The 72089-nt window shown below is 43.9% G+C and overlaps 1 long non-coding RNA gene across 1 annotated transcript; it reads left to right on the plus strand.

Annotated features, from left to right (window-relative positions):
• Positions 1-566: 566 nt before the first annotated feature.
• On the plus strand, positions 567-39966 carry LOC116450745. Its single transcript, XR_004242960.1, has 3 exons — positions 567-660; positions 38569-38721; positions 39844-39966. It is a non-coding gene; the product is annotated as an uncharacterized LOC116450745 (long non-coding RNA).
• Positions 39967-72089: the final 32123 nt, after the last annotated feature.

Here is a 72089-nt window from a genome sequence, read left to right on the forward strand (position 1 = left end):
GCCTCACTAATGCTCCTTAGCACTTCAGCTCAAGTCAAAAACCAAGTGATGCCACTGGAGATTTAATGTGTTCCTAATGTGAAATATCTGCCCCAGTGCTCTACTCCATCACAGCTTCCTTATTATTCTGGGGACTGAGCTGAAGGTAAATCAGTTAAAATTGTGGCAAATTACAGCCTGGCTTAGTGAGTTCTGAGAGGCTCTGTCACTTTGTCCTGGGAAGGGTTACAGCCTTAGCACAGGCTGTATTTAATAATAGTATCATTTTTAAAATGCTGCTAAGTGATACTTAAGATTGTATTTGCGAACTTTCTTTTTGCTACATCAAATCAAGAAAGAATCTTAGTCCCAGTCATCTCTGCAATACTTGAATTTGATATGATCCAAGCTGATTTAACATATTTTTATAAAGCTAAGCTGCATTCTTTAGAATGAATCTTCCCATTATGCCAAAAATACAAATTCCCAAACATATTTGTAATTATAGTAATAATAACAATGCTCCAGACATGCCAGATTTCCAGTCTGGTGGATATAAACTGTTGGCAATGTGCATTTTTCTTTCAGCTGGCCTCTGAAGACAGCATCCGTAGAGAAACAGTGGGAGATAAGCAAGACAGACCAGAAGAAGAAGAAGAGATCCTGAGGGCTGTCAGAACAGTAAGTACACGTTTTAAAAAATGTTTCTAACAAGCGCTTTTCTCTGAGACTGTGCTGTAAAACAAGCAGCATGACAGGGAATCATGGATTGATTTCCCTGACAGGATGTGCAGGTGGGACTGCAGGCTTGTATAAACTTGAAAATTGTATTTATCAAATGGTTTCATACTTGTGGAAGAACCTGGAGCAACATTTTTTTCTACAGAGATCATGTCTCAAAAGAAAAGTTACTTGATTTGTAACCTAGATCCAAATCAAAAGGGTGGATGTGAATTGTCTGTGAGAAGAATGATTGTGTAGTGCCTGAGCTGAAGTCTGTTAAACCTTTCCTGATGGTTGATTAACTGCTGAAAAAGAACATTAGCACTGTTGTGTGCTACACATTTAAAGATGTTTCAGGTGTTTTGCAATCAGATATGACAACTTTTTTGGGTTTAGGTGTATTACATAACCACATGCACATACAGAGGCCTGCAAACAGAGGTAGGAGTAATTCTATTGCCTTTTAAATTGCAAATTTCAGTGTGAGTCCCCCAGAACCAAGTGAGCCAGGAATAATTTCACTCCAGCTTTACTCTGCTACGTTACTTTACTTCGGATCAAACCTTGCTTGTTTGCCCTGTGGTCTTAGAAGAAGGTGCTTTAAACCACAGAGAACAAGGTTTGCAAATGCTGTGGCCACTGCTGAAAGGAAACAGATGCTTTCCCAAACCCAGAACTCAGGGCACTGGAAGTTTTGGAGCTCTCTCCCAGAGAAATGGGGTTTTTGTTACTATTGGTTTGCTAAAACCCAAGAATATATTATACACTGTATTACATTCAGATGATCTCATCCTAAGCAAAACAATCTTGTGGGACCTCTGATTCTGATTAAGCATTTGGGCTCAAGGGACTGTGCTACCATCCTACCTCACTGGCAGGGGTTTTGTCATGAGACATTTGTTATGTTTTTGAAGCAAATATTTCTGTGATAAGTGTTATATTAAAACCCACAAGGATATGAATAATCCTGTTTTTGGTGAGGAGTTTAAATGGCATGCTATAAATAAAGCCAAGGCCACACATTGACTCAAAAAGGTAAAAAAAAAAAACAACCAGAAATACTGAATAGCTCTGTTCATCCTGCCCACTAAATGGGGTGAGGCCATGGGGGAAAATAGCTTTTAATTGTATCACGTAGGAATTGTATCACAAGTGAATTAGGACTACACATGGCAGCCTTAACTCTGGTGTTTCCAGCCCTTGAACACTTGACTTTACAACCTTAACATAGGTGGGTTGGGGAGGTTCTTATTAATTTTGTCACATGCAGGTCAATTCCCCTTGAAAGCAGTTGGTAATTTTAAATTTGTTCTGCTTGTCCATTCCATTTACTAAGTCTCAGCTGCTGGTTTTTAAACTGGGCTGGGAATGACAAATTCTCCCTTAAAAGGATTATTTGACTCATTATGAAGTGAGGCTCTCAGCTGCCATCTTCACTTCTCTCTGCTCATAAACCTCCAGCCATGAGACAAAGCTCAGTGAGGCTCCTGCAAGGAATGGGCACCCCAAGGAAAGCTGAGCAGCCTCCAAAGCAATTGTACTGCAGTGACATCAGCACTCAGACATTTCCATTTGGTTTTTCCAGCACATCCAGGCAATAAGGGGCTCTGGAGCCAGCACACACTGACTCTTTATGGCTCCCCCACTGGGAACACGTCTCTGTGAGAGACCCACTGAAAGTGGTGGGTCCAAAAACCAAACAGCCTCATTTGTGGTGAGGGATTTGCCTTCCAAGCCTGGATAGTGACTGTGTCCCTCAGCCACAGCTTGTGTGGGGAGAAAAGCTGAAATTCAGCCGTGTGATCCCTGGCCCTGAGCTCTCTGACTGATAGGCATCAGCCTTTGTGCATCTCACACACCTTTTCTGCCACCTGACAATCACTCCTGACATTGCTACCGGCCCTTTCTGAGAAGCTGAAAAATCCCTTGCTCTGTTGTATTCCATTTCCCAGTGTGGGATATCATGGGGATAATGCTGAGCTCCACTTTGAAGTGCTGTAAGGGCTGGAGATGAAAAATGACCTTTGATTAGGGAGTATTTTAGCTCTTAAGTATTACTGGTGATTCTCTAGGATCATTCATTCCTTTAACACCACCTGAAGGAATTCCAGCACTCTAATCCCTACTTTACACATGGGAAGTAGATGCACTGGGCAGGATAAGAACTGGTTTTGTGCTTTCTTAGTGTAGCAGAGGTGGGGCAGGAACACAGGAATACATTGATATTCTTGAGCCAGAATGTTTTACCTTTCCTGGCTTGGTCTTTTTTTTTGGAGAAAGTAATTTTCCTCAACCTTCCCCCATCACCTTACTGATGTATTTCCATGTAGAAATAATATTTGGGACCTGAGATTGTGCCTTCTGAAGTGGTTTCCATCTTGCTGTCCTCCTAAGAGAACTTTAACCTTTATTGAATGATCATGTTCAGCTACATATAATTACAAATCCATAAAAAAACAAGTCCCCTTGTATTTATATACACTGCAGCAAAATGTACCTTTAAGGAGAAAACATTGCTTCAGTGTGACTGTCTGAATTTATTGGCTATTAGAAGCCTTGCAGTGTGTGGCTCACATTTTAGAACTCCTGATTTCAAGCTTAATGTGGTCAGGAAATATAAAAATACATTTATTTATGTCATCTACTAAAAATCTCAACCTATGTTACTGCAAGTCGAACCCAATCTGTGTTTATGTTGGAGAAGAATGATTGGTTTGTAGCTGCCTATGTTTCTAGCCAGGCTCAATGGAATGATTCTGCAGCAGAACTCTGGGTGTACTTTTTTTTTTAAACTTATTTTTATTTACTGCATGTGGCAGCTATTTCCTTCCTTCCAGAACCCACTGCCGAGTTCTCAAGGGCAGCGCAGCTGCCTGAATCCTATCAGGCTGTGTACGTGGAGTGCTGGGATTTACTGAATTGTTCAAGGCTGTCAAAATCCAGGCAATTATTTCATTATTACTGATACCTGTTCACTGTTGAAAGCTTGGATTTGATTTGCTTTTCCAAGTCTTTGCAGCTGATATTTGCACAGGTTTTCTTGTTATTAAACTGCAGGAAAATATATCTGAATAGAATTTCTTCTCAGACATTTGATAACTGGATGTCTCTGTCAGATGGGCTGCAGCAGCTTCCTTGTGGTACCTTCTTTCCCTGGAGCTTTAGTTTTGGTTTTGTTCCTGGGATGAAATCCCCACACAGGGATCTCAGCTGACCTTCCATGTATATAAGAACCAGGTCTGGCTCCTCTGAGCTGTGAGTGCAGAGGGGTTTGATGTCATCTCCTGCATCAGGTACAGCTGAGAGCAGCTCTGCCCTCCTGTCATCAGCACATTTAACCTTCTTGTCCAGCAAATTTCCCATCCTGTGTATGTGGACAATGAATATTAACACCATGCAAATGATTTCTTTTTAACTGTGAAGGCTCCCTGATTGAAAACACACTGTCCAGGTACCTGGGGCTATCTGCTCCCTCTGAACAGAACACCCTTGCTGCCTTTAACTTTAGTGATTGCAGGATCAAACTCTAAGTTTCAAATATGTTGAAAGCAAATTTTTTTCCCCTCTGAAAGTGAGGGTGAATAACCAACTTGGTAAAAAAGGTGTAAAGAATACAGAGCAGAAGAAGCCATGAAGATCTGGGGTAAAAATTCAGGGAAAGAAAAAAATAGCATTAAAAGTCTTGCTTGAGAGTCCAGAATTTGTCAGAAATTCAGAAGCTGAGGTTGGTGGAAAGGACTCTTGGGATATAAGCAGGAGAAGAATTGAGGAAAAGCTAAATTACTGTGCCTGGAACTTCCATACCTTCCATATCATATTCCAAAATGAGGTCTGGATCACTCATCCACCTTCCCAGCTACTGGGGAAGTCATACCTTGGTGTTATTCACCCAGGTAGGAAATAAGGGTTTAAGTATCTTTGGGTTTCCATGTCTTCTCTACATTGCATCTCCCTTCATACATAAAGGCTCTTAAAACAACATTAATGTGTGCTATAGAATTGAAAATAATATAAGTGTAGGGTAATTCTTTCATGAGGCTGCTTTTTAATTCATATTAACTCTAATTTAGTCTAAATATCATACCTGCATTTGTCAGTATCAGAGCTCTGCTCATCCTGCATTTTTGGTATGTGTTGTACTTAATTTTTATTGAAAGATACTCTAAAATTATGGGAGAGCATTGATCATTCCAGTATATATTTTTTAATTAAGACGTTCTCATGAGTGCCTCAGCCAGCAAACAATCCCAATGCTCTAGTGGGACAATAAATATGTGTAGAACTCCCAGACCTTGCAATCCTGTATGAAGAGTTGGGTGATTTTAAGGGAGCTGCTTTGTTTGCTCTAGGAATTCATGCATCTCTGAGGCAGAACTTCCAGTTTTAACAGTGTGTGTCAGGATTAGCAGCCAAGTCCTGTATATTCTCAGCTCCTCAGGCCAGCTTCTAAATGCCTATTGTGAAGAAAAAAAAGAAAGGAAAAAAAACCCCACAAAACCACTTTGGGAAGGCCTTTTTATGGGTGTGCTTGAAAGAAAATCAGCCAGGAATAATGTCCACCAAGCAATTCCATGTAGGAAAATGGGACAGTGCCTTAATCCAAGGCTTGAACCCCAACAGCAATGGAGAGTCTGTTGTTCTGCATGGGCTGCCTCTGGAGTATCCCTTTTATGAAGGTTTTTGACTTCTTAAGCATTTCTGTACAGATTTGCCATAAAGTAGCTGAGGTCTCCTGGGCTCCTCTGCCTTGTCCTGCCACAGAAATCTCATCTAACAGCCCCGGCTTGGGAAAGGAGCCATGAGAGAAAAAAAAGAACAGGCTCCTTTTGTAGCTAATAACTTCCTTTAATTGGTAATTAAGCTGCCTGCTACTTATAAATGTCAATAAAGGTCAAAATATTTAGAAGCAGAATCATTTTAGTGGCTTCCCATTTCTCATTGCATAAGCTGCCGGCTCAGACCACACACAGGCACATTTGAAGATGGTTTGTATTTCAGAGTCCTCATCTTCCCACCAAATTCTTCTCTAAAGCGGCCCAGAAGGGACAGAGCAGCTTTAGTCAATAGGAGGGAGGATGTGAACTGAGTCTTCTGGGTGAGCATTCCTCACATTTTGGAATTGCACCGCAGGCGCTGGGCTGGATCAGGCAGGGCCTGGCCAGATGGTGCTCTCATTTACTCCTTCATTCAGGGAGAGGGGCTGCATCCCATCCATGTGCAAAACGACTCAAGGAAAAGCTGCCTGGTAACAGATTAAACACCAACTGCAGCTTGGAAATGAGAATTAGTGTAAATCCTGTTGTTTCTGTCGAGCAGGGAAAAATACAGAGAGTTTTGCTTGCAGAGTTAACATGTACAAACACTTATCCTCACTGCATGGATTTGCTGATTTTGAGAGCACTCTTCCCACTGAAATTAATCAGTTTACAAGGGGGCAAGTGAGGGGACATTTGGCTTTGAAGAGTGCAGAGAATGTATTCCCAGAGGGATCTTTGATCTTTTTATGGTGTTTTGTTTCTGAAGTGTGTGTGTGTGTCCTGCAGGGACTTGGCATTTTGGAAATCAGAGCCATGGGGACTAGACTTTGATATTTCACTGAATATAGCTGGAATATTAGAATATGAATGTGGCCTCCTTTTTAATGCTTTCCCAAAGCATCCTCAAGAAGCTCAGAGCCTAATTTACCATTCCATGAGCTCCCCATATAGGACAAGGTGGGGGTTTTATGGAAGGACATTGCAGTGGTGCTTTCTTGAGTCTGGAGGTGGAGATGAGCTGACCAGGATGTCAGGTAGAGCTTGGAATGGGAAACCCTTCCTTCCAGACTAAATTGGTGATGTTGGTGAGGGTGCCACATGTCCCCAGCTCAAGTTTACTCTTGGTAGCATCAATCTGAGTAAGTGGGAGACTGGAAAATGTCCTGGAAGGAGTGATGTCCTCTTGGCACATTCATCCTGCTTGGGAAGTATGCACTGGAGCCCCCCAGCCCAGCTAGGCCCAGCTGTCACTGGAGGCCAAGATTCCATGGACTCCTGGGTGTAAATAATCATTCCAACCACATGGAATCTCCATGTTCTCCTGGGGCAGATTTGCTCACTGGTTGCATGGTATGATCTCTGTTATTGAGTAACTGATAAAACATTCCTGGGGTTACATATAAAGGTACTTCTGCCATAAAAATATCAAGCCAGGGAAGCAGGAGGCACTCGTGCTGATGTGACTCCTGCTGCCTTGTTTGCTCTATGTCAGTCCCAGATGTCTTCTGCAAAGATTCGAAGGAAATGGCTGTGAAGAGCAGCTTTATATATCCAAGTGCTAGCTTTCAAAAAACAAAAATGCTCTCCAAAGTCCGGAGATTTTGTTAAAGACCATAAGCTTAAAGCTGATAAGTATGCTTTCAAAATTCATTATTTCCTGGGTGTTTCTGAGTAAGTGGAATATTTTTATCTATTTTCTTCCAAACTTTTATTCTGCAATTGTGATGGAGAGAAGCTTTGTATTAAAAACTTGAAAACAGAGCACTCTGAAAATCACTTTCATGATTTCAGAAGCTGCTCATTTGCTAATAATGCATGTAATTATTCCAGAAGAGCAATTTGACCATCGTACCAGAAAAATAGTGTACATTTTGATATTAAAGACACAAACACAAATTTAGTAGCATTTTGAGACTTTTGAGATGAAGTTCATACTGCTTCATCTTTCATAAATCCTCTCATAATTTGTCTGGGGGTGGTAATGTCTACGTGTCCATCTTAAGAGCCGAAAAATGACAAATTAAGATAAATACTCAAGGAATTTAAACTTCCATTTTCATATCACAATTTCTGTAACATGATAAGGATTTGTCCCGATCCTTCTGCTACAACTCTTCCCTTGTATCAGCACAGCCCTGCACCAGGCAGGATTTGTGTCTGTGCCTCCCTGTCTGCCCTGATACATCCCTGTCCCACATCCTTCAGCTGATGGGATTTGCAGATTATTGGAGGAGGAACAGAGGAATGGGAAGGGTGACTTATTTCTTACGTCATGATTCTGTGCATCTTCAGTGGGACTGAGAGAAAAGGCAAAAAGAGGGAAAGAAAAGGAATACAAGATTAAAAACCAAAATATATTGAAAAACAGAGGACAAAAAAAGTAATTCCAAAGTGTAATTCCAGTAGATGATTATTGTGCTAAAATCTATACATTCTCCTGGGATATAGCTAAGAAGCAGTGAAGGAGTGGGGAAGAAGGTGGGAAGAAGAGATGAAGATGGGAATCTCCTTCCGATTTTATCTGTGCCGCTGAGCAGGTCTGTTATCAGGTGTGTTATCGGGTGTGTTATCAGGTGTGTTACCTGTCCTTCTCTAGGAAAGAGTTTAGAAGGACACTCTAAAAGAGCTGGGCTGCTCCAGGTTTCCCATCTGGGAACCCCAGCAGCAGTGGCACGAGTTGGGCTTTTCCTTTCACTGAACCCATCTTCTCATCTCCCTGCAAGTTTTTGTGTAGCTTGGGCGGCATGGAAACGCTTGCAATCACTCCTTAGGAATTCTTTCCTCTGTTCCTTTCTCTTCCCATTCACACAAACAGTAAATCCCTGCTGTCAGTCCTGTAACCCTGTGCTCACAGAACACTGAGCACTGATAGCTCCAGCCACCAACAAATGGTGCTGCGCGTTTTCCTTATAGTTTCCCAGCACCGAGTGCATGATTTAGATCTTTCAGCCTCCAAAGTGCTCCACTGGGCGTCCTTTAATATTGCATTATATTACTCATGATGCATAGTCGATTCCACTGCTTCCATTTACTTTAGCAATGATAAATGGCACAAACTGGATGAGAAGTTTATAAATTTTAAGTGCTTTGTAGGCAACTGTTACCCAGAGAAATTTTCAAACTGTTTGTTACTTTGGGTCATGGAAAAATTGCTTCCAGAAGCTTGGTTAATGAGTTTCAAAACAGGGTAAAATGCATGAATTCTTTATGACTGAGAAGCATATTAGTGTCAGGACTTTCCCTTCTGCAGGAATCGTCAATTCTGCACAGTTAATATTTTAAATGAGTTACAAAAATATAGCAAAAACACTCAAGAAACTTGCAAGTTAGCTTTTCTCACTGTAATGACTTCCTAAAAACTGTGTTCAGCTGCAGAGGCAGGGCTGGAGCATTGTGGCCCAGATGATGCCTGTGTATGGAAAGGTGAGGCAGCTGTGTATGGAACTGTTGAGGCAGTTGGAGTAAACCATGCCCTGGTCAGTGTGGTGTTAATACAAGTCTGTGTCATCCCTCTCCTTGTGCTCTGAGTATCCCAGTGTGGAGCGAGCTGGAGGCTGTGCCTTGTGGTCTGGCAGTACTGCCTTCCCCGGGGATGATTCGGGCAGCCTGTGTATTCCCGGTCCCTCTGGCCATTTGTTGGCTATGGATGAGCCACACTGCAGGATGTAAATAGGTCTCCTGGCCTGCTGTCTCTGCTGCTGAAAGTGGTAAACAACAGCCAGCAAAGCAGGAGGACAAAGGAAATGGGGAAGGAGTTAAGGAACATTTATAGGATACAGTTCTCTCCATTTCCCACAAACAGCGAGGTAAAGTGTTCAGTGAGAGGAATATGGGATGATGGCTTTTTACTGCACAGAGGTGCTGAACTTTTGGGGATAGAACATACCAGAAATGTTCATTCTTATTTAACCCTCACAGGAGGGGCCCCTTGTGTCCTGCATGACTGTGAGAGCTCACAGTCCCCAAAATTAGTCTTGAGGAAGTCGGGTCTGCCCAAGCCCCAGCAGTGCTTGACAGACGGGATCATGACTTTAAACTGCCAGAGGGCAGGGTTAGATGGGATGTTGGAAAGAAATTCTTCCCTGGGAGGGTAGGGAGGCCCTGGCACAGGATGCCCACAGAAGCTGTGGCTGCCGCATCCCTGCAGGTGTTCAAGGCCAGGTTGGACGGGGCGTGGAGCAGTCTGGGATAGTGGAAGGTGTCCCTGCCCGTGGAGTGGAACGAGATGATCTTTAAGGTCTCTTCCAGCTCAAACCATTCCGCGATTCTGGCTCGGAGGAGCGAGCGGTGCGAGGAGCCGGCAGCGACCGCACGATGGCAGCGTGGGATCGGCGCTGTGGCCGCGGGAGCCGGGACCGTCCCGAGGGGACCAGTGAGCCCCCGGCATCGGGGGAGCCGGGACCATCCCGGGGGAAGCGGGGAACGCCGGGGCTGGAGGATCCGGGACCATCCCGGAGCTGCCGAGGGAACCGGGAGCCGGGGGAGCCGCTGCCTTGCCGGGACGGCCGGAGGGAGAGGCTGCGGCCGCAGCGCAACACAAAACGCGACTGTGCAAGATAATCTTTAGCCTTGTGTTCTACCACTGCAAGCAGTCGCTGCAGCAGGTCAGGGTTATTTTAAATTAGACTTTGACATTTTGCTTTCCTGTGTTTTGTGGTTTCCCTTCCCCCGCAGCCCAATCTTTGTGGGGGTGGCGGAAGAGGTGGAAGCCCAAGCAGTAAAATGGGAGCTAACAGGAATATCACGGTTTGCAGAGGCTCCTTTATTCCACAGCATACACAGACCTGGGCAGCCTGGCAGGATCCATCCAGACTCCAAATAAATCCTCAATAAAGAGCCCAGCCTTCAAAGTCGTGCCTGTGAAAGCACGTGGGTGATAGGCACTGGGGAGGACCTTTGGAAGTCTACACAAAAATAAGGCAGAACTGCTCATATCAGATCCATCTGGTAGAGCTGCACAAAAACATCCAGCCGGGCTTTCCTCTATTCCTTGCAAACTGTGCTTACATTATATACATTGTCCCTATTGTGCATTGTAGGGGATGGTCTCTCTCAAATGCCAGCGTCTTCTGGCTTTCATTTGTTCCCAGACCTCCCACCAAGTGGCTGCTGATTGAAAACCTTTTTACTCTCCTGCCAGGTTTAGCAAAAAGGGCTTGGTGTACTCAGGGCCTTTGATCTATCTGGGATGAACATTTTCATTGAAAGAAGTGCATGAGTCACTCTATATTTGACACGGAGCTATCTTGGAATACCTCTGGATTTGCCTTTTCAAGCTCTTTTGTGTTTCTTTCTTTTTTTTTTTTTTTTTTTTTTTCATGCGGCTATAAATATTTTGCTCTGCGAGAAGCATGAAGCTCTTTTTTGGAAATGAAAGAGCCCTATTCCAAATAGGAAAAACACACTTAGCTAAGGTTTGTGCAGTGCATATTTAGTGGTAGAAGGTGCTGCGTTGGCCCTGCCTTGCTTTTCAATACAATATCCTGCAGTGTGAAATGAATGGCTGTATTTAGAGGTATCTGGAAGTGATGACTGATGTTTGGAGAAGTTACAAGGCTTTTCCTTTTCCACATGAACTCTCCAACCTGGCATTTCCACAGCACTGAAATACTTCTGGGGCTGAGATCATCTGATTATTATTTCCTGTGTCATGTGCAGAATTTATTATTTTGTTGAATATTACAAATATATTCTTAAGTTGCCTGAGTTTGGGGTTCTTCAGCAAAGTTCACTGGAATAAGAGGGATATTGGACTAGCTAAAATAACTTTTTCTCCTTGGATATTATTTTGCTGTGATTAGTGAATAAAAGTCACAAATGAAGGAGGGGGAAGGGAGAGTGAAATTCCCTAAAAATGCTATGGAGATATTCTGCCAATTTATTATATTCTCAGTTCCAGAAAAATTAAAATACAGATTTTTGCACTAATAACTGCTAAAAGCCATAGATTTTGGCTTTTCATTTGCTTCAGTGTCCTTTTCTTCTATTCTTTGGAAAAGGTGAACACATTTGTGCTAATCCAGGACTTTTCTTGGTCACAGCAGAATCAGTGTTGCCACTGGGAATTGCAGAGGACAGTGGGTTCATTGCCTCAAATATTTTCATGAAGAGTTTTTTATCTGTTTTATACCTCTAAAAACTGAAACAGAAGAGACTAAAATCTTAAGTTGCCCAGAGAAGCTGTGGCTGCCCCTGGATCCCTGGAAGTGTCCAAGGCCAGGTTGGAGGGGGCTTGGAGCAGCCTGGGATAGTGGAAGGTGTCCCTGCCCATGGCAGGGGTGGAATGAGATAATCTTTAACCCTCCTAACCCAAGACATTCTGTGATTCTATAAAACCCAGTAAAAGCTCTTCAAATAAATTGTGACATTGAAATGTCAATAAAAATGTGTGTGCAGTCCTTGCAAGCATTAAATCAGGACATCAGTAATAGTGAGAGTCATCTCCCATCTCAATACTGTTGTTTAAAACTGGGCTTAATTCTCCAAAAACTGACTCAAATGCTACATAGGTCTCTTTAGCTGCCTTGTCTGTTGCTCAGAGCAAGGTCTTTTTGGGCTCTTTTGCTTACAAATAGGGTGGGAGAATAAATAATTTTTAAAAAAAATAAATATTGGCATCTAGATTCTTGCAATTTGTCTATTTGTAACACCACCCATATTTCTTCCTCCCTTGTTTTGGAATATTGCATGGTATGTGGGTCTTCATTAAGGGATATTTTGTCCTTTGGCTTTTTCTACACATGATTACACAGTAGCCATCCGTTCCCAACATCTGTGTTTATTAAAACCTTTCCAATAAATCTGTGCAGAAGGGAACTGTCCACGTTTCCTCCGAGTTCTGCAAAAGATGCTGTTTTTCTTTGTGATGAATTGGTTAAATATTATCCAGCTGAGATGTTTAGTTTTTAGGTGAATCTTCAACATTACTCCAGAAGTTGATTGGAAATGGACATTGGATGGGCAGGCAGTGCCTCCAAGGCTGTCCAGGATACCGAGTGCACCCTTCTGACTGCAATCCTTAAATCCTCACTCTGGAGTGGCAAAGCCAGCTCAGGGTGTCCCAACCAGGGCCACTTTCCAAGGAGAACATCTAAGGAATGACTTAGGGAATAAACTGGTTTGCCTGTGCGTCACCTTCAGAGCTACCTGCTCTGTTCCTGGGGGTGGCTGGTGCAGTTCTCACGCTCCCCGCTGGATAAGAACCTCTTGGCACTGACCACCGGCATCGGATTTTGGCCGGGATTGCGAACTCTCTAAGACAGGGCTGTTCTCAGGCAGATTTTTGGCTCTGTGATTCCAGTCACATGAGGGTGAATGGCTCCAGTTGTGGTCATGGAACAAAAGCCACCAACTCTCCCAGTGCTTGGGAGGGACCCTGTGAGAGGATCAGCAGCCATGCACAGCTGTGTTTTCTTGGCTGGGCAGCTTCTGCTCGTGCTCAGCTTTTACACCCAGCATATTTTGGAGCACATGGGTTTGAGTTTCACCAATGAGGGAGCAGGCTGGGAGTCAAATCCTCACAGGTGATGCCTATCTGGGCAGAACCTTTATTATGCTATAGGTACCACCTGAAAACGTTTAAAGACCTGATGAGCTTCTATCAGGTGGCAGAAGTACCTTAGAACCTTCTGTGTGGGTGAGAAATTTTGGGTAGTTTATGCTGTTCAGGATGTCTCTAAGGTCCAGGAATTATGAAGACCACCCGAATAAGTATGTAGATTTTGAAGTGCTTCACAACTCGGCTTTTGATCAGTAAGGTAACACCACCTTTAACTCTTGGGGTGCTTGTGCTCTATGGTCTGTGGCACATTTATTGCAGACTAAATTCTCAACTATCATCAGAACTATTTGTCTTCTCTGCAAAACTTGCAGAAACAGAGGCTGGTGCCCTCCAAGCTTCCAGATTCAGGACTTACCCACTGTTTTTCTTTGAATAACTTTTGTTAACGTTGGCAACAGGGCCTGGGTTAATTTATCTTGGGATTAGGAATGTTGAACAGGTGTGAGGACAAGGGTGTCTGAGGGGTTTTTTTTATTTCTTTCTGTGTCTGTGCTCAGTGTCTTGGCTAGACTCATGGACGTGAATCTGGTGCTGAGGGACTGGGACTGGGTTTGGAGTTAAGTTACTCAACCTGAAGAGTTACACAGGGATTTATGAATTAGGAACTAGTCACAGTTGCATTAAGCTCAGTCAGAGGGTGTTAGAGCATAAGACCTGACTCTTTGGGGCTCAGAGCACTGCACCTTTGGTTTTCCTAGCTCATGCTCACCAAGAGACAAAACCTGAACTATAGACCTGCCCATGTTCCTGTGGGCTGTACATCCAACAGCAGTACAGCTGTGGTACTGTGACACCACAGCTCTGCCCCTGTGTAACCTTAAAAGATATTTAAGAAATTCTTATTGATATTCATTTTCTGGTTCTTGGACAAAGGATTTGTTCTCTGGCAGTCACTTGCCCATCACTAAAACAGTAACATTTTGTTTCTAATTCCAGGGAGAGCCTGTTTTCATAAAATTAAGGAAATGTCTTTTCTCTGATGTGAAAATCAGACTTTTGAGGACAGTATATCATCATCTTCAAATTCCTAGAGCCCCCCTTTTCCTGATATAAGTAGTCCTGAACTGAAAGTTTCCTGAGTATTAAGAAACAAATGTTTTGCTCAGTTTGCTCCAGAGTCTCAGGAATTCAGCGGGAAAAAGGCTCAGGCACTGCTTTGTGGAGATGTCATTAACTGTCAGCTCTTTTAAAACTATTTTGAGGGATTTTTATAACATTGTTTTTCCTTTCTTCTCATTTGTGTTTTACATACAAGTTCTGGTATTTTGGTTTAGCCCACAAACAACATGAAGCCTTCGTTTTTCCTGCCTACTGCAAACCAGACTTTTCCCCAGCATCAATTATCCGGAAGGGAACTGCGGATGTAAAAGCACACCAAAAAGTTTGAAGCCCATACAAAAGTATTTGAATTTCTCATAAAAGCCCCTGTTCCTCAGTGTGTGTTGTCTTTGGGCCACCTTGTTTTCCACCATGTCTGATGACTACATTGGGGCAGAGGTGCTGCCCATTTTACTGTCCTCTTCCTCATGGTGGTTGCTCTGGCAAATAGGAGATCTATGGCTGTTGGTGAGGAGAAAAGAGCTCTCTGCAGCTTCTGTAGAGTTTCTCATTTTTCTTTATGCTGTGGAAACCCAACCTAAAACTGAGGTTATGACAAACTGTTTGTGTGCAACTCTCCCTTCCAGTGACCAGTGCACTAAAGTTTGGTTTCTAGAAAGAAATTCTTTCACGAGAAGACTTTGTTTAAAATGATAAAAGTGTTTGTGTGCAGTGTGTGGGCAGATTTAGCAGGGATGGCTGATGGGACACTGTGGAAGGCATTCCCTAATCACTTCAGTCTACAGCCCAACATTTTCACCTGAACTGCCACTGACTTCAGTTTATCATTGCAAGGGCTATAAAATGGGATGAGTACAGCCCACCTCTCCCAGGGTCTGGAGCTGCCTCAGGTGATGGGATCAGCAAGGATGAGGTAACACTTGTCAAACTTCCCCTGGCTTGGCAAAGCTGCCTCAGAAAGAATCCACAGGGACAGCAACAATAAATGGCATTAAGATCTCTCTGTTGTGCACCAAGGCCATAACGCCCATTTTATCTCCTATTATTTGTTTCTTACTAAGCTGCAGGGAGCAGGGAAAACACAGTCAGGAAGAAGTTCAGTCCACAATGCTCTGATATTTGCATTTTCTCCCCCAAAGTGTTTGCTACCGGGAGTCACTGGAGACAGGATGCCGTTCTATATGGACTTCTGATCTGATGCAGGTTGATTGTTTTCCTGCTTTTAAATACTTTAGGGCTGGATTTTGGCCAGATCTCCTAGGGCCTATATGAAGATAACAAATCAAAATGTCTTCCCCAAGGAGCAAACAATTTAAGCACAAGACAAGAAAGACGCAGGAACAGAGACAGTCTGGGGAGTATTAAGAACAAGTTTAAAATTTCCAGCTATTAATGAGAAAAGGTCTTTCATTTTTCATCCAGCTCTGGGGAGGACATCTGAAGAGTTTGGATTTCAGTTTCACGGTCTGAGAAGCTGTGCTGGCAGGATTGTTGTTTATCTCTCCTGAGAAACAGCATGTTTCAAGTTGATTCTCCATTGAATAAAGGTTTAAGAAAAATATTTTGTTTGCTGCTTTCTCAGCTGTGCACAGCATTTGTCTTCATCCTGTGCTGGTATAATATTATAATAGTTTCTTGTAAGTGCTGAGCCTTTACTGCTGACAGCTGCTGAGAAATGATGCTGTCATGAATCATGCTTGCAAACACAGTTCTGTGATGTGACCAGTTCTCAGCCCCCATAATTAACAGCCAATTACTTCCTCTCTGAGAAGCCAAAACTCCAACAGATGAAAGAAATAGTGTTGTGGGAGCAGATGTGTTGTATCAGTTCCTGTGTCCTTTGCAAACAGACAAACATTGGCTTACATCGGAGTGCAGAGTGGAAGTCCCTAAAACCATGCCTGGGTTTGGCCATCTGGGCTCAGCGTGCATGAGGAGAGTGAAAGGGAGGAGGAGGAAAGGTCCACCACATCTTCGGCTACAGTAACAGCAGGTCACCACTTTGGAGTTTTCTGGCTATTCCCTGGAGGGAACAGCCCATATTTATTAATGGGGGTGTGCACACGCCTGAGCACAGGGAGGAGAGAGCTGCACGCTGTGGATGCCAAAATCCCTAGCTGGAATGTTGCCAGTCCCTGGGCTGCAGCCTTTTGTTTAACCAGGACACCCAAAGCTGAGCCTTTTCCAGCTGGAGTTTGTGCGGCACAAACCAATGTGGTTTAGGAGACAGAGCTAGTGAATGGGAGCCAGGAGCTCCTGAGCAGAGCCTGCAGTCAGTAATTTACTGACTTTTTCTCCTCTTTATAGATTGTTTTTAACCAGAATTTCATTTTTGTTGGTTCACTTGTATCATCTGTGCAGGACTGATTTCCTGGGAGCAGATTTGAGCCCATAAGATGTTCCTAAACTTTTTTGCTTTCTCTTTCTTTCATCATTTTGCATGTGCAGTACTTGATTGAGCAACTAAACTCTCCGGTGGTGATTCTGTGTCCTGAAAGGCTGACTGGGAATTTATAAGTAGAAAGAGTTAAGTTAGGATTTCAAAAGGAATCTTTGCTCTGGATGTTTCATTATCAATCCTTCACATAGTCCCTGGTTTTGTCGACATAACATTAATTATCAACATTCATTAATATCATTAAATGTGTGCAGAGATAGTAAGGATCTAAAATTAACTAAGGGGCTCTCTTTTGTTTGCTTTATGATAGGTGGAGGTGCCACCAGTCTCTTTTCCATAAATATGTGATGGAATTTAAATTAAAATTTTTAATGATCCTCAAACTGTAAGAATAAAACTGCTACTGATTGTCTGGCTTTGGAGAAAGCTACTTTCCTGCCTCTGCTGCTCCTATAAAATGTGTTCAGAACGTTTACAGGGAGGCTGGAGGAGTTAGTATTTCTGTAATTCTCTAAACATTTGAAAATGTAAAATATTTGCAGATGTAGTGCCATATGTAACTCCATAACAAATTTTTATTCCTTGTATACTGAATTTCTGAATAGCAAGAGTCTCTTGGCTGGCTGCTTCTCAGCTGTGAGACTTTCAAAGATGCTTTTTGAGGAATGACTCATGCAGGCTGTGCTCCCAAGTCAGGGCTTCACCACCTCCTGCCCTGGTTTGTTGTTGCTCTCACATCAAGAGCGGTGCAAAGCGAGAGCCTGCTCCTGCCTTTGAGCACCCCATGTTCAGCTGGCTCCGTGATTTGTGCTCTGGGATCAGCACCACTTCAGAATGGATCAAGGAACAGCCTCTCTTGCCTTCTAACCTTCTGTAATTTGTACCAAGGCTTTCCTCTGCAGTTGCAAAATCTGTATGTGTGAAAGCTTTGCTCACCAGCAAACCCTGTCAGCCTGACCAAAACTCAGTTTCATAATGTGTTATTTGGATTATGAGAGTCTCCTTCTCTCTCCATCACCCCTCCTCCACAGGATTCAAAAAGCTTTATGGAGTTTAATGTGGCCTCTCCCCCTTTGGAGTTGCATAATGCTAATGAAATAACTCACAGATCATCAGTGCTATTGGGCTGGATTTATGGAGTATATGGCATTCAAACCCAGACTTTCTGGTCAGCAGAAATCCCCCACTCTAATGAACAAGCAGAATGCTTTTCCAAGAGAGCAATGCTTTGGATGAATGTGAGAGCCTGAGAAAAACCCAAAAATCCCCCTCTCTGGTTAATATGCCTGTTGTATCACCTAAACTTCTGCAGGGCTCCAGTGGAATGCACTGCAAGCCTTGTGCTCCTGAGGCACTTCCAAGTGCCATCCCAAACCACTTCCTCTCTGTTTAATATTTTGCTAGTGTCCTTCCTTCCCCTTTATCTTCATCTCCCTGCCACTGGCAGCCCAGGAGAGAAAAGCAGCTCATGCTGCTAATGGAGACAGGGACGTGGTGTTGGATGGCAGAGCTGTCTCTGACCTGGAGCATGGGGAAAAGTGATCCAGACTGGTCATTCCTCCCCATTCCCAGCGTGCCTGGTCCAGGGGAAGAGGAATGTATCTGCCCTTGGTGTCCCTATCAGCCTCCCACCCTGTAAGGCTGTGTCAATATCCCACAGGAGGACAAACCTAGAAGCGCATTTCTGATTTTGGAGATGGCTTTGGATTTGGTTTCTGTTGAGTCTCAGTTTGCAGGAAGAGCTTTGTCAGCCTTTGGTGAGAACTGGACCTCTCAAGCCCATTTCTGGGAATGTTGTACCTGCAAAAGTCCCAGAGACTGCCCTGGGGCCTCCACTCACAGCACTGCTGGTAAGAGGGGCCCAAAAGGCAGAATTGCTGCTTTAAACCTTCTACATCCCATGTCTCTTAAAGTCGTTTTAATCAGTTTATTTTAGGACAAGCTGTCCAATGACATCCTGGTCATTTAAAAAAAATCAACAGGAAATTCTGAATGTGAGTCATGCCTTTGTCTTAGTGTTTTTCAAGGATTTTTGGAATTTATTAAAAAAAGAAAAAAAACCAGAAATCCTTGATGTTGACAGAAACAATCTCAAAGTCCAAGTATTGAGAAGTCACTCCACAAGGAAAAAATGTCTGTAAACTCCGTTATTTACTTGATATCAAGTCTTTCTGATTAACCAAAACCCCACAACTTCCAGGGTCACCCTTGGGTTTTGGGGAGAGACCCAGTGTCCCAGCTATTTCTCTTCCAGCTGGGAAAGCTGAGTTTTCTGCTTTGGTAGGAAAGGTCTGTACTGTGGGACACTGTGGAAATCCCAGATGCTCCTGAATATCAGATGCTTTAGGAACAGGCAGGGATTAATCCCGTGCTCCCATCTCGAGTTTACAGACTCCTGATGAATGCATGGATGTAGCTGCCAGCTCACTGCATTCCAAGGGCAGAAGCAAACTGCTGTGGAGCAGTATGGAAAATGGGAGCACACTGGGAGGGACTGGGACTCTGCAGAGTCTGGAGCACTCAAACTAATCCCTGTCCCAGGTCTTTTAATAATTTAAGACAGGGAATTATTCTCAATCACACGAAAAAAGCTTATATCAAAGTATTTAAAATTTACTGTAGTGAACTGTACAATTTTCCCTGTCCTCCTCATGCCTTTCATGAGGAAGCAACAGGAATTATACAGAGGGATGGAGATGAAACCATACATCCTCTGGTTTTCCTGAAGTCCTTTGCCAGGAGTTTTTAGGGCAGTCCTTGCTCTCAGGAGGGGCATCATCTGTTTTGTGTGTGAGATTAGGCTGCTAAATGTTCATCCTCAAATGATGGACTTGTAGCTGATGGAATAAATTTCAAATAAAGGTGAAGCTGGATTCAGACAGATATTAACCAATGCAGAAACACTGTTACCAACTCCACCCACCCTGAAAAACCATGTCAGGCTCTGACATTGGAGCACTGTTGTAAGAATAACTAAAAATTAAAAGGGAAGAGAGCAAGATCAGCAGTTGGTGGGGTAAGGGAACTCCTGTCCTCCTTGGAAGAGGAGCCTCAGGTGGAGGTGGCTGCCCGTGTGTCCGTGGCCAAGGTACCACCAGAGGGTGCTCAACAACATGGAATGTTCTCCTCTCATAGCTTTGGAGGGCTGCACTCAGATGGCCGCTGGTTCCAGCCCGGTCACTCAGCAGCTCTGTCACCTCCGGGCAGTGCAGAGCCGGGCTGGCTGTTCTGGAAGCATTTGGTGTAATTCTGCATCCAGGGTTTAAAGGAAAAAACATGTGGCTTGGGCAAAGGTCCAAGGCAGAGTGCTGAGACAGGACAGTCCCCAAGCGGTGCCTAAGCAGAATAATAGAAGCTGGGTGTTGAGGGATCCCCCTTCTCCTGGCTGCCACCGCAGTGAGCATGGACACGCCGGGATTGGGGAATGCGGCGCAGCCTTTGCCTTGTGCTCCTGACACCTTCTCCAAAACACCCGGATTACATTCACTTCTGTATCACTCCTGCCAACCTCATTTCTTGTTCAAATCACTGGTGTGGGACGAGGGAGTCTGGTCAACGTACAGTGGGAAAATCCATTTGGTCAGGGCTTGTTGCTGTTGCTTTGCCACGGGTATGTTTTTTCTTTAAACCCCTACTGTACACTTGGGAAAGGGATCCTGTGCCCTGAGTCAAGTGAATTAATGTTTTGTAAAAGGAGGGTGTAATCATTTATTAGCATTGTGCTGGACAAAGTTCTTTGTCTTTGGAGATTTGGCTGAGTGCCCAGATTTAGGCAGCCTCTGACTTTTGCTTTAGTCTCGAGATAAACTCTCAATGAAACAAGGCTGGAGTTGCCCCAGCTGACACGGATCCAGGGAGCAAACCCAGTCAGGAGGAACTGTTCGGAGCAGTGCCAAGCCCAGCAGAGATGGCAGGACCTGTTACAGATGTTTGGGGTGGTGTGGCATGAGGGAAGGAGGGATCTGCTCACAGCGTGAGCCCAGGTTCTGGTCAGGTTTTATTCCATTGAAGCTGATCTGCTCGTCCCTGTGACCAGATCTGATTAGAAGGGTCAGGTTTCTCGCATCTGTCTTTTTTTTTTTTTTTCCTATGGAGTATTGAGTTTACCAGTGCCCAAATATCAAAACGTCCCTGGCTTGTTTTCAACACTCGACTGTGGATTCTGTTTCCTCTGGACACTCACTCCATGTCTGACTTAGGCTTTGTTTGAATCGTACCGGCAGCTTCAAGGGCAGAGCCTTGAGCCTGAGCGCCGTTAATTCACTCTGAATGTCACTTTGAGCCTTTTCCCAACGTAATCTCTCCAAAGGTCAATCATAAAGTGAAGGAATGTGCTCTGGCTTCTGACACAATGCCTGACAAATATTTTCAGCAGGCCACCGCTAAAGAAACACAGGTGTGGTCTTGCTCGTAATGTCTCTGCGAGAGTGTTGTATCTTTGGAGAAACAAAGATAAATTGAGAGCTTAACCCATTGGCTTCTTGGCATTTAAAAAAAAATTAAACTTCCACTTGTTCTGGTTTTGCTCGTCCATAATTCCCTGGGGGAGATCGTGTTTCAGAGGGATGAAATACACTTGATGTCTTTATGAAAAATGCGAACAATGTGTTATTTCTAATGGTGCCGAAGACTTTCTGTGCTGTTGAATTCAGTAGGATGCTCAGAAGCCCAGTATTTACACAGTGAGCTTTGAACTGTTTTGGACTTGGAAACAAACAGTTTAAGGAGTTTAAAAAATCTTACTGAAATATATTAATGATTTCTGGGATTATTCCTTTTTTTTAAATTGAGATAAGTCTATCATTCAGCATGCTTGTTTAAAAATAAATCGAAGAAAAAGGAGTAGTTCTAGAATTGTTTCAGTTTTACTTCAGTACCAAAGGGGACATACATCTGCTTTTAGTAACTGGGGACATCTTGGTTTTTCTTTTAAAGTGACACTCTGTTTTTCTTAATATAACTTGTCATTTCCTTCTTTAGTCTTAGAACCTAGAATTAATAGATTTTATTTTGTTGTGTTTGTTTCCTGAGGTAGGATTGTATAGAGGGAAATAGGATATTTTATGGAAACATGGGAAATCTTTCCAGCTCCTGTCCTGGTCATGAGCACAGCTTTTACTGAATTATGTAATGTTACTGTCTGCTTTAGCAGTCTCTCTTGCATCCTTAGAGTAGCTGCACATCGGGAGTTGATATTCTGGTATGGGTAGGAATTGCCCTGAGCTCTGCTCCTTGCATATGTCATTAGAGAGATGAAAGAAAGCCCAGTGCAAGGTGTAAATAAGTCTCTCGCACAGCAGCTGCTTTCCTTGTGCAAGCAATTTTTGGTTTATCCTTTTAATTATCACTTTAGGCTGCTCTCAACCCAGGCACATTCCTACTTTTCCTGGAACCCTCCAGTTGGAGAGGGACAGACGGCAGCAAGGAGGACTCGCTCCTTCTTCCCACCAGAGTCCACTTGGTGTGGCTCTGAGGGAGGAGACTTCATAGCCCTTTTTTCCCTTCTCATGTTTTACCTCTGAGGAGATTACTGTTTGCATTTATGAAGCAAAATGCCTCTTTAAACCCCTCAGTTTGTTGAAGTTCGGTTCCTCCACTGTGTTTCTAAGAGTGATTGTGTCAGACAACACTGGCTGCAGAAGGTTATGGTCTTCTAAATATTTGGGCAATCACACTTTTATCAGAACCTAATTTTTCTCAGCTCTTCAGTTTTTATCCTTTCTGTGCCTCTGTGAGGTGATGCTGTTACCCCCTTTTCACAGGTATGAAAGTAAACCCAAAAAAAAGAATTGCTCCATTTCATAGAAAGTCTGTGTCAGGGCAAGAAAGGAAATTCAGGTTGCTAAAATCCTGGGTTACAACCTGACCTCTCACCCTCCTTCCCCTAGCTGCTTGAGGAGGTCTCTGCTCACGGAACACTCACACAAAACCCACCCAGGAATGCAGGTTTTAATGCCATCGTTTAGTCCATGGACTTTCACTGAGGAATTCCTTTCCCGAGACACGCAGTCTGGGCTTGACATGAAAAACTGATTAAAGTAGCTGAAAAAATAGAACAGCACTTTCCAGTTTCCTCAAGTATCATTTCCATTTTCCAGTGTCTGAAATCTGGTCAAATTAGAATTTTGCCTTTTCCAAGTCTGAGGGGGGAAGACCCCCTCCTACTGATACTCATTCAAGGCGTGCTGCAAAGTGACCATTATGATATTTCATTTGTCAGCATGTGCTGCACTCACTTGTGCTGGATCCCTTGGGCAGACTGCCTTCAAATCAGTATTAATTATGGACCACTAGACAGTAGCTAATCTGAAAGAAAGAACAGGTTTCGTTTAACAGCTGACTGACGGTTGCTTTCTTCGCTGTGAGCGTGGGGTTTGGTTTAGTTCTGGTCCTTTTTCTTTTCCTTTTAAGAAATCTCCTATCATAGTATTGAAGCATTAATTGTGTTTTGCTTTATCTAGTAAAATTAAAAAAAAAAAGTATCACCTTGTTTTCCATAAATCTAACATGGAATTTAGAATATCCAGAATATATGCTGGAGATTCTAACTGAGATTCTGCAAGATCCATCAGTGCAGTTCAGCTCCAGCCCTGATGCCTTTGGAGAGCTCACCCCTGGGTAACATTTTCATTCCTTCTGGCAACTGTCCAGTGAACAACAGAGGAACCTGACGAAAGTGGCTTTGAAATGTGTGTTTATTGCATTGTCATGATGCCAGAACGAGCTGTTTGTCTGGAATTCGTAAAACTGCTCCTCATACTCCTGTCTGAGTTTCTGGAGAGTGATCTGTGATAGCCGTGAGCTGGATGCTCTGCTGGGCTGGCTGAGGCTGGCAGCTGATTTCTGACAGGGTTAGATGCATGTCCTGCTCTTTCTTCATTGGGAGTGTCAGCTGAAAGAGACCTAGACTTTAGAAGATCTATTAGCAAGAGTGTCAGTAATCAGGGAAATTGAGAATGTTGGATATATATTTGTTGTTGCAAAATTAGGTAAGAATAAGAATCAAATTAATCACAGAATCATAAATGTTGGAAAAGACCTTTAAGATCATTGAGTCTGTCACCCAGCACCCACCCCCATGTCCACCATTAAACTGAGTCTTCAAGTACCCCTTCCACCACTTCCCTGGGCAGTTTTTTGCAGTGCTTGACAACACGGCTGGTGATGTGAAAGTGCTTTGGAACTGGAAGAGAAGGTTGGGAAGTTCCTCAGAAAATCTGCCAGTCCCTTGACATGATCACCCACACCAACATCACTTTTGACAGTTGTTTGTCCATTCTCAAACCTCCCATGGTTACAGCTCAAGGTCTCCCCAGCTGGATCAAACTAGCCTTTCACCCAGTGTCCCAAGGACTCCAGCAGATTCCTGGCAGTCAGCAGAATTTTCATCTTCTTTTCTATTTTAGCCCTGAGACTCTGGAACCAAACCCACGAGAAGCCTAACTAGTGCTTCTGCCAATGGGTTTGAGAGAAAAAATATGGAACAATAAGTAATTTCCATCTTGCTTCTGCTCAGTGCCTCAAATCCGGCACGTGCCCGGCAGTGTGTGCAGTTGGAAGTTGTCTCTGTGCACTTGGAAATGCTGATATTTAGAATTTTTCTGCCATGAGTCATTCCTGGATTTGCAAAGAACAAAGTGTTACTTGATCTGGGCAGAGTGTCTCTGATGCCCCACATTGCTCAAGTTCTGGTTGCCTCTTAGCCCTGCCCTCCTGCTTTTCCCGACGGCTGGAAGGGCCGTGGATTTTGGGCCCCCTTTTTGGAGTTTACCATATCTATTAATCAACATTCTTGGGTCTTCCTTCATCGCCGTAACTCACTCGAGCCCAAGCAAGAAGAAAACTCTGTCAACTGTCCCTGTAAACTGAGCCACCAGTGCTGTGAATAGTGCTGGAATTTTATTTATTAGGCAAAGACTCCGGGATTTCTGGCTTTTGCTTTGGAATGGAAGCCGGGAAACTCTACCCTGCCCTGCATGTCCCTGGGGAATGGAGCCTGGATAGAGCAGGCAGGGCAGGGGCAGGGGGTCAATCTCATGGTAGAGGTGGCCCAACCACAGCTGCTTTTTGACAGCTTTTAAAGGAAGGAGGGTCTTCATGGAGCTTAGCACAGAGTCCTCCATGCCAGGGAAGGAACATCTGCTGAAGGAATCACAAGGGAGAGACAATCCCTATTGCTCTCCTCCTTATTCCATAGCGCAGCTTTGCAACTGTTACCTTTAAATCCAAAAGATAAACCTTTAAAAATCATTTCACTCTTAGGTGAAGGTATGGCAGAAACTCACTTAAATTTTTGGGGTTCCATTTTAGGCAGTAAACTGTAAATATTTTTAAAATCATAATGCTTAGGACTGCACTCAATACAGTTTTGGAGTGCTGTGATTTGGGAATGGAATGAGTGCTGTGATGGAATCAGAATATCCTGAGCTGGAAGGGGCCCACAAGGATCACCAGAGACCAACTCCCAGCCCTGCATGGATACCCCAGGAATCATTTCCTGGCTTGTTTTGTCATCTATGGCCATGGGAACAGGCGTTCTCCCTGAGAGAGCAGCACTGCCATTATCATATAGATTTCTTTGAAAATTGGGGGGAAATGAAACAATGCAGCAGTGTGAACACTGAGGAATGCTTATCTTTCCATTCTCAGTGCTTTAGGAAATATCCCTGGGGAAGCTGTGGGAGGGAGACTCTAAACTCTCCAGACATTTAGATTAGGGAATTTAAGAATTTAGGGAAGTCTGAAATTTAAAAAAAAATTGGAACGGGCATCATATGCTTCCCACAATCAAGCATATCTAAACATGGTTGTAAGTTACTCATTATAGTATATCAAAAAACCCTTTAAAATTAATCTTTGTTATCATTCTGTGGTCCACTTTCTCATATCTTATGGTCCTTAGTTGAAAATACAATTAGGAGCAGAAGTGACTTCCTTTTTTAAAAGGGCTGTTGTAAAAATAAAAGTTATGTGCTTCCACTTGTACAGGCACAGAAATAAGTACAATCAAAACATAAAAGCAATAAACAAACATTCACAGCTTGGACTCCTCTTTTATTTTTGTTAAAAAAAAGTTTGAAACAAACTAGGCAACACTCCAGGAAATGGTTCTTGGTGTTTTAAATATATTGTTTTAAATTTAGGTGATCCTCCACTTTATTAAGCGGGTGGTGGGATTAAGAAACATTGTTGTAGGTTACCTGTTTATAAACTCTGCCTCCAGAAATAACTGAGGGGCACAATTCACATCAGCACTATCAGAAAACAGATCATCTAAATCAAAGCTTAAAGCTGAAATTCTTGTTTACCATTTTAACTTAACCTCATTTACTGTGTTTCTATTCAGATGAAGATGTAAATAAAACACAAAAAAGAAATTGTTATAGGCCGGATGTGAACTGGGATGCACAGACCTTTTCCAGAGCTTTGTGTCCTGGTTTTGACCTTTGCTTATGCAAATGCCTGCCTGGATTTGCAGGCACAGTCACTCAAACCTCCCTTGTCACGTTGTGTATGAGTTTTGCTTGACTCTTCATGGTTGTTGAATATCCAGAGCAGCTGTGGCTGCCCCATCCCTGAAAGTGTCCAGAGCTAGGTTGGACAGGGCTTGGAGCAATCTGGGGTAGTGGAGGGCGTCCCTGCCCTTGGCAGGGTGAGGAGTGACAAGGTCTGTGAGGTCCCTTCCAACCCAAAGCACTCTGTAATTCTGGGAATATCGTCACGACAGCTGAAGCTGGGCCACTTTCTCGGGATGGTGCTATGGGGTGATCTCAGAGGTCCCTGGCTCAGCTCCTGTTGGCTTGTGGACTTGGTTGGCTTGGGTTTATAAAGCTGAGTTGCCAAAATTGCCCATCCTCCTGAGCTGGAAGCATTCCCTTGCCTTCTCCTGAGTGTTTATATCCATCTCTTTTCCTGTTCCAAACACAGGTTTTGTAGCCAGAGCTGTCATTTTGGAAAGCGCAGTTTCAGTGCCTGGTTTATGACCAGAGACGCTGTGCATCATCAAGATGAGTCCCAAGCCTCCCAGATTTGAATATGTTGGAGAATCTGGGTCTGGGAGAACCCAAAGAGTGAGACATTATAGTCACTGAGGGAGTCAGCAACATAAAAGTACAAACAGCTCTTGGGTTGCCACACGTCCTTTACACACCCAGTTGGGGTTGTCCACTCCTCAGGCCATGGATCTGCAGACTTTGCAGGATATTTGCGTTCTTTGCATGTTAAAACTCTGGCTTTTTCCTTAAATTCTTCCATTAGCAAAGCATTTTACATTCCTCTGGCATCTGCTGTTTAAAATATATTATATATAAATCTGGATTTATGGGAAATGTCTTTACTTATTTTTCAACTTCTTTCGGAACATTTATTGGAGAAGATGCATTTGGCCTGGGAGGCAAGGCTGGGACGCAGGACAACTGGGGTTTGTTTTCAGGAGAGGAGATCTCTCTAGAGAAGCAGGATTGTCTCCACTGAAGATTTACTGCCTGACACAGTACAAGCCTCCAAAATGGAGCCACGGCGAGACTCTAAGACACGAGGCCACAATTTTCTCCCTTTCTGGAAGAATTTTTAATCTGGGCCAGCACTTCATTTTGGGGTTTGGCTTGGCAGTGGAAGTGGAGCTGCTCTCTAATTTCTGGATGTTAGATGGTGACCTGATTATTGAATGTTTGCTGTGTGGACATGTTGCTGTAGTTTAATAGGAGGCTGCCAGGGAAAATAAGCAGCAAGGAGACAAAGTCTCTGGGTGAGCCACCCAAATTCCTGGTGCTCTTTGGGACAATGGTAGGACTGATGGCTTGGAGGAGTCTGGCTCAACCTCAGACTGTATTTGTAGAGCTGCTGTGGGTGAGCAGGAATTCAAAGAACAAAGCAAGTCTGGCCAGATTATACGGGACTCCCTTTCTGCAGAATTTGGAACTGTGTGAGAGCCAGGTTAACACAGGTGCCACTTCAAATGTTTTGAAGAAACTAATACTTCTGGAACTCTTTAACCTGTTCCAGAGAATGCAAATTAAATGCAATTATTTATTGGCTGCTGAATGCTGATGGATTTTTGGGTTTACGGATTAATCCCTCCCAGTTCCAAACTGCCTGCAGGACTGAGATACTTGATATAAACTGTTGTCAGAGAGGAATCACCTTGTCCATCTCCAGCCCACCTCCAGGTACCATTTTCTCTCACAGGACACCACCATCTAAAGTGTGGATTAAAAATAGGTGCTGGAGAGCCTGTTCCAGCCAAGGAACCTTCTGGGAGCACAGAGGATCTGAGTGCCATGGGAACGGGAAAGACATTGATGTGTGGTTTTCCTAAGCACTGCCCAGTCGAGCCGAAGGCTTGGTCCGGTGCCCTTTGGCAACTGCTGAGGTGGGAGCATGATTTACCCCCTTGCAGTGATACTAAAGCTGTAACCTATATCTGCAAATTAAAGTCAAGGATTTATGAACCTTGGAATATTTTACCCATGCCTCTGAACTGCCAAGTGGAACTATTCTGGGCTGTAACCCAAAACATAGTTTACTGAAATTCCACTGCTTTAATGATGACTTTTTTTTTTTTCCTATAGAAAACAATATGAAACATTCTGCCATCCAAACATAATTACATTCTTCATCTGGAATTTGTTGATGTTTCCTTTTGCTGCTCATACTCATTCAATTCAATGAAATGGTTGGTGAATTCTGTCGTATCCCAAATCGTGGTTTCTGTTGGTGGTTACAGCTCTTGCATTACTAAAGAGAACTGTTAGGTGGTGAATTCAAGTGGCTACTGTGTGGAAGGAGCACTGCTCTGTCTTTTTTCTCAGAGGATTTGAAGAAATAGGTCAGTCAGGCTGAAATATGTCTTGGGAATGAAGGTGAAACCAGTTGGGTGAACATCACTCAGCGTGGTCCATGTCCTGTGTGCACAGCTGAGGCTCCTGCAGCTCTCACTCAGTGGGATGCTGGAATTAGAGTGGAAAAGGCACCTAGATCTGCACTTGACAGAGGCAGGAGTGTGAATCTCTTACAAAATGTTTGGTGGTTACTGTGGCTGCTGGGAGAGCAGGAAGATGCCACAGCTCCCAGCTTGCCGGTGCCTTGAGGAGAATCCTGCTCCCCTTGCTGGAGCTGGATTGGGGAGATGTGTGTTTTATTTATTTTTTGTTAGCCACGTCCCCAGAGCATCTCCAGGAGAAGTTTCCCATGACGAGGATGGTATGAAGCAGGAAATGGGAGATCTGTAGAGAGCCAGAGTTACAGGCCTGATAAGTGAATCTCTGTTCAGCAGCTGTGCTTAGACAGGAGAAAAAGTGGGAGAGCATAAGAGATTCAGTGTAATTCCATGGGCACTCCTTGCATAGGTTTCAGCAGACCTGAGCTTCCTCCAACTCTAAACGGCTCTCCAGCCCATTTAGCTACAGTGAAAATTAGACTGGCCTTGGGTTGGGTAGTGTGTGACGGGCATTGTCTCTGGAATGCCTTAATCCGATGTGGTCATCTGCTGAAAGTGAGTGAGAGTCAGAAACCCCAGGCTGCTTTGTGCCATCTGTCTGTGCAATTCACTGGTTTCAGGGGTTTCCATGTGTATTTGTGTCTTTCATCATTTTACAATGAAGATCCCTTTCGACCAGGCTTTTCTGAAGTAATTTGGCAAAATTTAGCTACATGCTCCTTGCCTGTGAGCTCAGGTTCTGCATGTGCTGCTCAGCTCCGTCTGTCAGCAGCAGCCACTTTAACCTGGGTTGAGGATCCAGGCTCTGAAATCCCCCCGGGCTACATTTGTTGAAGTAAGATGGTGACAGGTGAGGGAGGCACATTGCAATGCCTGGAATGAAACCCAAGGGAGTAAACACACCTTAAACTTCCTCTGTGCTTTTATGAAACCTACAGAGTCAGCTTCATAATTACCTGCTCAGCGTATGCTGGTGTGCTGCCCTTCCTTTCCAGACACTGAAGTTTAATCAGAGCAGCCTGTCCAGGAGCAACCTCTTCAAGGAAGCACAGCAGGACTCACAGAAGCAATTCTAGAAAATATTTCAGTAGGGCAGTGCAGTGATGTTATCACCAGTCTGTTACCCCAGTAAACTGCCCCTATTCTGGCAGCCCCTGCACTGGATGAGGGTTAGCACCCTTCCTTCTCCCATTGGCCGTAGTGGTATCAATGAGGGCATCTGTAATGTTGCTTGTAAATGAGTCTGGTAAGGCTTGAGAAATGGGCAGAGGCCTTGGTGAGCAGCCTAAGGGACACAGCAACCTCCTCACCTGCACCAGCAATGCCCACAACAAACCATCAGCCCAGTACAAGCATATCTATCTCTCTGCAATCATACCTTGATCTCTGAGAATACTCCCACATCACCCTTCTAGGGATACCCTTGAAGCTTACAAGCATTAAACAAATGCCAGGATGTTGCTCTGGCTGGAAAGGAGGGGAATTTGGGAGAACACGAAGCACAAATCCAAGGTAAGAACTGAGAAAGTCCAGTCCCTGCAGTCACAGGTCACTCCAGCCTCTCATCTTCTCTATGAATTTATAAACAACCATTTTAAACCACTGTAACATTTTTTGTGTGGTTTCTCCCATCCTGTTGGAAGACTGTGCCAGAATATTTCTGCACCTTTTTCTCATTTCTAGCAGAAATTTATTAAGCTCTGGCTTATAGCCACTGCTTGTTGTGCAAGTGTTTTCCTTCAGATGGGATGACTTCTTCCTGCTGATTGCCCTTCTGATTTATCTGCAGAGCCCTGTGTGCCTCTCTCAGCCTCACTTCTGGTGCATCCTAAAGGCGCATCTTTGCAGTGCCTGAGAGAGTGGTGCAGAGAATTCCAAGCTACTGGTTCCAGGTGAAGGGGAATGTGCTTTGCAGCCAGTTCCAAAAAGCTGTCTGTGCTTCATAGCTTGGGTTTGTGTCCAGGGGAGATCTTGGTGTGTTCCCATCCAGCTCAGACACAGCAGCTGGAGTGAAGATGAAAATGTTGAAGTTGTATCCAGAATGTCCTCCTGTCTTATCACCTTGGATTTGTCAGGGTGTCTCAGAGCTTTGAAGCACATTCTCCCCAGCCCCCGCTGTCTTCCCGAGGCTGTTCCATGTGCAATCAGACAGGAATGGTTCATTCAGTCCTCAGGCTCCAGCAAACCACCAACTGCTTGGTGGGATGTAAAATGTGAAAGTTATTAAAGTGAAATAACATCTCTTCCCATCCTGAAATTTGCTAAGCAGATGGGAAATTTCCAGGAATAATTCACAGCTATCGGTGTGGTGCTTGCCAAGCAGACTGTGTGCTCAAAGGTCCGTGGGACAGAGCAGCAGTTACCTTGTCTGTCACTGAAGGATTTCCCTGTGTCCTTTACAAGCACTTGACACAGGGAACACTGTGCTCACAGCAACAATTGCATGTTAATGCAGGTTAATAGGAGTTCATGTGGCTGAGTCTTGAAACACTTAGTTCTCCTTTTCTGTCTGCCTGACAGCTTTATTGCTGCAAATACACGGAGGAGCCAGTTCAATAAGCTGAACACTATCAAAAGATTTTTCTTTATGGTTTTAAGAGGGCTTATCTGTAATTCCTGGCTGCACAGTCTTTGAAAACTATAATGTTACAGACAGTGATTTTTTTTTTCCTTTCTTTCTTTCTTTCTTTCTTTCTTTCTTTCTTTCTTTCTGTCTTTCTTTCTGTCTTTCTTTCTGTAACATGTAGTTTATTTTGAAATAAAGACCTTCAGGGTCATTGTTAACTCTTTTTCCCCCTCAGGTCTTTCAGGGAAACTGCAGATTTGACACAGTTGTTTTGTTTTATCAGTCTGTGGCAATTTCATTGAATTACTCAATTTGAAAAATTGCCTCAACAGTGCAGAGGGTTGAAATATTTCATAGTGAACTGAAGAAGTTTTGCTGTCATTCCCTCCACCAAACACAGTTCCTGCCTGGCCAGGGCTGCACTACTCTGGAGATTGCTCAGACACCTTGTATTGTTACTGTAGTGATTTGCTTGTTCTAACTGAGGATTTGCAGTCATGGTTTGCATCAGGAAATACTTTATTTTAATTTCTGGTCCAGCCTGCTTCCATCATGCTCCCCTCTGGAGCTGGAAATGAGTGGCGCACACTTGTTCTCCTGTGACAGGAGGGAACATCCATGTCAGGGATGGGGTTCTGACATGGAAAACGCTGGCTGGCAGCCAAGGAATGATCCCTGCCCAAAGGACTTCCCTTTCCTTAATCCTCCCACTTAGGGAAGGCACAAAATGGGCTGAACCTGGTGGTACTTGAGCATATCCCCACCCATGGGACATGGTGATGTGCCCACACATCCCAGCAGTCTGTGGGAACACACCCCCAGTTGCCATTTTGAGACAGTCCCAGGGATGCCTGATGCAGCATTGAGCTGCAAGCGATGAGTCAGGCTGTGTGTGAGCCATAAAACACATTCCCTGGAGCTGGCAGGAATTCCCAGTTGCAAAGAGGAGCTTCAGGAAGTCTGGCACACCAGAGCTGCTGCCTTTGATCTCGTTTGAGCTGCAGCAAGGACCAGACCTGAGTGGTATTTGTCTGACACTTTTGCCTTCATCTGCAGAGCTCGAAGCCTGGTTTTGAAAATGATGCTCCGTTGCATCACGGGTTCTAAAGGAGATTTCTTTGAAAGCAAGAACCATGAATCTCAGCATCACTTTGTTATGCTTTTACAACTCAAATTTCATCCCTAGAAGAAGAGCAAAGATTGTGTGTCACGTGTAACTGCAAAAACATTTAAGTAGAATAAGAAAAACCATTTAATTGAATGCTGACACAACTGGGATGTATGAAGGAGCTATAGCTGTAAATGTATTTATAGGTAACCAAGTTTCTGCAACAGACACTGGAAAAGTTTGATGATCACTGTGGGCTCTGTGGTTCCAGGCTGTCTGGAGAAAAGTGACTTGAAAGTTCTGTGTTCTCATCACCTGAAAATTTAAAAATTCTTCAAGGTATCCAAGCTGAGCACCCAGTAACAGAAACATTTGAAATCAATCAATTTCTTTAAAAGTGTAGGGTTTGGTTTTATAAGATGGCAGTGCTGAGGTCAGAGTGGCTGCTCCAGAGCGAGGGATAAGCAGGAGAAAGGAAAGGTTGGAAAACTGGCTATAATTTTTTTCTGCTTAATCTCATTTGAAGGAATCATTGTCAATGGGGAAAATGCATTTCTGCTTTATGCAAAGTCCACGTGGAGTCCTGCTCTGAGGCAGAGGAGGAGGAGCTGCCTGAGCCAGGGGTTATGGGGAAACTTGTTCTGACTTTCTGTTCACACACCATTAAACCTCTGCAAAGCAGCAGCTCCCACTGGGAGCTTCCCACTGTTGAGAGGGAGATGATGGGGAGAATGGACTGTTCTGCTCCTGCTTTGTTTCTGGACACCAAAGAAGTGCAGCATGACCTTAATTATATGAACTGGGCAGTTTTGACATCTTTTTCAAATTACAGAACTGAAACTCTCAAACCCTTGGTGTATTCATCTCTTTTTAGATTTGATGAACTGAGGAGCTCTTCACAGAGAGATGCTCCTTCCACATCCCGGGTCTGCGTGGGGCTCAGATATATTCCAAATCCATTATAGTCTTGGAATACACTTCAAAACAACACTCTGAACTTCTTGTTTTCTTCCTCTTCCAAAAGCAGAGCCATCAGTGCTTACTGAGAACAGGGCTGTAGCCAAATAAATATGGTCTTTCTATATAGTGAGCAAGCCCCACATTTGAGATCTGATGTTCCCAGAAATGGTAGCAGACTTTTCAAAATTGAAAACCTCTGGATATTTTCTTTTTATTTATGCTGCTCCGTTAAAAAATGCCTCATTTGATTGCTTCTAAATGTTGTGTTTCTGGAATGAAAATAGAATACTGGCATTTAATTCTGTATGTGTTATTATTTCAGCTTAGGAGAAGGCTGGGAGATGTTTTTTTTTTTAAAGAGACTGTTTTAAGATCATTGTAAAGCCAAATGTTTAAATACTGACTGTTTTAACTTACTTCCAATACTCTGCAGTAATTGGTAGAAAGCCTGAATCTTTTTTCTGTGACTTCTTAAAAAGTTCCTAGTTGATTGAAAGGTTTTATGATGAAGTCTTGGCTAACTTGCCATACAAGACCCTGGTGAGAATATCTTGTAGTCCGGGGTTTCTCTGATTTGTGATGTTGCCTTTTAGCTGGACAGATTTTTCTTATAATGAAAAATAAACCTATAGGTAATTTGCTTGCCATGAAGCCATGCAGAAGTAGGATTTGGGTATGTTTTGGTTAAGATGGCTAATACAAAGTTTAGGAGGAAGAGGAATAGACTCAAGCCTTGGTATAGAATGCTCTGAAAAGTACCCTAGGTCTGAATATTTCTCTGAATTTTGGGAAAACATAAATCTCCACCTGAAGTTCATGAGGGGCATTTTCTTTAAATACAGCAGGTTCTGTCCATGCTTTGCATGTGAACAGTTGTGGTGTTGTCGGTTAGCTGTGACCTTTATCTGGCACGCAAATTTTTGCTCTTCTGTGGATCTGGGCTTGTCTAAAAGGATCCTTCAGCTCTCCCTAGGGCCAGATCTAACAGTTTTTTCAATGTACCTTTTTTTAAAATGTACTGAGAAGTAAAACCATGTTCTCTATCATGTGAAATCTCATTATTAGTCCATGCTACATTCTGCTTTTGCATGTCTGCAAGTAGTTCTGAGGTGGAATTTTTGCTGAGATGGGATTTGCATGATCAGTTGTAAGAAAAACATAAGTATTTACATTCCTGTTCTGCTTGTAGATCTTCAACTTGTCCTGAAAATTAAGGAGTGTTTTGGTTTGGTTTTTTAATAAGTATTTTTATAGTTACATGAAAAGCCTGAAATGAGGAATGAGTTACAAACATCCATCAGATGGGATAAAGCTGGGAATTTATTCTGTGTGCTGAAAAGAGTTAGAAACCTTTGAAAAAACTTTGTGCAAAGCTTTTAATTGGCATTTGAAATGTTTATCACTACTTTACTCATAATTAGCGTCTAAATTTGTCAGCTCATATGGCATAGCTGCAGCTTCTTAGATCAGAAATACTTTCTGTTTTCTATCCAGCTGGTTTCCTGTAAAGGGCTGAATTATTCTAGCTTTTATGGGTCATTGTTAAACATGGCAGGAAGGGTCATTGTTAAAAATGTTTTCAGAACTTTGATAACCAGTTTATCAACTGATTCACATGTTTAATCAGTTAATAGGTTTTCCTTTTCAGTGCATGGGAATTTCTTTGTTTATCTTAACTGAGTAACTGTTTCTACAGTGGAAAGAACTGTAGTTGACTGATAATCTTTTCAAATATGTGGAGTTTGCTCTTGTGACACAACTTGCATGAACAGATCCTGCACTGTTCCTCCTAAGTCTGTGTTTATAGGGAAAGGTCCATCAGAACAAGGGTTTGCATTGAATCCCCAAATGGTCTGGTGTTGTGGGGATACAGGCATGGAGCCACAGTCATAAGGCATTTTATGATAAGGCTTTTGAAGGCCTATTATCTTATTAAAAAAAGAGGGACAGGTGCTTTTGAGAAGTGCCAAACATCTGTGGTTCCTCCAATACTTCAAGAACTTTTTTGTAACGTATTTTATCAAAAGTGTCCAAAGGCATGTGTTTAGCATGAAATATCTCCAAGGATCACCATCCTGCACCTCTCTGGGCACCTGTCTAGGGGCTGCATCACCCTTCTGCTGAAAAACCTTTTTCCTACTCTCTGATCTGGGCCTGCCAAGGCACAGTTTTTGATGTTGCCCCTTGTTCCAGCATCTGTCTCGAAGGAGAATTTTGGCTCTGTCATCACTATAATTTCCCTCCAAGTGAGGGAGTTGTTACTATCTCCTCTTATATAACCTGTTATTAAATCTACCATCTCCTCATCAGGCCCAAGAGGCCAAGGCCACGCTCAGATGAAGCCCTCACTTGCTGAGAGCACTCTTGGCTCATGTTCAGCTTGAAGAAGGTTTTCTTCCGCCATCCCCATTGTAATAAGGCCAGTCTGCTCCTGTGTTTATAAACAAACTTGAGGCCAGGCAGAACTGTAAACTTTATTTTGTTTTTTACAGAAAATAAATTCAATGATATTTGCCTTCTATGTAAAGCACAACTTGGCATGAAATAATACACAGCAATAAAGTTGCAAATTTTGAGTTTACATAACATTTATCTGCCTTGAAATTGCTGATACTTAGAGAGCCCTGCAACCCTCGTCTGGGTTTGTAGGAGAACAATGTTCATGGAGTCACAGCAGCTTCTGGGAACTGGCATCTGCGAGAAAGAGTCAGCAGCTTGTTCTGTGTATCTGGGTGTTTTAGATATACTCATTCCTGTTGCTACATGAAGGAAATGTGCTGAGATGAACACAAGTCTAAGTAAAACCTGGATTACACTGGAAACTCAGACATGGTGGTTTTATTGGGATGCCCTGGGCTGAGGAAGGCACTGACACACATTGTGGCTCACATCTCAACTATAAATTCCTTCCATGAACAGCACAAGGGGCGAAATTCTTAGATTAGATACAAGAAAGGAGTTTTTACAATGGGGGTGGTAAAACACTGGCACAGGTTGCCCAGAGGGGTGGCAGATGCCCCATCCCTCGAAGTGTCCAAGGCCAGGTTGGATGGGAATTAGTGGAAGGTGCCTCTGCTCATGGCCTTTAGAAGGTACATTCCAATTCAACCTATTCCATGATTCTATGAAATGGAGTCTATTCTGTCCTGTTGAGAGAGTTCTGGGAATGCTGATGGAGATCCCTGCTTGGAAAACACAGCTGGGCCTGGATATATACCAGGAAAAAGGTCTATCCTGGAGCCTGCCAGTCCTGGGCTGTGTTAAACCAGAGCAGGACTGCGCTGCCATCCAAAGTGACTGCTCTTTCACTGGTGTGAGTGAGAACGAGCAGGGAGGAGGCTGCAGGGATTTGTTCTTTCCTATGGCCACCAAAAAGCAGGAAGTGATGGGAGGGAAGCAATGGAATCTTGTGGATGAGGGTGAGAAGAAAGCAGAAGATTGGGTTAAGGCAGTTGTAAAACTGGTGTTGATTCAGCCACTGTTTCATATGGAGCATTAAGTCAGTGTTTTATTTGATAAAGCAAAATTTCCTGAGCCTTGAGCAGTATATTTAACTGTGCGTATTGAAAACCAGTGATTCCAATCCTGCTTATGGTGTTTGAGTAGTTACCTGTTTGAAAAATATTTTATCAAAAGATGCTTATTTTAAAACACTGCAGTGAAATGTGGTGAAGATAAATGAAGTGTTACTTTTGAAACCTTTTTTTTTTTTTTAATTTATTGTCCGTTTTCTGTTCTCTTCTACTAAAAAACTCTTCTATAGTGGAGAGCCAGAAGCAAATACGATCGTCCAATTTGTTGCTGGAGCTTTCTGAAATTTAAACCCAATTCATTAAGTACAACGTAGGTGTAGAGCATGGGCAGTCATTAGGATTTCAACAGCAAATAATGCAGCCCGTGAAACATCAGACTTATTTCCTTCTCATGTAAAACACAGTAATGCGTTTTGCCCTGGCTAAATGTGCTCTTGAGCTTTTATGTCAGAGTGAATCATGATCTAACGCTCACCAGATTAAATCTAAACGTTGCAGTATTTCCTTTCTAATTCTGGCTCTTCCCACTAGGATAATATTATTTGTCTCGTCAGTTATGTGCAAGTGTGAATGAGGAGATGTAGTTTTTACATGTGTGCAAACACCCATGGAAGCACAGCCTGAGGGGACGGGGCTCCACGAGGAGAAAAGCCCACTTGATAATTAGGTAAAACGCATAATAAGATCCATGTCCATAGGGCCAGCGTGGCCAAAAAGACTTTTATTTGTGTGAATTTCTGGTACAAACGTGAAGGATCTCGCCCCCTCTCCAGGAAGGACCTTTGGGCCGCTGCCTGGCGGGCCCGGAGCCGCCAGTGCAGCCGAGCGGGCCCTGAGTGGCTACGACAGCGCGGCCACCGCGGCCACCTGTGCCCAGGCCTCGTTAGGGCCCGTCAGGGAAACCCGTTGTGGCGTCGCAGTAAACGGGCCCAATTAGCAGCCCTGAAAGGCCCTCTCCAGCCAGCCATCACTAACACTCCAGATAAAATTTGACATCTTCCCCCTGCTCCCCCTGCCCCAAACTCCAATTAATTTAAATGGTTTTACTGAGGGACTGTGGCTCTGCTGAAAAGGCAGAGGACTTTGCTTGGGTAATCAGCTTAAATACCGACCCGTTTCCTGCCCTTGCTGATCCAAACTTCCCATTTGGGAGACATAAATACTGTTTTTATTTTAAAATCTTTTTTATCTCCAATTTCCTCCAGTTTTTCTGATGTGCCTCGTACACGACTCCGTTTCAAAGGGCAGGGTGCTGAGGCCTGTAAACTGGATGCAGACAGGAACTTATAGGTTCAATGTTGATTGCCTTTATTGGATGGAGGGGGTAATGAGGGGTTTCACACAGAAAAGGTACATCTTCTCTGACAGACACAAACCAGTGATAATTAGGATGAAATCCACAGTTTCATTTCTTTTTTATACTTCTTAAACACTCCTACCTAAACAAGCATTTTGCGTCTCCTGCTACAGTAGCAGAACAGTGATGTTTTGAAGTTCAAAAGAGGTAACAGCTCATTGTGTACATTTTTATAAATATATTCATCTGAAGACATGCCAAGGTCCGGGTCAGCTGTCAGATAAGCTGTGAAATGCCAATATTCTGTATAGACAGAAGTTGTTAAGAAGCATCTGTAATTCAGTATAAGACATAGTTCAGTTTCTGCCAGCGTTGGATTCTTCACTGTCATTACATCAAGTGAATATGTTTTGTGGGGTCAGGGTCTTTGCTCAGGTGAAAGACTTGAGTGTGTTTAATTTTAGGAGGGTAAGCTGTGGAAACATTCCTGTGCTTCAAACTATGTGTGCACACCATTTTATTCCTATATTCACCATAAATTTTTCATCCATCAGACCTAAACTGATGGGAGAATTCTGTTTTCCAGGAGGAGAGTTTGGAATCAGAGAAATATCCTGCTTTTGAGAGTATTTGTTTCTTTTAAATAGCCAATATTTATCTAACTCAACATTCTCTCTTTTTCTTAACAGGCAGTAGCAGTTGGCCTAGAGGACAAACTGCCCTCCAGCCACAATCCCATCCCGTGGCTGATCCAGTACCTTGGGAATCAGGCACATGGTGACCTCCAGAGATGGCAGCCAGCAGCAAACCCACGGGACCTGCAATGACACAGCACGACAAAAGTGAGTGTATCACCCTCTTGCCAACCTGCACACCACCCTCAGAAATTCCCTCCCACCCTTTTTAGGGATCTGCTAAAACTGTCCCATGTTTTTACACCAGAGGCTGTAAAGTGGCACTATACAGCAGTCAGAAAATCGTTCATGGACTCCACACAGATTTCTGGAGGCAGGTATGTGTCACCTGATAGGGAAGGTTCATCCTCTCCTTAAAGCCCAAGTCAGGACCCAGGTGGCTGTTCTGGGATTTGCATGGAATGTCAGGAATTGTTTTAGGAACACAGTGTGTAGCTGGCAATCTGTGTTAAGGACCCAAGTGAAATCTCCTGAGGAGTGCTCAGAAGCTCCTCCAAGCGTCAAGGAGAAGCTATCTGTAGGAAAACCAAGCTTATCCCACCAATTTATTTCAAAAGGAAGGGGCTGGCTGGTGTTGATGTTAATCATATTATTTGACTGGAAATGGCTTTGGGTTTCACAACCAGAGTTTTCCATCCAGCAACTGGACTCAGTTCAGGTCCTGCAAGGGCACTAAAATAAATTGACAGACATGCAAGACTTGCATAAGAGCTTCCAAACCCAAGCTTAGGAAGCTGAGTGACAGTCAAGCTTTCCTAAGCATGAACCTGTCAGCAGTAATTGTTGGAGGGTGATTTTTTCAGGGGGGAAGGTGTCATGTTCTTCACCTCATGGCAACAAAACCAGGATTCCCTTCCATCTATCCCAACCAGAAATGGATAATACCTTTTCCTGACTGGGTTTTAGGGGAAAAGCATGCTCTGTTCCCAGGTGTTTGAGAATTGAAGAATTACCTTTTTTTAATGTATTTTATTGATGTCAGTTTACACATTTATTACCTTTTTTTAAATGTTGGCCCTGTGTGCTATTTCTCCAGTGCCAGCTTTCTAGCATTGCTTAATGATGAATCATGAACATTAACTTTATATAAGTGTAATGCTTTATATATATGCTCATATATATTTATATAAAAATCTGGGTGGTGGCAGGGACAGACGAATTCTGTCTGCTCCATCTTTTGTTTGGATCTAGTTGCCATAGAAACTCTAAGATCAATTTTGACAGACTAAAATACTACAAATTACACTGTCGGATGACCTCATTACACAGGGCTGGCACATTGGATTGCAACATTGCTGAAAGGAAAAGCGTGAAGGCTGCAGGAATTTCTGCTCCATGGAAAAATGTTATTTTTGGATTCTTCAGGAAGGCGTGCACATAAAACCACCGGTTCCCTGGTGAGTGACTGGTCCCTGAGACCAGCACAACTTTCATCTTAATTTTTGGTTGTGGTAGGTGATGTCATATTTGGCCATACCTTTCCTTAAGCTGCAACTGGCATCTCACTGAGAAAGACCTTCATGTTTTCCTGTTAAACACTGAGGCAACTGATTTCTTGCAGGAAGACTGACAGAATGAGTCTTTTTTCTTCCTTTTTGGTATCATCTGCTACCTGTGTGCCTTGGTATTGATACAGCTGACATTGGTTTTGTGTTTTTTTACCTTTCTGATCAATTAAGAAGCATTGAACTATGCCTTGTGTCTCAAAACTGGTTCATGTTGGAAACAAATGCCTCTTTAATTCCTGAGCAGTGTGTTTTGGGATGCATTCCCTGTTGCAATAGGAGGTCTCTGCTGCATGGAGATAGCTGTGATATCTCAGGTTGCTCTGGGTTTTCCTTCCATCCTGTTTCCATGCTGATATGGACCTTGCAGTTTGACTCACGGAAATGTCTTGTGCAACTTTATTGCTGTGTAGGAAGACACGTTTAGTACTGGGTTTTATTTAGACCCATTTATATGTTGGTATTATTTGTACACAGGGAGACAATGTGTGTGAGTTGGCAAACAGTTCAGCCATTCTGTTTTCCTTCTAGTCAAGAATATTATTCTTGCTATATCTAATCTAGAGTTGTAAATTGCAGCAGAGGTAAAAATCCAAAACAAACATTCTGAAGAATTTGAATGGAGTAGAGCCCCAATTTCCATTTCAGTTCTCTCTCTGTTGTCCAATTTGTTAAACTCAAGTGGTCCCATGTGCGAGTAGCATGACTGCCAGAAGCACTCTCCAGCCATCTGCTTTTTTGGTAAGTCTTTGATTATTTCTCTGTCCAGTTTTCTATCCAAAATTAGAACTGAAAATTGGTTGATTAATATTGTATTTTTTATCATTTAACATTTCCAGATTATGGCTAGGAAATGTCAGCAAGGTCATAAAAAGCACAAGAAATAAACTTTCCTCCTCAAGACCAACTTTACTGTGGTAGAACTTTTTTACCACATTGTTTCAGCCCTTCAAGAGCAGCAAGAGAATTGAATAGGAAAAGTTTTATTGTTTGTGGGTAACACCAAACTGGAAGGAAGAGATGAAACAGCCTGGATTAATCTGATGAGTTGTCTTGGAAATGTGAAGAACTTCCAGGCACTGATAGAGGCATTTGCAGTAGAGCTGAACTTAGAGCCAGCACTGCATTTAAACCCGAACTAGGAGACCAGAAGGAACCACTGGATCTTTTAGAGTCTGTGGTTTATTTGGGGCTGAATGGTAGGGTTTAACACATTGGTAGTGAAGGGGAAGTTGGCTCTGAGGCAGCCCAGAGGACTCCTGAGTCCGGGTGTGTGTTGTGGGCAGAGCTCTTCTGTGTTTGTGCAGCTTCAAGGTTTCAGTTCACAAGTTGGATCAGTTGACAGAAACTGAAAGGTTTTAGATGCTTAAAGCAGAAATTCTACTGGAAACACTGTGAGACAAGCAGAGGATGAATGAGAACTCTGGGTCATTGCCCTTGTATTTACTGCATTTAACTCCCTAGTGCATGACATGGTGCTGTTGGATCACAGCGTGCTGAGTGTGTCCGAGGTGGGAGCCAGAGGAGGCAAAAATGGATGAGCCCTGTAGCACAGACTTGGCCAGTGAGATTGCATGGGAAAGAGTAACTAATTATTCATTTGTCTGGGTTTTTTCCCCTTTTAAAAGAAATTCTATCAGAGTTTTGGTCTGAGCCAGCAGCATCTTGGGAAGTACAACAGGTTTGCAGGACAATGGTTGAAATCTCACATGCCACGTGCAGAGCTTTGGTATTTCCAGCACCACCTCAAACTGCAGCAGGGATGGGTGAGGAAGGGAAGGGCTCTTGGGTGCAGGCTCAGGTTGTGAAATATCCCATATCCTGTTGTTATGGATGGGGAGGATGGCTGGTCCCTAACACAACCTCTCAGTTCCTACATTCGTCCTTGGCATTTTTCTTACTGTGTAGACATTAAAATGTTTCTTTCAAACCTAAAGATCTCTGGAAACTGAACTTGATTGCCCTCTGACTGGTTGGAGACATTGGTTTTTGTGGCAGTATTATGCAGAAAATCAGAACTTCACCAGACTCTGGTGATTTCAGGGCTGCTGTTGAGAGTGGGCAGCTCTGCCTTGGTGAGTCTGGCTGGGCTGCAGCTCTCCATGCTCAGGCAGCTGCTGACCAGAGTGATGCTCAGGGCTGTCAGAGTGACAGGGAAAGGCAGGCACTGTCCAAATACACAAGTACTCAAGACATTAAAAATATTTTTGTTTTAAATTATAATGGAGATGGGGAGTAATTTAGCAAATGGGGATGTGACCAGAGCCAGCCAGGCTGGGCTTTGCTAATATCCAAACTAGGCTGTTGAAAAATGTTCTAAATCCGCCAGAAGATCCTGCAAGTTCAACTCTCCCCAGTTTAAATTAGTGGTGACAGGATTGGGCCCTCTATCACTTTTTAATGTGGTGTTAAAAATTACTTTCCCATATTTCCAAAGCCATTATTGAATCTTTTCAAAGTACGTTGTAAAATCATTGTGTGCATTACTCAAACTACTTGTCCATATGTACAGTAGGGTAATACAATATATGGGCTTTTCCCTTTTGTTTGGTTTCTGCAAAAAAACTGGCAAACTAAAAATCTTTTCTCCTCTCCCCACTTTGATTTTTTTCCAGGTAGAATGGTGGCAGACATGCTCAGCTCAGTTCCATATAACATATTGCTTACTGGAATAACCAATTTAGTTCTCTGCCCTTTTACTGTAAACTTGGTTTTGTTTTTATATATTTGTGATTTCCTTTAAACCATTTATAAACAGGTTAGAAATACCATTTCATGATTCTATTAATAAGCAGAGCTCTTTATATGGGTTTCTTTAGGAACCTTTCTGTCTAGTAGGAACAAGCTATGATAAACAAACACCTCCAAACTCTTCCTGCTGCACAAATATTCGTGGCATTGTTTTGTTATTCCTTAGAGCATTCTGCCTTTGGTCAAAATGTTAGAGTCAGGGATTTAACTGGTAATTGTTATTTCCAGGAAGATTTTTTTTTTTTGTAATTGTTCTTTTAGAGTACAAAAAGAAGTAGTTTTTGCAACAACATTCATGTTGCATGAAAAGAAAAATACTTAAAATCTCATTGGACATTGTGAGAGTTGGGATTTTGGTGTCAGATCCAGAAGGCTGCAGGATGATTTCCCTGATCCAGCAGAGCCGAGACAATGATTCACTGTCCTGGACTTGGAGACCTCCAGAGATACCTTTAATCCTAAATTATTTCATGGTCCTGGAAGTTCCCTGTGCTGCTCTGGCACTTGGACTCCTGTCTGAGCAGATTCATATCACTGCACCTGCAGAAAACTGAAGCAAAAGACCTGAGGATTTGTGCAGTTAGCAGTGAAGGGCTGGTGAAAGTGCAAAGGAGCAGTAGGATTGTGTGATGGGAAGTGCTGGTGGAAAAGAGAAGGGAGAGAAGGTTGGGACAGACCTTCCAGCAGCATCAGCTCTTAGACCAGCTCAGCTCTGTCACTGTGCTGACTGAAAATGGGCTTGGCTGTGTCAAACCTCACTTGTCCCTGTGCAGGATATATGGACACGATCCTTGAGCTGTAATGTTGATAACAGAGTTTTTTCTGAATTCTGGCTTTGCCCTTTGAGAGCTTCAGGCTGTTATTTGTTTTATACTTCACCTGTACTTAACTCTGAGTATCTCCTTGGACAGAAGGATGGAAAGTTCCTGAATACTGCTGGAACATTTGAGTGTCTTGTGACAACACTGCAGAGTAGGGTGGTGTCACCCAAGAAATGATCTCCCAGAGCTGGAGGAGTTCAGCAGCAATGAACATTTTCTTAGTTCTTTCTTCCCTCTAAATGTAAAGTTCAGGCACCAACTTCTCAGCTGTGATAACCTTTTCATGAACTGTCCTGGCTCTTACACTTTCACCTGTTAAAATAAATGACATTTATTAAAAAACCCCCATCACAATAACACCAAACCTGTATTGTTTTAGGGCATAAATCTACCACTTCAATTGCAAGAGCCTGTCAGTGAATTTCTGACACCAAGTTATGTTATTTAATGAGTGCTATTAGGTAGTTCTGTCACTTAATAGGATTGAGGGTTGGAAATGCCATGTAATATCATTTCACTGGAGAAAAAATCAACAAACAGCCCTCACTAAAAACCTCCCGTCGCCTTTGAAGTTGGTCAGAGCTGCTGTCACTTCAGAGGGAACCCACAGGGCTGTTTTCACTCCCATTTTAGGGGAGGCAACAGTTATTCTTGGCAATTTACAGTAGGGGCACTCAAAAAAAATCTCCCACCATCTGACTTGGAGTGAGGAAACAGAACAGTTCTGGCAAAAAAGGCCCTTTGCAGGCTCATGTCCATAATCATCATCTCATTCAAGGAAATGGGAATAGGGGCTCTGCCCATCAGAAAAGTGCCAATGGCCATTATTGTCATTCGCACTCAGGCGCCACCTAAAATCCCTGGGTGAGGTCTGGGCTGCTTTATGTCTCATGGAATTAGTGAGGGCTGGTTTTATCCTGACAATTTAGTGGTGGTCATGGAGTCACCTGTGTCTCCCGTGTCCTTCTGGGTGCCCTCCTGATGAGCAGGCTGCATCTTTATGGGGAGAAGTGTCAGTGTGTTGTACAAGAAAGTGACAACAGCCAGGAGAAGCAGGATGGAGACTGGCAGCAGAAGTTCTGTTTCAGATATTAGTTTGCACACCAGGGCAGCTTAAACCCATCAGATCTTTATCTCCTGGTGTTTTCCCTTGTAAGGAAAAAGGCTTTTTTCTCCAGAGAGGATTCCCCACCTCACTGGGAAAACAGACACCAGCTACAGGTACTACTGAGGAGAGCAGAGGGAGGAAATATTCTCCCTTTAGGGTCTGGGGCTGAGCGTGGTTGGTGGCATTCTTTCCATCCAGAAAGTCAAATTCTCCTTTCAGTGCTGGTGTCCAAAGTATAGCAAAGGAACTAAATCCTTCTGCAGCAGCTGAGCAATTTGAGTGGGTTTAAAACCAGAAAGATTAGATTCCCTGGGAAAATTTAATGGAAAAAGGTGTTTTGCCTTTCCTATTAGTTTCACTTTTAAGTCCCTGTGAGGGTTCTGGGGTTAAACACACTGTCAGTACCTTTGTGAGGAGTCCCACATGCCTTCAGATCTTTCCTTAACTGGGCTTCCTGTGTTTGCAGTCTGTGAACTGGTGACTGGTGCAGAGGATGACTCTGTGTTTCTTGAATTCTGAATTTCCCAAGGATACAGCCCTGTATTAACACACACACAGGATGCAATCCATACCTTCTGGAGCCTGTGTGCAATGGCAAATAAAATCCTGAACCATTTGGAATAAGGGGAGCTACAACATTATATTCAAACCAATTGTACTGGTTCACTTCTGTAAATCTACCAAACAGGGTGAAATGAGAAAATTCTGGTTTAAATGGTGAAATATGTGTAATAAAGTCACAATTAAAGACATCAAAACTTTTTAAAACCATGGCTGTGGAGGGCCCATCCCGTGGGAGCCAATGGAAGGGCCCTGTGCATGTACCTGGAGACAAGGAACATTCCAGCAGTGAAATACAGCTTCCCTGACATCCCTGACACAAGTCTCTCTCACCTCAGGGCAGTCAGGATTCCATCACAAATCCCACTGAGCCCATTTCAGCCTCCACAGGCTCCGTGCAGTGGAAGTGAAAAAGTCCTGTACAATGGATTCAGTGTTTCCAAAGGGATCTGGAAGCTGGGAAGTCAATGTTCTTCAGTCCTAAGCTGTACTTCGGGGGTTAAGATACACTCAGCTTTTTCCTGTAACAAATCAGATTTGTCATTACTTGAAAAAGTGCTGATAGAGACCTAGGGAAAAGTTAAATCCTCTACAAAACTTCATTAAATAATACCAATGGCCATGTTTAAAAAGTGAATTAGGCTGCAATATCCTTATTTCTTCCTTTATTTCAACTGTTTTCTTGTGTGTGGCAGGTTTTGGTAGTAAAGCTGGATCCAAGGACTGAGGATCTTTCAAAGACAGGACTTTTTATATTTCATTTTAGATGCTTCAGTTTTGCAGATGTTCAGTTATTCAAATTTCTGTGGGGCTGTTAATTAGCAGGTGTCCAGTTCAAAGTGTTTCCAAGAGGGATTTTTGACTTGAGGAGAAAGTGGGTTAGGCAAAAAGTGGATTTGTACATTAGAGACTCTGAACACGTGTCCAGTGCATCTGTATGGAGTGTGAGGGAATCTCACCTCCTGTCGGGAAAGGCACGAGGGGGAGCCGTCCAGCAGTGAGTGGCAATGTCACTGAACTGTGCCTGCGTCTGAGTGCTGCCAAGGCTTTGTTCCCTGCTTCATCCTGAAAAACCATTCATGAGATTTAAATGGGATTTTTTAAAGTGCAGCATGAGCTCATGTAGCACAGTGAACCAGTGGGAATCTGAGAGAAAGGAATACAGGGGTATTCTGTAGAACCAAGCACTCCTGAACACCAACAATCATCTTCTTTTGAATCCCCAGATTTCTTATGTTAATCCATTTCTCTTTTGGAATCTTCTCTTTCTTAGAAAGATGTATTGCTTTGGAAAAGGAGTAAAATTCCCAGAGTGCAGTTGGTGGTAGAGTGCCAGAAGTTGTTCCCAAAAGCAAGTGAGGCTGCTGTTAGATGGTCACCTCATCCTGAGTTAAGTGATCCAGAAATCCCAGCCCCACTCTCTTCATCTTCCAGATGTTTGTTGCTGCTGCCTCCCTTTGCTCCAGCATCAGTCTTCAGGGCAATGGCCTGGACCAGAAAACTGATCCAGCTAAGAAACTAGCCAGGCTATAAATAAATAAAGAAGTCCCCAACTTGCTTTAGGCCAGGCTGAAGTGCCTCTGCAACTTGCAGCAGGACGAAACCTTTAAAATTTTGCCCATGAAGATCCAGAAAGGAGCCATGCTAAGGAATGAATCACAGGAAGTCTGACTTCCTTTCCCTCAAAGGACCTGCTCCCTGTACTGGTCCCTTTGCCAAGGTGAGTGTCCGCAGTCCCTGTGTGCAGCCACTCACTGGAGCAGTTCCTCCACATGGGAGCTGCCCTGCTTAGCATTTTTTTCCTGGGCTCAGGCTGGGAGAGACAGGTTCCTTCACATTCTTCTGGATCTGCATTGAGAACAGCCTTCAGGAAGAACTCGAGACACCACAGGCTTCATCTGTAACAGCTCCAGTGTGGGAACCCCGAGTGGCTGCTCCCCAAAGGCTCTGGCTGCCGTCCCAGCTCTCTGGAGTTTCAGTTCTTGGGATGTCCCCTGTGCAGAGGTTTATGGCTCGTGTGTTGGGAAACAGCACTTGTGTAAATGGCTTTTCCTAGATAACCAGGAAATTTGGAGTCTTCTGGGACTTCCTGGGTGGAAAGAGTTTAGGTATTTATTTATTTTTCCATTTGAAGCAACAGGGCAATGCTCCTCCTGCTTGTATCCTAAGTAGGAAGTATTTACATTTTGGAAGACTCTTTTTTTCATATATTCTGTATAAAAGAAACACAAGGCTGAATGTGAATCTCAGTCTCCTCCCAGACATGCCTGACCATTGGTACATCCATATTAATGGACTGGTTTGGATTTTAAAAGATACATGACTGATTTTTCAGTTCTACTCTAAGAGGGAGGCTCTGGCTACTCCAAATCCAGCACTGCTTCCAGCTGCTGACGTGGGGTAGGGATGGCTGGTAGTGAGACCCCGAGCAGAGCTTTTCCTAAGCCCAGAGCCATTAGGCTGAGCCTGCTGGGTCCCTTCCATCCAGCCTGTGTGATATTTCCTCTGGAGTTTCAATCGGATTAGATATTCATCTTCTCTTCCTGTTCCAAACTGTTGTTTAGTGCTGATGTGTCCTCTTAACCCACTGCCAAGTTCCAGTGCAGTGGTGGTGAAGCCAGTCCTAGTCTCTGCTGGGTTTTTTAAACTTTGGGAGAAGTTTAACCCTTTGTCTCCATTGAAATCAGTGGGATGTCTGCACCTAAATCTCTTAATGGCTTTGGGAATTCCAGCATTGCAGCCACTGAAAGGCCAAGTGCAGGAGCCCAAGGCAGCTCCAGACTTTCTTCCCTCTGCAAGGTGCAGAGTGACTATTTAGAATCTGTTTGGGAATGCCCAAAATAAAAGGGTTAATTTTTCTCTGGCAATTAATTGGCAAAAATGTTTCATAAAGACTATTGTTTTCCAAAAGGAGCAGATTCCTTGTGCTGTTGGGTTTTTAAATCCTTGGAGATACAATATATACATACACCACCCTTGGTTATCCACACAGACTTCATTTATTTGTGTTTGCCTGCTTAGTGCAAACTCATTACTCTCCAGGAAAGTCCTTTGTTGACACAAAAAGACACTGGGGAAATACAATTTTTTTTTTTTTTTACAATAAAGTCCTGTATTCATATAAAATGTTTCTCATTGGTAAAACAAAATAAAGAACCCAGAAGCACTGGCATGCAGAAGTTCACAGCTTCTAATACAGTACATGTGTCATAGCACAGTGTGGCCACCTAATGAGGAGCCTAATCCATTTTAAAAGTCTAATAACAGGACAGCTCAATGACTTTGAAAAACCTTAAAAACTCATTGTCTGAGAGTGTGAGGATGAATAACTAATAAGCTGAAATGTTTTTACCTTTAGAACAATAGGTTTTGTTCCTTCAAGTTCAAACCTTTGATCCATTGAAAGGACTCTGCTCATTGCTAAGGCAGGGCGTTAGGAGTCAAACTGGAATTCAAACTTTAAACTTGGTAAAGGATCTGTGTCTACAAAAACATTTTGCAATAAAAAGCTGAAAATGCAGCAACCTGCTGCATCATTTGGGCCCCCTAACACAGAGTTTAGATTCTAGGAGCAAACATACAGTTTCTGTTCAAAACCCTTTTTTCAGTGTGAATTGTAGATCCCAGAATGGTTTAAGTTGGAAGAGACCTTAAAGCTCATCTCCTTCCATCCCTGCCATGGACATGGTCGCCTTCCACTAGACCAGGTTCCAACCTGGCCTTGGACACTTCCAGGGATGGGGAGGCCACAGTGAGGTGTCCCAGCTGAGCTGGGACTGCTGAGAAGGATGTGAGGAGGGTGTGACGGCTGCTGCCCAAGGTCACAGCCCCCTTGCCCTGGCTGAGGCTCTGCCCTGACACAGAGCACTGGACTGGGGGATCCCTGTGTAACATAGTGCACACACTGTTCTGGAGCCGAGTGTGCTACTGGCTGCTAAATTTACAGAGAAGAAACACCCTGCGTGCCAGAATTACATAAATTCCGCTGGTTTCCTATAGACTAAACCTCACATTCAGGAGGTGTGATTACCTCATGCTCACCTCTGCACCTGGGGAGCACTGGAGGCCAGCAGAGAGCCCGAGCCAGCAGAGAGCTGCTGCTCCTGGCTGGTTCAGTGTGTGCAGTGCATGAGTTCAGGGCAGGGGCACCGTCGTGCTTTGACGTGCTTCGAGGTCTGGTTTGGGTTTGTCCGCTGCTCAGGCTGTCCAGCACTGCCCAGAGCGAGGTCTGCCTGCCCAAATGGACTGAGGTGTGCTGGGCAAAGGGGAAAAGTCCCTGGTGTGTCCCCATGTCTCCAGGACAAACCTCGTGTTCCAGCAGTGTGACTCTGTTATGTGCTGCCATGGGGGTGCCCAAGCTCTGTTACCTGCCCACATCTCCACCTGTACACGGGGAGTCCCGGTCACAGCAGGGACAAGACAGGAGCTTTTCTGCAGGGAAGGGCAGCAGGCGCTCAGACATGATAACAACCAGATCAGGGCGGCTTTGGTAATGACAAGAAGGGACTTTTTGGCCCAAGCAGGGTTTTCAGAGTCATGTTTTTGTTGTGTTAAAATTGGTTGATAGATTTTAAATCAGAATAACCTTTCAAGAAAAACAAGAATGCATTTACTTTTCATCAAGTAAAACTTACTTTCTGCACCCTTCTAAGCAATGAAAGGCAAAGTCATGACTGTTGTTCCTATAGAACAGAAAGCTGACCCGTGATAAGGACCAATCTGCTTTCTTATCTGCTCCCTTTTTGCAAGGCATTTTGAGCTGAGTGATGTCAGAGGCAGCAGGAAATCAGGTCAGGCTGTGTGACTTGCTGAATTCAGAGGAAGTGCTGCAGGGTCTTCTCTGAAAGTAGCAAAATACCCTGAGTGTCTCCCCATAGCCCTAAATCCAGGTGGCACCTGTCTCCAGAGCCTTGCTGCTTTCCCAGCCATTCCGGTGGTGGCTGGGAGATGCACGGTCCCTTCACAGTCATGGCACCTGTTCTCTGATGCTCTGTGTGTTTGGGAGCTGGTTTTCCAAGGAAAAGTTGTTTTGTTTGTCTGTGTACCTACAGACAGGTACAACTAAAGCTGTGCACCCAGAGGAACTTAACACTTCCCAAGTTCTGTGATACAGAGAAGCTGCCCTGACGAGGGAGATGCCATGAATATTTTGGCTTTGACAAGCTCTCACACCTTGCTAGACATCCCAGAATCCACATGGGACTGAGGCATCACCATGTCTCGACCACAGGCTGTGTCATAAACTAAACTCCATCCAGGTTTCCCTAATTCCAGTGTTCCCAAATTACGGGGTTTACTTTCACCCATCTGCCTTTTTGATTGTTGCTCCTCAAGAGTTTTGGGGCAGCCTCCTTCTCTCTGTTCTTTTCCACTGTTCCTCAAGTCTTGCCTACCCTGGCAAGCCAGAATATTTTTACATAATTGACTTAATTAGCCCAATCAAAGGAGTGATTGCACAATGAACTGAATATTCAAGCTTTTTTCTAGAAGAATGAAGCTGTACATGTTCACTTGGGTTACAGCTTTCCTTTGGTCCCCTGCCAAGCACTTAACTTGGTTTGTATCGTGACTTGATAAAGAAATGACATCATTAATACAATAATAACAAATCATTTCTATGTAAATCAGCAGACCTTCTACCTGGATCATTTTAATGATTGCCCTCCAGCTCACTTTTTCTTTCAAACAGCAATGTTGCATCCAGAAATAACTATTTGTTCATTTAATTCAGATTATTTTGGACTTGATGAAGGAAGCAAATAGGGCAGAACCCTTCAGAAGCTTCAGAATCCAAACAAATCAGGTGTTGCATTGCCTTCTTTCAGGTTCTTGCAGTTTTGTTTAAAGTTTTAATTTTGGGGGTTTTTCCCTGAGTTTTTGAGATTTGGAATCCATCATTGTTAGCATTTTGCAGTACCCAAATTATTTTATGCTTTCTATAGGATAGCAACATCTCTCACAGTTCAGGTTGTCTCTTCAGTAAAATTTGAGGTTTGTGGCGTGATCTGAAGTCAGGCGAAATTTGTCTTGATCGAGAACATTCATTGGGGAGAGTTTCCTGTCAGCTGGGACTGGAACTGAGTCCTCCAACCTCTTTTTCTGCCTCTGCCTCTAAGTCACTGTCTGGATCTTGTAATTTAATTAACTTTTTAGCATTTGCCTGCAAAACAGGAATGATTATTTTATCCCCACAGAGGAGTGTTAAGAAACTTAATTAAACTCTGCCTTTAAAGTACATCCCTTCATACACTACAAAAGATCAGTGAGCTAACATGTATCACATGCATCACATATAAGTAGCTTTATTCCAAGAGCATTACGGGAATGTGTACTTTGGAAAAGGCCTTTGTGTGCATCTCCACTCATGGCAGGATTTTATGTCAACTCACTTTTTGAGTCAGAAACTTCAACGTAGTAATTAATTTCTTTTAGTGCCTGAAAGACAAAGCTCCACAATTAGCAATGTGCAGGTGATAATTAAATTTGTTCAGTGACAATCTGAGCTACCTGGTCATGGCTGATATTTTAGGGATGGGCAGTGAGGACCTGAAATTTTTTTAAAAAGATGATTTAGTCCTGCAGGAATGCAGTCATCTATGATAGATGGGGAAAAAATGCTTCATTCTTCCATAACGAGGTCTCTGCAATGGTTCCCTATGATCCACATAACACATGTCAAAAACTGAGTTGACGTGGCCCAAGATTTGGCAGGTTTCAGTGCCAAAGCCATCCAGTGCTCTGAAGAGCTGGCAAGGTGCTGGGGCTGAGGCAGCCCACACTTAGGTGATAATTTATGGCTACCTGTAACCTCCTCGAAATAGAAACCATTCATATTCTCTCCAGGGAAGGGAGAAGTGACCAGACAACGTGAGTTCAGCCAAACCAAGACTTCATATAACTTTACAGAAGACAAATGCTCTCTGGTACTGACATTAACAATGCTGTGGGCTCTTAGAAAGGGTTCGCCTGTAGGTTTTGTTTATTTTAGTATTGTTTGCTTGTGTAATTTCAGAAACTGGCAGTTTATAGGAGTTGAAGTCGAGTTTTAACTCTTGGACTTTGATTCTGTTTATTTAAAGCGTAAAAAGGCCTCAAGAGCAGCCCAAGCCAGTGCAGGGCTGTGCACTGGGGTTCGTGAGCTCCTGAGGGGTAACTTGCTGATAATTCCAAATGTGTGTGATCCTGAATCATTAGTCACTGATGCTATCTGTCCCAGAGCTGCAGAATTCCTGCAGACACTGTCCTCGCCCCGCCCTGTGGTTTGGCCGTCGCTCTGCCCTTCCCTGGAGTGCTCCTGCTCTGCTCTGGGAGGTTCGTGGGTGTTGGCAGGGCAGGCAGGGACCACATCCCCTATGGGCTGGGGGTGTTGCTCCCTCACCTCAGCACAGGGCACGGCCAGCTGGGGCTGGGAACCTTGGGGACAGCTTGTGCTTTGGGAAAAAAAATCAATAAGCAAGAGCAGGGGTTGATCTAAGTCCTTGTGATACTGGGACTGTGCCACCTTCCAGGTGTGAAGTCTTCCAGGAACAGTGTGAGGATTTCTGGGAGTTCAGATGAGCTCAGGCTGCTGGAAAGGAAGAAGGGAGAGTGCTTTCTCCATTCACAGCTCCTCAGTCTCCTCATTCAATTTATGATTCCCATAGCTGGTGGTGTAAAGGATTGTGTTGTTACTCCCTGCCCTTAGACACACACTGGGTTAACAGATCCAGGTTGAGAATCTCAGTTTAGATCTGCCTTTTCCTCCATCCTGATTTATTCATGTGCTGAGATCAAGGATTGCGCATGAAATTCTATTAATTCTCTGGGTGCTGATGCTAATTTTGGGCTGAGCTATTCTCTGCTCTGCTGTTGGTCTATGTGCTGTTTATCTTTGCATATCTGCATATTTATGCATTATTATTTATGAAAGTTCTTCCTCATCCTGCTGAAGAGGGTGAAATACTGGAAGGGGACAGGGACAGTTTATTCCTTTTACAAAGTAATGCAATACAGCCTTTAGATATCCCTGAAACTCAGATCATTAATTCCATTGTGTTTAACCAGTGAGGAAAACTTTATTATCGTTTCACAGTTCTTTGTGGTTTATTAGCTTCTCTTTTGTGGACCAGCGGGTTCAAGTCTTCTCTCCCTCTTTTTTCTTCTTCTTTTTTTTTAAGTTTTCTTTTTTTGTAACTGTTAAGCAATTCCACCTGGAGATGTGAAAACTTCACAGGCTGTAAAGCTTATATCCTGCAAATCTCCCTATCCAATATTAAAACATCTAAAGGAGGGGAGGTGCTGTTGAAATATTTTGAGTTATGTTTAGGAATGAACACAGGGATTGGATTTATTCAACAAAATATCCTTTGTGGTTTTAGGGACGGCCCAATGAATGAATCTGGTTGCAATGGAAGTATGGAAAATATCTTTTACCAGGTAGTGGGATGAAAGAACTTTTTTAAAACTGGGTAGAGTTAAAGCCAAATGGAAAAGATCTTAAAAGCAGAAGGGACAGTGGCCAGAACTGCCACTACCTTGTGTAAATCCTGGAAGTCCTCTCCCACTGATGACCCTCAAAAGGTGCTTTTCCTTGCAGAGGGGAAACATCTGTTTCTCATGTAAGTTAATACTTAACCTAAGATACACAATAGAAATATCTTATAAAAAATAAGATGGAGACAAAGGCTGCAGGGGTTGGTTTATCCATGTGGAATCAAGGTGATGCTTTCACATCAAGTAGAGGATTGTAGGTCAAAAACTATCTTATAATAAGCGTGGGCTCCTCTGTGTGTGTATTTGTGCCTGTATATGTAATTAATAATGCTTCTCATAGGTTACATTTTTGGAAACACTGACCTTTGTGTTGTTAGTCTCATCCTCAGGTTTATTTAATATGCTTGGGAGGGTCTCTGAGTTACACAGTTTCATACGTTTCTTGCTAACTTGCAGAAAAATATTCCAGTTTCACTCCAAACCCTCCTGTACTCCACCTACCACCACCCACCTGTGCATGCAGTGTTCCCGGGCTTCTCTTTGGAGATAAAGAGGCAATGCTAAAGCAGATGTCTCTGAAGGGATCTCAGAGTATCCTAATCCATATAGCAGCTTTATAGATGTGCTTGCTGAGCAAGGAAACCCAAAGTCTGATGTCACAGGACTGAAAAATAGCATGTTAATGCACAGTTGTTATTGAAATCTCACCATGTCTTTGCTGAAGTGTAGGCAGCAGTATGTGGAGTTTTGTGGATCTTTATGCCTTAAAGGAAAACCTTAGAACTTGTTTTCCTTCGTGTTGCCATAACACTTTGTATCTTAGCAATAAAATTTGGGTAAATTTAGTGTTATCACAAGAAATTTGTGCTCCAGAGATTTACTGTTCCACTCCCACAGTGCCTTTAAACCCCATGTCAGGAGTAGGACAGCAATTCCTGGCCTGTGTTAGGACCAATTTACCTCATTTCCTCTGCTTCGGCAAAGTGAGATTGAAGAGGTTAGAAAAATAACAAACATAAAACGAGGAGGAAAGTGATTGCCAGTCTGTGTGAGTGACTCTGCCCGAGTCACCCTGCAGGACAAGCCCAAAGGTGCTGAGGGGAAATCATTCTGCTTTTGTACTCCTAAGCAGGACCCTGCTGGAATCCAGCTTGTCCCTGTTGTAACATCTCATCTGGGTGTCTTTAACATGAAGTAAAATACTGCTGTGTTAAGGACCAAAAAACCAAGTGGAAAATGCACTCATCTGCGTCCCTCCCTTGTGCCAAAGAATTTTTCATTCCCACCTCAGCTCTAATTTGAAATGTGTTAAATAAAAATCTCCAGGAGAGTATCCAGAATAGATAGGCATGTTTGGGTCAGCCTACAACTTGGCATTGCCATGGACCTCATCTCTAATTACTAAAGAAATAGTGAGTTAGTGAGTTAAAACACCCGGTGACTGTGATCTAAATCATTTCCACTCTGGATACTGGCCTGAAATAAAAAGGGCTTTTCATTAGCGCGGCACAGATTTAGTGTCGTGGGACACAGTTTGTGCTTTGCAGGAAGTGTGGTCAATGGGCCATTAAGTTCTGAAACAGGAGGCAAGGCATCCTCTAATGCTGCTGACAATAAATATTGGGGAATAGCTTAATATGGAATCATGGCAGCCATGCCAAAGTCACTCAATAAAACTCAGATTTGTGATCCCGTGAATGCGCACGCATGGCCTCCACATAATGGAGGGATCATTTGCAGCTCCTAGGGGAAATCTTTCCTTTCAGCCCTGGAAGATGAGAAACCAACTGGGAACTCTAACCCAGGGTAGAGATTGAATGGCAATTACTTGTGTTGTGGGATTTGCTTTTCCCCCATGGAAAATAAAAATGTTCAAATTACAAAACAGTTGCTGAATTTTGGCAGTTTCCCATTTAAAAACAAGTAAACAAAGCTTCAAAGGAAGATTTGCACCTTCTGGGTGTGCAGGGAAGCTTCCAAAACTGGGGAGAACAGCACAGGGATCACTGGAAGCAGGGAGGGACAGGAAGAGTTTCTGGGCTGTCATCTGAAGTGGTTCTGACTCCACATGGGAGCATCCTGTGCTTACCTGTGAGCTCAGGAGGGCTGCAGGAGCTCTGCAGCGTCGTCCTACCTGTGTGTCCACGTGGCCATCCTTGGAAGGGAGGCCACCCCACATGGCAAAGAACTGCTCATTTAAATAGCTGTGTTTTCAGGATATTAATTCTTCCTCTTTATCCTCCACATGGGCAAGGTCATCCTTGCAGCAAGATGTGAAAACTCTAATCTGGAGATGAAATAATTCATTTCTCATGTGTTTGCATGGTTTTCACCCGTTTTTCACCTGAATGCTTCACTAAGATGAGTGGCTTTTTCCAATGTCTCCAATCAAGAGGGATGGGTTTTTACCACCATTTAGAGGTAGCTCAAGATTGTTTTGTAGAATTAATACATTTTAAAATAACCCAAGTGAATAAGGATGCCTAGTCTGAAACAGCTAGAATCTGAATTTTTGGAATTCCTGTCATCAAACACTTTAATGCAGTGTTTAACTTTATATTCCTTTCAAGAACAAGTGGGGTTTAAATTACTGTAAGCAATTCAGCTAGAAACAGACACTTGCTTGGAAGATCACAACCCAAATGTTGAGAGTAATCAAAGAATAATTAGTAGGAAATGGTATTTTACAAGACAAGCAATGCTAGTAGCAGGCTCTAGGGATGGCTACAAGTGAATACTACAATTTCTCTGACTTGGAGGAACTCAAAATACTTTTTGATGAGCAGTTCATCCAGCCTGCACCTTGTAGAAGTCACAGAAGTGTCCAAGGCTGGATCCTCACTGAGCCCATCCCTCTCAGCCCATGGTCTGAGTGGCAGTGCTGGATTGGCTCCGGAAGGTCCATCTGCTCCCCCAGCTCTGCTGCCCCTTGTTCTGTGAGCAGCACTGCAAGGGGAGCAGAAAAAGCTTTATATAAACATATCTGTGTAGGCACAGGCACATATGGGGCATGTGGATGAATGTATGGGCATAAAAAGAAAAGAGAAGAGCTGCAGCTCAATCACTTCATGATTATTCTACTGGTTATTTAACTCTCAAAGAATGCAAGAGTGTGACTCTTAAACGACATTAAAGTCTGGTTTTCTTCAGGCCTGGCTTGGCCTGGCAGCCATCCTTGCTGTAGGCAGGGCCCAGGGGAGGGATGTGCTCATTGGGCACATCTGGGAGAGGTGGCCAGACCTGCTGCTGGATACCAAAACTTGGGGGTTACTTTAAATCCTCTTAAGTGGGTGAAATTCTCAGACAAATTTAAGCCACATGGGCAAAGAGAGTCCTGGATCCAGGCTGATCTTAGCTGTGGTTCAGTGGGCTCACAGAACCCCTGGGAATAGCCCAGGCAGGAGCTTTGGTCCTGCTCGGACTGTGCATCCCTCCAGCCCGAGAATTCCTCCAGCATTCCAGAAGTTACTGTGCCTGGAGCAGATGAAGGCAGTAAATAGCTTTTATCTGGACCGGGCTCTGAAATGCCATGGCCTGGGGGAGTTTGGCCCACCTGATTTGGGGGTGTTTGCTGCTCCAGTCCCGGCCTCAGGCATTTCAGAGCTTGGAGCTGCTCCCTCTCCAGGGCAGCACAGGGGCTCGAGATCGATGTTTACCAGATGCTGGGAGAACAAAAGTTACCTTAAAGATCAGGTTCGGCAGTACTGAAGAAATTATTTCATGGGGCTGGAGAAATACCATGGCTGCCTCAGTACAGCACTGGCAGGAGTTGATATTTCTAGCCAAGAAGTCGAGCTGAAGGCAGAGGGGGGAGAGTGCCTGCCATGCCAACAGGTACCACTGAGAGGAATGAGGGCACAACAACATCCCACCTGCCTCCAAGCTATTGCAATGTGCCCAAAAAGCAGCTGTGGGAATTGTGCACCTCTTTGGTGGCTGTCCTTGCTGTGACAGTCACACCAGCCTGCAGCTGTGGTGGTTCCCAGTATCTTGGCTACACACTGTGCCTCCTTCAGGTCAAGGTGGTTTTTTTATGTACGTCAGCTTCTCAGGTTGTGCCACATTGTTGAAAACGTTTGGAAAAGGAGCTGTAATGCATGAGCAGTGCAGCTGTTCTAACAGAGTCTCCTGGACTTTGCCCATTTTGAAAAGTTTTTACTCAGGAAAACACTGATGCTAATGGGAATTAAAAATCTGAAGGCAGGAGAATTTGTCTAAGTAAGGGCTAAGCTGGAGGGAAGAGCCAAAATTTGCAAGGAAACATTTTGCTTGGCTCCAGCAGCATGTAATGGCATCATGTGGGGATGTGGCACCTGGAATCCTGTCCTAGAGAAAAATACAAGACACTGGCTCTCCCAGCCAGGCCTGCAGAATTCCTGGGATAGTGGAAGGCACAACACAGCACACAGAGGATGGGAGAGCTGCTGCCCAGTCCCAGCTTTGTGTTCTGGAAGTGGATTCACCTTCAGAACATTCTCATGTTCAGGAGTTGATCTGAGGATTTTGGTTTGGTACCGGAGGAAAAGATGAGGTGAATGTTTTTGAGGCAGCTCTGGAAGTGTAAAAACAAGAGAAGGACAAAAATTGCACTTCAAAAATTAAGATTGTTGACTGTTAATAGCTTGTCATGAGCATCAGAGCCACTTGCATCTGCCCAGCAGGAGGGTGAGCACTGCCTGCTGTCCTTGTTCCCAAAGCTGGAGTCTGGAAAAAGGCTAAAGCCACCTCTGCATCTTCCCTGTGCCAGGGTGGCCATACCTGGCACATGTCCTGGGAAAAGATGAACTTGGGGAACATCCTTGGCAGAACTGGTCAAGGAAAAAACTTGCAGTGGCTGTGAGAGCTGCCTGGGGGCTGCATGCTGATCCTTTGATTTTGGAGTAACAAATTCACCTTCAAAATTTAAAAACTGAGAGTGTGCTTCAGCCCAGGGTGTTTCAGTGCTTCTATGGAAAACAATTTTCTGCTCACTGTATTGATATGTTTGGAGCTCTGTGCAAAGAGTTAAGTTATTGTATATTTTAGTTTTTTAATTGACTCCATATCTGCTGGCAGCAGAATAGACATTGATCTGTTTTTTTCCTTCGCTTTATTTAGGAAAATACAGCATGGAGTGTTTACTCTGCCTCCATACAGCATTGCTTTGTAGGGTGAAAGTGAGGGCGAGACCACAGTGAAGAATTCCCTCATTGTCAATTTTAAAGGCTTCATAATAAATGGTAGGCTTTTTTGGATGGGAATCAGAAATGTTTTCATGACAGTGTTTTGCTTAACTTTTTGTATTCAGATGGGATTTTCTAAACTCTTTTGAATTTGCTGGTTTGATCATTTAAACATCTCCTTCTGGCCATCAACTACTTGATCAAATTACAAATTGGTGAGTATAAATGAAAATTTAGTTGTAACAGGCATCGTTTCCCTGGAGATAGCATCCAGCCTGCCTTTCAGGGGGAGAGGATGAGGAACTGGATCTGTAATTCAGCATGGAGAGAGGCAGAATTGTCTCTATGCTGAGTTTTGAATGTGGAAGGACTGGAGGAAGGAAGTGACAAGGAATGGATGCCCAGTATTGATCTGGTCCATATATTCCAGATGAACTATCTGCTGAATTTGATTTGCATTGGGCCAGGCCAAAAATACAAATTAGTGGCACTTGGCTTCTCGTGACTTTTCATTTTCAGCACAATTTGTGTAGCTGTGAAGCTGTGTCCTTCCAGGGCCCTTAGCAAGACCTCTGTGGTTCCTGTGAAGGAGTGATGGTTTGTGCTGCATGTGGACTGGGAGCACAGCAGGATTATATCGGTGTTTTCCATATTCCCCCGGGCTTGAGGCAATGCTGGATTACTGATCCCTTCACAGATTTGCCAGCGGTTGTGCAGTCCTTTCAAGGGTTACTCCTGCTTTCCTCTGAAAACTCTCCAAGCCCTTTGTTTGTTTTTCCTCTGGCTTTTTTTTTTTTTTTTCTGGACTGCTTTGTTGTTGGAGGTCTCCATGCCTCTTTCAGCCTCCCCTGTGAATGCTGTATTCAGACAACTTGTGCAGTTTAGCTCTGGAAACATTCCTTGGCGTGGGTCTCGCTCCTCACAGCCCCACTGCTCAGGGCTTGCCCGCTGGAGAACGTCCTGAGGAGTGAAAAGCTTGGAGTGAAGGAACCCTCTGGAAGGCATCTGCATTTTCCCCAACTGTAACAGCACAAAGCAAAGTGTGATCCTTGTGATGGATGAGCAGCTGAGGTATTGATGCCTTTTTCCATGCAGTCAGTCCTGAGTTCATGCATCTCCTGGAATGACCACTTGTTGTAATGCCTATTTCTTTCACTTCTTTTTTAAACGGCAAAACGTCCTTTGAAAAAGAAACCTTGTTACCCTTAATGCAATGCAAGCCACCCACAGAGCCTCTCAAACAATCCCAGGATTGCTGGGGTCCCTGTGTTTATTTTCCCCAGGATCACTAACAGTCCCAGGACTATTTTGCTTGCGCTGCTGAAAGATGTCCTGGAGATCTGTTTTATCATCTTAGCACCACAAAGTGCTTTCATTCTTCCAAGCCTCTTGCAAATAGCACATGAGTGGCAGGACGTGTCCTGCATAGGGGAATTTTTATGAGGCAGAAGTTCGCTTGGGAGGTTTGATGTACTCCCAGTGGTACCGAATGAGTAACTCTGTGGTGGACTGAGCTCATCACCCATTTATTGCATTTTACCGTTGGAATACATGTCGGTGAAGACCAGTTTTGTTGTTGCTTCATGTTCCTGGTGGTGTAGAAATTCTGCTTCACTGTTGCATTTTCAGTTTGAACTGTGTGGGCTGGTGCAGGAAAATATCTTCAGTCGTAAAAAACAAGTTCCACTTAAAGGAACTGCCCTGATCAGTGTGTTTATGTCAACCTGCTGATCATCATCTCCAAATTCCTATAGTTTTGGGGCAGAAGAATCCCATGGGGTTATCCAGTTACTTCAGAACATGAATTAGAGCGTTAATACTGTAAATGCTTGATACTCTTTCCCCTCTCTCCCTCTTCCTCATGGCTGCAGGTTCGGAGTTTTCTTTCCTTCCCAAAAAGCTTTGGGGAAGAGGATGGTCAGTAGTAATGCAAGTCCCCAGCGTTTGTGTTGTTCAGCTGGGATTCTTTGCTTTGTATCTTTTCCTCACCCCATGAGATCTGTTTTTCTCTTTTCGGTGTGTAAGAGTGTTTTCCCTTGCCTGGCATAGAAATAATATACTCAAACATACTTCAGTACAGGAAATCCTATATCCAGTGTGGGGAGGAAAGGCCTTAATCAGTACAAATTCCATTGTGTTTATATCAATCCTGACCCTCGGTGTCATTGGGACAAAGAATTTTAGTCTGGGCCCCAGGCACTGGTTGGTGCTGCCGGTTCACAGCTATGTCACTGCCAGCCCACAAGGCCCATATTTGCCAGATTTCTGCTCCTGAAGTTATTTTTTATGGAGATTGCTTGGCCTTTCCATGGGAGGGGCTGAGATAAGGGGCAAGTACACAGGGAGTTCCTCTTAATTGCAAGCTTTTCCCTTCTTTGAAGGATAGGTTAATCCCCCGGCATTTCCTGAGTATGAAGGGCTTTCATAAGAGAAAAGGATAATTCAAGAGAATTTGTGATGTATTTCACAATCTTTATCGCTATTTTCTAGGCCAAGCTGGCTGCATCATGACCATGCAATGATGGTCTAGATGGTCTAGAGAGAAGGAGCCCAGTGAGATCCTGGTCCTCTCTGAGGTCTCAAAGGTCCTGTGTGTGAGAGCAAAGGCCCGTGGTGTGAGTATTTAAATCAGCAGGAAAATTTCCAAGCAGCCTGGCCCGTTAGTGGAAGCTTTAAACAGAGGATTGACTCTCCATAAAAAGAGCCCTGCACAAACAAACATTCCAGCAGCACCCTTCCTTCGGCTTTCAATGTGTTTTTTATCAGGCCTTGAATTAAACCACTGTCCAATTATTTGAAGGCATGATTTTCAGGACTCATCCAAAACATAATTAATGACAATGCAATGCATTCCCTGGGAGGGGAAGGAGGGAGTCTCTCTGCTCTATCTTAAAGAGGCAGCTCAGTGGAACTCTCCCATGGGTGTCCCAGCGGCCCATGCCCAACAGGCTGGACCAGCCTGGGAGGGGGCCTGGGTCCTGTGTCTGACCCTCTGGCTCTCTGCAAGGTGGGAAAAGTGACTAAGGGACATGACTGAGGCACAGGATGAGCGCTGGCTCCACCCTGTCTCCAGCCTGGTGCTGGGAGTGGGGTTGGAGCAGCTCCCTGAGGTGTCGGTGGGCAGCGAGCAGAGACCTCTGCCTTATTTTCCCTTCCTTTCTCCCTCAGCTCTTTCTTCAGACCAGCAACTCCCTGGGGCTCCTTCCTGGCTGCAGGCAAAACAGGATCAGCCTGGCCCAGTGCTGCTCTTCTGTGCTCCCTCCTTCCCTGGCTGCTGCCCCTCCATCCCTGTCCTTCCCTGGCTGCTGCCCATCCCTCTCCCTGACCCCGCCGTTGCTCTGGCTAGAACACTTTCTGCAAGCTCCATATCTTGCTGCTTTTTCTGGAGAAAAGGCTGTGGTAGTCTCATTGGGATTGTCCCATGGCTCACTCCAGGAGATGTCAGTAGCTGTTCTTTGGGAGCAGCCATGTTCCTTTTCCTGCACATTCAAGGCATTCCCACATGTGGCATCTGAGGACACTCTGACATTTCATCTTGTGGGTAACAAAGGAAAATAAGTCACTTTACCAGCACTTTTCTGAGTGTTTAATTAAAGCTGTGCATTTATGGCAGGAAATGGGAGCCAATAGTTGACCTCTGAAGTGTTTATACAATTGCTATATCACTTTTTCTTACCTCATCCCGTTTGTGTACAAGATACTCTGTCATTCCATTCCCAACACTATGCAACACTTTGTTATACAATAGACATTTAAAATAGCAAACTATTTTTTTAATAGTCAGGGGTATCTACTGTAATTCTTGGCCTGGGAAATGGGCTGGCCAGAATCTTTAGATGCAGATGGCATCAGTTCAGGTACTAGTATTATTGTTATTTTTTGCCAAATAACCAAATTAACATTGAGTAGTTTGGCTTGATGCTGAAAAATACATTTTTGGAAGTGAATTAGGTGGGGTTTTTTTGCCTTCCAAGTCCTGACACTTGTTGCAAGGGGCTTAACATTGGAAGAAATAGATCTGGATGCTCTTCAAAGAACTCTGCTGTGGTTCTGTCGTTTTTAACTTTTTACCTTGCTGTTCTTCCTCCCCACCTCTTCCCAGGGGAACTGAAGGTAAATGACTGATACTCTGTCTCTCCTGCTCACTTTCTTTTTTAAATCTCTTTTGGCTAGACTTCTCCAATGTAGAAATATTTACCAAAAGGAAAATCACAAGGGCGGGGGAATGGAGGGAAAAAAAAGGAGTTGAGAAATAAAATATAAACATTCAGCAGTCCAGGATGGTGACTTTGTTGGGGAAAGAGGCTGAATTGTTTGTAGAACCTAATGAGATTTAGGATTAGATTTCCTGTATCAGTGGGCAGCCGCTGGGGAAAAGTAAATTCCCTGCACTTAAAACACTTTGCAGGAGAGGCATTTATCTTGTGGTGTTTGCAGATGGCTGTACCTGAGGGGTCCCAGCCTTGGGAGGTGCCTGCCCCCAAAGACATTCCAGTCTACAACAGGCAAAGCAGAAAAAAAGGCTGGGAAAGGAAATAGGAGCATGGAGAAATGGCACGAGGCAAAGGGTAGCTAAAGGTGCTTGCTGGAAATGCTCATAGGTGGGGTGACCTTTGGTCTGTGCACAGTTGTACTGGTCCAGCTTTATGTACCAGGGTCTGAATGTCATGGGAATTTCTGGAGTGCCTGAAAGGTGACATTGCAAGTAGCATTTAAATTTTACATTAACACTTTCTTACCTGACAGGCACCCATTTTTTAGCTCAGATAAAATATTCCAGTTTTATAGTTGTTCTCCTACAGCTTTCTTGCAAGGACTGAAGCATTTCAATGCAGGAACTGACTGGGCATCCCACCTAATGCAGTTTTCGCTTGAATTGTCTTGTGCCAGATCCTGACTCTGTGAAAATTGAGTCCCCACAGAAGGATGGAAGTCGCTCTGTGGGAGGATGTCTATCCCCAGGCAGGGGACATGGCAGGGTTCTCCTGGCTGCATCCCCACCAGCTTCCACCCAACATCAGGCCAAGGCAGGTTTTCCAGATTTCCTGTGAGGCTGAGCAAGGACAACACCCCACAGGATGGAGCTCTAAGTTTTAATCCTTCAAAATTAGACTTTTCCCACCCAGGCAGATGGCTTTGGAAGCTTAGCTGAGGCAGCCTGAGCACTGCAGTGGAAACCAGGTACCTGAGAATTCTCCTTGAAAGGTCGTAGACACCTCATGAGTCATCCCAACTTGTTTTCCTGTAGTCGTACCAATATTTGTATTTTTTCCTCTCCCCTCCTAAGCCACATATCACACTCTTGTGCCTTGGCATCTTTGAAAGTTCTGGTTTTCACATCAGACTATGAAAAAGTCTTGCCAGATCAACTCTGGCAGCTGTCAGCAACCTAAGGTGCAGGAAATTCTTCCTTTTGGGAGACCTTGCTCAGTGAAATGTCATCTCTGACGTTAAGGTAGATGCAGAAGATCCAGTAGAAGTGGGACAGAGCTTTTAGGCCTGTGGTTATTCCAGCAAGAGGTAGGACCTCTTGCTGAGTGCGTTCCTGAGGTGTTTAGACTTCTGGCTTGGGAGGGAGGATGGGAGAGGCACTGATGTTTGATTCCTAGGGTGAAGTTCCCTCCTCTCTGCCTCTGCCTGGGCCTTGCAGCCAGCCTCTGTCAGAGAAAACTCCCAGGCTTTCACTTGGAAGGGTCAGTGGAGCCACGTCTCTTTTTCCAACATGACAACTGGAGTCAGCTCAGACAGATCCTTCTCCAAAGCTCTCCTGCTTTGGAGAAGGATCTGTCTTGCATCATCCGTGGGCTAAGGAGGCAGAGATTCACCCTTCAGCCCTGAGGAGCTCTGAGACACCTGAGGTGCAGCTTCTGGGCTAAAGGATGACACCCCACACTTAGCACAGGCCCTGCTAAGAATATCACATTTTTTAATCCTCGGCAACATTGTACCAGGCAAGTGTGATTACATTGCACTAAAAATGGAATTGTTTTTTTAGGCCAGCCTCTGTTTCCCTTTGTGATACAGATCCCTTTTCCAACAATCCTCCCCCCTGCCAAAACAAAATTCTTCCCGAGACTTAGTAACATTTTTAATATATACACATAAACCAAATTTCCTTCTCCAACCGTTCATGTGGTTTTTCAAATCATTAAGGGAGTTTCCTCATTCTGTGATGTCAAGAGTCACCCAGATCAAAGCCTTTACTGATATTACAATTAAGCACTCTGCACCATTAAATTCACTTTCCACACTGTAATTTTTATAATAGGTCGGGAAGGAGCTTCATGGTTTGATTTCAGTCCAGCCATGGCGCCAGATTCTGATTTCTCATTAGTTCCTACACCGTGGTTTGTGAAACACTGGAGTTAACAAGGAGCCTGGATAAATACTGGACTGGCACCTGTCCAGTTCAGTGGTGTTCAGTGGACTTGGTGCATATGGGATGTCAGGGAAATGATACAGTCAAGAAAAAGTAGCAGCTTCAAGATAAGGATGAGGTAATCCCTCTTCCTTCTCCCCAAATCCATTCCTGGGTGAACTGAGGTTGTGCAGAGCAGACCCAAGCAGTTGCTTCAGTTCTGCATCCTTGCAGTAGAAATGTAACACAGAGATAAACTCAGCTTGAGGGGAGAGAAAGATCAAACTGAAAATGGACCTTGCAGCAAAGGCAGAGAGGCAAAGATGAACAAAGAAAAGAAAGATCCCTCTTTCTTCCTTGAGGGATAATGGAATAGCTCCCATTGCCTTCCCTGCAGGTGCCTAGAGGGAGTGCTAAGTGCTCTCAAAATGGAAAAGGCCACTGGACTGCCTTAGATGAAAAAAATAAATGTAGGTGTTTGCTTTTCTGTGTGGGGAGGAAAGAAAGGGAAGAGGCATCCTGTGCTCACCATTCCCAGTAATGGGAATTGCATGAGGCAAGCAGCTGGATTCTGGGTTCATTGAAGCTGTGAACCTGCAGGCATGGGGAGTTTTGCTGGCAGTTGGTACCAGCCTGACTGAGAATTCTCCCTGCAAAGGAGAAATCATGGAGAGTTCCCAGTCCAGAATGTCAGCAGCATGGCTCCCTGCACAGCACAATAGCTCACTCTGGGTGGCTGTTTCTAGAAAACTCTTGCAGCAAATGTCAGAAAAACTGATCCAAAGTGAGCATTTTCAGGCAAATATTTGGAGATTCATAAGCTACATTCATGCCTCGAGCCACGGAGCCTCAGTGCTGCATCCTGCCGGGTAATTTGGAACAGATGACCTTTATTACCTGGGGTTCTGTGCAGATTCAGATCTGGGAGGAAAGGGAGGAAATATTTGACAAGTTGGGAGCCAAGGGGAAATTTACATAAACTGGTCCTAAACCTGCAGCAAATGCCACCATATAATCTAAGATGTTCTGCTGAGACAGGACGAAGACTTGGTTCTGCACCAACAAAATTTACAGCCTGAGCATGCTGGGTTTAGTTGCAAACTTTGCTCTGAGCTCCGAGTCCTGTATTTGAAAAGAAAAAGTGTTTTCTAATGTGTTTTTCCAGGAAGTTCCCTCTGTGAGCATCCCCATTCCAGATGCAATTTCACACTGCAGCCAGACAGTTTTAAGGGCTGCTACTGAGCTGGGGTGGTGACAGATGATTCCTGTGACAGCATCACTGCAGTGCATGTCCCCTCCCTCCCCACTGCAGTAAAAGGGCTGTGCTGGGATGCAGGTGCGGCTGCAGTGGCTGGAATTCCTCCCACGGATGGCTGCTTGGCATTGTCACAAAGGGGACAGAGCTGTCATCTATCAGTTTTACAGATTTTTTTGGATGAGGATGTGGACTTGGGAACCTTCCTAATGAAAACATAACTCCAGAGCCTTGGGCTTTGGGGAACCATCCTTCTCCCCTTGAGAGCCAGTTCTGAGCTGACATTCATTTCCATGGTGGGCAGAACCCATCCTCAGATCTACACTGCTTTGGCATTGGAAATTTGGTCCCTGCCTGGAGGGAGTTTGAATACCCCTTTGCCATTAGGAGCTTCAGGGACTCCAACTCCTGATATTGCAAATTACATCAGGGTTTTGTTACACACCCTGAGCTCATAAACCAGAAAAGGAGATACAGCCATACCTTAGCTGAGCTACCTTTGGCAGATATAACATGGATAATAGCCTTCATTCAGTTTTGGTGATACTCCTGGAGACTTAGTAATCATAGCCTAATTTAGTGTGAGCAGCTACTGAGCACAAGACAGAGCTTGTTGGTGGATCCAGGTCGTGCTGACCTGCTGCAGTGGGTGTGAGTAACAGCTCCCTCTGTGCCCCAGGTGCACCAGGGAAGCAGAGCAGCTCCCAGGTGGGAGGCAGGGGCAAGAGAACACGTCGCATGTGGCACACACAGGCCTGGACACGTGGCCACTTTTACCGCTCTCCTTTCTAGCCCTCTCTTTCAGCCAGTAAAGCTCTGAGAGAAGAGAAAATGTTGAGGAGCTGTTTGACATTGTGATTGTCACACTTAGTGAAACACTTCCTCAGGGTTGTTCAGGAAGGATTTCTGCCTCCTGTCATTTACCTCATCCCTAAAACTGTGGGGCTCCTCTGCTGGGGCTCTGGCCTATCTCTGAACAGAGCAAGGCTTTAATGCAAGAGCCTGACAATAAATTTTCCATCTTGTGTCCAAATTTCTGTTTGGTCACAGGCCAAATGCCAAGGTGTGGCTTTGCTGGTTTTGCTGTTCAGCAGCAGCACATTTTTCTCAAATGCTGAGAACTCTCAGCAGGTTCATGATCATATCGAAGATGACCTTCCTGTGGCAGAAAGCAGAAGTGCTGGTTGCTTGAACTCTCTAGAAAGAGGTTTTAGCTGGAATTCTCTGCGCCAGGCTTCACTGCTGCTCTCTGCTTTTGCTTGCAGCTTGTTTGGCATCTGATGTAAATTAGAGGCATCTCAGTGCTTGGTTTGACACAGATGTGAAGACGCACAGGACAGAGCCTGTCACTGAGCCACCTCTGCGCAGCAACTCCTGATGGCTCTGGCGGTGCAGCCCCTGGGATCAGTCCTGAGCTGTGCTTTGGGAGCCAGCAGTGATTCAGGGAATGCGTCCCTGCTCCGCGTGAAAGCCTGCGAGCTTTGGGGTGGGAAGCTGCGCCTCAGGAATGAGCTCAAGGAGACAAACCAAGAGTGGTTCAGGCTGTTCCATTCATGGTACCTCTAAGGAGGCGTAACACATCACAGGCTCGATAACCTCACACTTCCACTTCAAACAAAAAGCCTGTTTTTCTTATCTTTTAACAGAATCCCCTGGAAACTGCAGAACTGCCTTCTATCTCTTTTTTTTTTTTCTTTACGCATTCCTGCAAAAAGTAGGATGAAACTCCCTCTGTTTTAGGCAAAATATTTTGCAATTTTCCAATGACCTTGCCAATAAGAAAATGATTCCCCATATATCATGGGAAATGCCTGCTTTCTCACAGGGCTGCAATGTTCAACTATGACCAGTAAAGGATTCTGCTGGCTGCAAGTTTGGCAGGAACATGAAGATCTTCTGGTATGGTACATTACATGAACTATTGACTGGAGAATGCCAAAAGCTTCACCCCATTTTAAATGAGCTCCATTTTTTAAACTAAATCAGCATATGAATCAAATGTGTTTCTTCCAGAAAATGAGAGTCTCAGCCTCTGTCCCGAGTTTACATCATTGCCCTTTTTATCCGACGAATCAATCTCGAGTTAACGGTTGAATAGCTTCATCATCTCATCAAACACTTGGGTTGAATGCTGCAGTCCAAGGGACGGTCCAGTGACCATTTTGCAGCTAAGTGTTAATATTCTCCTGACTAGACATGTCCCTTTCCCTGGCTGGTTGCTGGTATGTGCATGCCAGGAGCTATTCATTATGGATGAAGAATGGTTTGTGGTTAAAGTCCTGGACTGTGTTGTGGGAGATCTGAGTTCAGTCCCAGATTCTTCTTCCATTTCCCTGTGCGACTATGGGAGAGTTGTTTAATCTTTCAGTGCTTCAATTCTCCTTTGGTAAAATGGGAATAATCCTATTTCCTTTCTTCCACCCTTCCCTTTTACAGTGTTTGTTTTCACCGTTGCTTGTTTATCACATCTGTAGGACACAGCGTGCACTAACAGGAGTGTTAAAACATTATAAAACCAGGAATGATAATTTAGTTTTTCTCTTAATTTTTCACATCCCACTGTTAAATTGAGGAAGATAAGGAAAGCTTGATGGCAGTGCTGTCTGTTTATGTGCTGTGACCTACTTGTCCCAGAAAGCAGCATGGCCAAGAAATTGAAACAAGATCTTGCGAAGTGCCATTGCAAATAAATCTGCTCCACTTCCCTTCTGTCAAGGCATCTCACGCTAGGAAAGACCACTGGGAGTCATTAATTGTATAATGGATAGACTGGATTTTTTAAAAGGGCTGTTTTTCCGAAGATTAAAGCAATTATGAGCAAAGTGGTTTGAGAAGAAAAAAAAAAACACCCGAAAGCAAACAATGTGGATGATAACGGGGAATGGTTTAAGAAAACTTCAGCAGATGCTGTAGAAGTCAGTTTTGCAGTTGTGGAAGAGGATTTTGTCAATGTGAACCAAACACCTCCTTCCCCTCCCTCAGCCCAGCAGAGAAGGGAAATGGAAGCTGCTGTGTGAACATGTGTATGAAAACAGGCACTTGCATGTATTTGAGTGCGGGAATGGAAATAAAGGAGAAATAGGAAACTGATAATGAGGCTGGGAATTACCAGTATTTATGAGATAAAGATGGCTGATGAAGGAAAATAAGGAAAATTATTAAAAGTTGTTGATGGGACAGTAGAACTGTCTACAGCAACACAAAATAGAGAGGAAAATGTGCAAGAATGGCAACAAAAAACCCCTGTGAGCTTTCTCTGTGAGCATTGTTCCCCACCCATGGAATTAAGGTAGGAGTTTATCTTTCCCCAGATGCAAGCTCCCTTCTGCAGATCAGGTTGGGGTCACCATCAAAACGTGCTGTGACTGTGATAAAGACACCTTTCCTTGATTTCAAGTATTTCAAGGTAGGAGCTCAACTTCTAACAAAGGAAATACCAGGGAATAAGGGAATTTTAACTTGTGAGCTTCCACAGACTCTTTGCAGGTGTACTTGGCATTTTCATGGAGGTGCTGACACATGAAAGATGCCATTAATCACTCTAAAACTGAGACTTGGCAGAGAGTACTGTGCCACAAGAAGTACCAGCTAAGATGCAGTTGATACTAAAGCAGGTCTGGAAAATGACCTAAAATCGAAACAACTTCATCATCTCCGTTCAAAGCAAAAAATCATCTTGGAAACAGAGTAAAAATTCCATGTGTTCACCTCCATTGTTCACCTGGACATCAGTTCAACTTGGGTTGTATAAATAATTTCTGTTCGTTTAATTTCTTAAGTAAGGATGTGAGATCTGAATCCCATATCTGTGAATAGCAGAGCCTGGGTTCCTGCCTGAAATTCCTGCCATAAACAAGTGGATACTCCCTTTAGAAGTACAACGGCATGAAATGCATTTTCTTGAAAGCAAGATCCAGTCCCCTGATAGTGCAGGGTTATAAAACAACCCTTAACCTGAAGAACCTGTGCCTCTGCACGTGATCCTGTTAGTTCTTTTTTGAAGGACAGCACAGAAGTTATAATTAGCTTTTGCGAATGTTTTGAAGGAGCAAAGTCTTTCATCCTGTCTGGATGCCTTTGGAGTCACAGCAGCGAAACCACAGAACTTGGGATGGACCCGCAAAGCCAATCCAAGTGTACATTTATAAAGGAATTCTTTGCAGCAGCTTGGTGTGATCTAACAACTCTAAAACTGTGTTTGTATGGTTCCTTTAATCTGGCAGTGCAGAAGGGTGGTTCCATCCTCCTGCCTGCCGTTCCTCTTCATCCCAACTCCTCTCCTGTGCTGACATCACCTTTTCATCGGTTCGGTTGTTATTCAGCTGGATCAGTTCCCTGCTTTGGATCACAGCTCAGCCCAGGACTGTGATGCTGGCACAGGGCAGGCAGCAAAGCAAGCAGGGATGAGGAGGACACAGTGCCAGCAGTGACTTATGCTGGAATTAATGACCCTGCAATTGCATCCTCGTGTTTTCTACAACTTTTCTCCACCCCTTTGTAAAAGTTGAAAATAGGACGGAAGGCAGAGAGCAAAAAGGTTGTGTACAGAGTTTTGTGTGGGTACTGTATTTACCCGCCCCAGTGATAGAAGATGTTTAATGCAGAGATAAGAACTCGTGTGCTGTGGCCAGCTGAGGGTCAGGACAGCCCAAGTCACACTTGAATTTTGATCTCTTTTGTTCCTGTTGAATTTGAAAAAGCAATAATCAACAGGCAATTTTTATGTTGAGGTTTATGTTCTCCTAACCCTCCAAACCCTCACTACAAGCAGCCTTTCAGAGCTGGAGAAGTACCTGTCTCACAGAGCTGCTTTTACCTTTCTGTGGGGCAATAATTCCATTCCAGGCCTCCCAGACTGGAGTGCAGTCATAGCTCACACCCTTATGTAGAAGCCGTCAAAAAAAGAAAATAATTTAAGGCTTAAATTGTACATCAATTGATAACACATCAACCTCTTCCTCTTGCTTCCATCCAGAGCGTCCACATCTCACAGAGATGCTCTGTGCCTGTGTGTGCACAAGCAGTGTCTTTGCGTTTTGGTGGGTTTAATTTATTCTTGTATCCATTTCAGCTGGGTGTGAATGTGTGCAAACGGATGCTCAGCACCCAGGGATGTGCTTGTTTTCTCTGACATCCAGACATGAGCTGCCCTAAAAGGTTATTTTTCTGCAAAGTCAAGTGCTTGGCTGCTCAGAACTGTCACCGTTCACCTTCAGCTGACCCCCTGGCACATGTATTGTGTTATCTGTCTTTAATGACAGGTTACCAGGCGGGTTTATTCCTTTGTTTTAACTCTTTTCCTCTGAAGTTGCTGAACCATTTGGTTAGAAAAAAAAAAAAACCAACCCAGTACTTAGCACGGAAAGCTTCAGCAGGAATGGTTAGTTTGGCAGGGTGACAGGAAATTGTAAAAAGGGTTTCTTTTTGGCAAACTTGGGCAATCTTGATAAAAAGAAGGGTTGCAAACTGCATGTGAGCTAATAGCTCCTACACAACTGTTCATTCCCAAATAAAAGCAAGGC

Source organism: Corvus moneduloides, chromosome 13 (assembly GCF_009650955.1).
Source record: "Corvus moneduloides isolate bCorMon1 chromosome 13, bCorMon1.pri, whole genome shotgun sequence".
In the NCBI taxonomy this organism is placed as follows: domain Eukaryota; kingdom Metazoa; phylum Chordata; class Aves; order Passeriformes; family Corvidae; genus Corvus; species Corvus moneduloides.